The sequence below is a fragment of the Budorcas taxicolor genome, chromosome 15 (genome assembly GCF_023091745.1).
Source record: "Budorcas taxicolor isolate Tak-1 chromosome 15, Takin1.1, whole genome shotgun sequence".
In the NCBI taxonomy this organism is placed as follows: domain Eukaryota; kingdom Metazoa; phylum Chordata; class Mammalia; order Artiodactyla; family Bovidae; genus Budorcas; species Budorcas taxicolor.
The window spans coordinates 56,445,604-56,517,692 of NC_068924.1; the positions used below are offsets into that span (position 1 = coordinate 56,445,604).

General features: G+C 42.0%; 1 protein-coding gene across 2 annotated transcripts; it reads right to left on the reverse strand.

The window, feature by feature from the left end:
- Window positions 1-6,946: 6,946 nt before the first annotated feature.
- On the reverse strand, window positions 6,947-47,490 carry BDNF (brain derived neurotrophic factor). 2 transcript variants are annotated; one of them, XM_052652734.1, is made up of 2 exons: window positions 47,239-47,490; window positions 6,947-7,810 (listed from the first exon to the last, which is right to left on the reverse strand). In XM_052652734.1, exon 2 carries the CDS (start codon window positions 7,787-7,789, stop codon window positions 7,037-7,039), a length of 753 nt encoding a protein of 250 aa, XP_052508694.1. In that variant the 5' UTR covers window positions 7,790-7,810; window positions 47,239-47,490; the 3' UTR covers window positions 6,947-7,036. The 2 variants fall into 2 exon arrangements, with proteins under 2 accessions (XP_052508694.1, XP_052508695.1); XM_052652735.1 differs by lacking the exon at window positions 47,239-47,490 and adding an exon at window positions 46,095-46,166.
- Window positions 47,491-72,089: the final 24,599 nt, after the last annotated feature.

The window sequence follows — 72,089 nt, forward strand, 5'->3', positions numbered from 1 at the left end:
TTCCAGAAATAGTTCCTACGATTAGGAAAAGGTTTGCCACGGAGACTGGAGAAGCCCTTTGCATTTGCAATCTGGTCATTCTGGAGGGGTGAACCTAGGACTCTTCAGCTGGACGTTAATAGCTGATTAATTCAGAAAGCTTATTTAATTTGTGACCAATATAGCTCTGTTTTGCAAAGAGAGGGCTGTGTTGGCAGATGCAGAGACCAGCTCCCCAGATGGAATAATCTTTTTCTTATTAATTTGCTGTATGTTGCTTCTCATTTCTCACAGTCACTCCAAATGTGTTACAAACGACTACATGCTCTGGGTCCTGAATCCACTATTGCTATAGCTTTGGGAAAAAAAGGAAAAAAAAAAAATATTGACTGTCAGCTGCAGTGAGCTTTCCCAGCACTTATTTCCATGCTCGATTTTTAAATCAACATTGCCATCTCCCATCACTGAACACTGCTCCACCTGGGAGCAGCCATTGCTCTGGTGTTTTTTAGGAAACGACAATCTAGATGGTTTGAGTGATGTTTTCAGGGCCCTGGAAAGAGGTCGAGGTGTGGCTGGGATTGAAACTCACAGTTCCAACTTCTTGGGCTGTGGAGTCTTCTTATTGTCTAGCATATGTAGCAGGGTGTTTACTCCCTTCAGGCCAGGGATGCATGAGCATTGCCTGGAGAGCTTGTTAAAAACTTTGATCTGGCCCTGCCCCTAGAGCATCTGATTCAGTAAGTCTAGGGTAGGGCCTGAGAACGTGCATTTCTAACAAGTCTCTGGGGGTGCTGCTGCTGCTGCTGTTTGAACAGCGCACCTTGAGAACCATTGCTTAGTTGAATGACAGGAACATACAGATAGGATTGCAGAGAGTGGGGCGACCGAGTGACTTTACAACAGGTAGAACGATCTTCAGGTAAACACATCTCGGTACTTTTTGAAGAAGGTCTCTGATGTTCGTCGCTGAGTAGTGTCCGACTCTGGGACAGAAGAGCCCGCCAGACTCCTCTGTCCATGGAACTCTCCAAGCAAGAACACTGGAATGTGTTGCCATGCCCTTCTCCAGGGGATGTCCCCAACCCAGGGATCAAATTCGGGTCTCCTGCATTGCAGGCAGACTCTTTACTGTCTGAGGGTTTTTATTTTGTTTTGTGTCTTTCGCTTTTCCCCTGTCGCTAAGCACCAAATTAGAGTTTAGAAATGATTGTGATTATTTTTTAATGTTAAGGCTCAATCGAGACTGTAGACTAAATTAATTTGACTGTGTACCTCAGTACGTGATATGGATTTTTCTAAAATATGAGCACTTCAGCTGGACAAAAATATTTCCCCTGAGTTCAGCCATTCTATGCAGACCAGCTCCTGGTTCCTAAGGAACCATCTGAACAGCATACAGCACCACAATGCAATGCTGCAGAAGCATCCCTGTGATGATTTCTAAACGCAGAACATGTACCCCAAGCTCAGTCTTTCAACCAACATTTTTTTCTTGTCACTTACAGGCTTATGATTATTAATACCCTGTCATTAACTACAGTGTTCTGTTTGCGGTGTTTTAGGACAGAAGGGCTTATTTTTGCAAAGGAGAAGTACTTTTGTTTTGCCAGATACAAAAATTAGCAGCTCACAGTTAAATATACAATGAATGCAAAGGTCCTATTTGTTTATTTTGCATGTGTGAGATGGGTGGGATAAGATTTAATGAACTGGAAGACCAGCTTTTACAAGTCTATGCTACTGACTTACTAAGCACACAGGATTGTCAGAAAAGCACATGTTAGGCTGCACAGCTCCTGATCTAGGATTTTTTGCCTAGCAAATAATTTGAGGGATTGAGGTAAAAGCCTATGGAAATCCTATGGAGCCACATAAATGGCTTTTTTTCTTAATGAGGAACATCATGGGTAAGGCCACATATTTTTGTAATATTTAAACATATTCTTCAGGCAATTTACTGCATCTACTCACAAATCAAAAAGTGGCTAGAACTGAAGGAACAAGGGATAGAGGTGTGGGTCAGGTATTTATTAGCTGAAATGTACATAAAGGCTGGCTGGTTTGGAATGGCTGCATCTACTCTAGCCAGAGTTTGGTTCTTAGGTGGGGAGTTCATAGCCCCACCCACCAGTTAGCTTATTGTAACCAACAGCAGTCAGTTTCCCAATTATTTCTCCCCCAAACCAACCACCTAATCTTTAAAACAAGTTAAAACAACCCACAGCTTAAAAAAGAAAAAGCCCAGATTCCATCACTAATTTTGCTGTTCAACATTTTAAGGTTGGAGCAAATCTGTGGATCACTGTTTCAAAGCTAAATAATTTATCTACCTACATTATGTACGTAAGTTGCTTCTTATCCGAGTTATCAACCTCCTTTATTTAACCATGGCTTACCAAAACATGCAGCCACTTCCACTTTAGCTGACTTACAGGACAGGCTTGATGAACATGGAGAAGACATGTATGTTTTAATTAAGCCTGAGCCCTAACGCTGCTGGGGTACTGGCTGAGCTGAGGCCAGGCATGAAGGCTTCTGTTACAGTTCATAAGGTGTTGACATTTTATCCAGAGTCTAATAACCACTGAACCAGGGAAAACTTAACACTGATCCATGCTAAGAATTCAGATTCTAACTCAGAACTGTGACAGAATTCAGTATTCAGAATTAGTACAGCTAATAAAAAAGACTTCATGGACACTGCTTATGACCAGAGAGGCTTATCAATAAGGCGATAAACAATAACAATGGTCTGGGTTATTTCCAGGCATCTTCATGATGAAAGAAGGTTTACCTTCTTATTCAGTGACTTGAGTACCTACTGACTACTCCTGTTATGTTCAAGTTGGATAATTTTGATCTTTCGTTGTTTGTTTGTTCCTTGGACCTCTTCTTCTGATGAAAACTTCCCATCAGGTTTACCAAACTCCTTTAACTTTAAAGAGTTTGAATGTCACATTGAATTCTCACTTCATTTTACTCAAGATTCAAAGTTTCCCTAAGTTCTAATTCCATGGCTGGGCTCCTGTCTTGATTGGCTGTTGGGACTTCTAGAATTAAGAGTATTTTGCAAACTCGCTGGACCCTTTAGGACTGAGGAATTGTGTCTTTGGATCTGCCTCCTCCAAATCCACAGGTCTGTTTGTTATGACTTCCTTGATCCTTATTTATAAGACAATACAAGAGGAAACCATGTGTGTATATGTTTGAAATAGAAATGATACAGTGCACAGATATAGTTCACCACGTTCTGGGGTGGGTTGTCAGTGTTCAAACGGGGAGTCTAAAGAGTAGGAACAGATGCTTTTTTCCCTTAATGGCCCTTTCTCTCATGTAAAATCCTTCCATTTATTTCCCTAAGATTTAGTGATAACTTTAAACACTTTAACTAAATTACCCAGTGGCTTGGCAGCCATGAATGAGGCAAAATCTTTTTAGAAATCCTAGCAATCTGTTAGACTGTGGGTACTGTGATATAAAATCTGCGTGTTCCACGTAGAAAAATTAAATCAGTGCAATGGATGTGAGCACATAATGCAAATGGCACCATTTCTAAACCAAGGGTACATGACCTGCCTCTAAATATTGAATTTCTATGTTTTTTTTTTCAGTCACTGACTTTCTAAATTTGGGCCAATTTATCCTCATTATCCCTAAGTAAACCTACTTTGATTTTTTTAAACAGTTATTTTATAATCAAATAGAGGCAGCCAGCCCTGATTCATGGATCCTGGTGTTGCTAGGATACATGGCTTGGTATTTGATGAAAGTATATCACTTCAAAGGGGAAAACTTTCAAGTGTCCTAGAAAATGACACTCCCCCGTCTTCCACTGTGGAAGACAGGCCCAATCCTAGAGCTTCTTGAAAGCTTGCACACTGCAGGATTGGCCTCCCATGCTTTGAAATAAGCAACCTTTCTGGAGGGCTGTGCAATTGCTGAAACTAGTCAGGTTGATCTTAAAGCAAGGAACACACGTATTTAACAAAACACGTTTTCATGTTTGTTTTACAGTAAAGAGAAAAAAACCCAGAACCCCCAGATTTTATGTACTTTGAAAATATATTTAAAAACATTAAAAATTCTATATTTAAAACATATATTATATGTTAATTAGTACACTTAAATAGAACTTGTATTTACAATAGGCTTCTGATGCGATTAAGTTTTAATGCCAATTTTTTTCAAGAACATAATTATATAAATATACTAAAATACAATAAATATTTTTTTGTTTGTTTGTTTTACATGGTGAATAATATCTTTACCATAGAGAGAACAAGGCCACAGACATTTACTTACATTGTCAATGGGAATCACCATAAAAAAAGCAACAGGCCTGCTGCCATGCATGAAACACTTCTGCCACAAAGAGACCACAGCAAGACTTTTAAAAAAGAAACAAAACCAAACAAAACGAACACAAATGAACAGCAACAGAGAAAGATTTGAACAAAATCAACCTTAGGTCAATGTAAACCACCAAGCATGTGACTGTGATGTAGGTTGTTGAGTAAGAGACGGCCACTGACCACATGGTTGCTGAAATGTCTCCTACTTGGCCACAGATTCGGCCTTTGCAATACACTTTGAAACTGTGATGGGGACTTCTTTCTGGTTTTAGAATTTTGTCCCTCGAAAGGAGGCTGGGAAAAATTGACAGCAGATATTTTGAGAATTCATTACATGTTAAAGATAATTACAAAGATAATAATTTCAAACAGCACAAAACATACCTATACTACATAAAGTTATCCCTTCTTTTAAAGACAGGTATTTGGATGGTACAATAAAAGATAGGCTTGTTCTAAATGAAAGACTGAACAAGTTACACATTATTTGCTGATGGTATCTTCACTCCCTGGGTTGTGGTAGACAGCCTCTTTTGTTTATCCCTTACCCTAAGATGCAGCAAATTTCTTGAGGCTTTCTGATTCTCCAGAACTGGCCCAGGAGATTTTCAAGTTTACACGATGGGCTAAATGGGCCTTAGCACTAATTGTCATTGAGATCCCTTTTGACCAGGACCACTATTCCAGCTCCCAACTTGATTTCTCCTAACCCAAGATGGCAGAGGGAAGGTAGGGACCCTCTCCATGAACAGACAGGATGGTCAGGAGGTGGGGAGCATCATTTCACCAGGGAGCAACATTTTGTCAGCTTCTCCTGGTCTCTCCCACCGAGCAAGGTGCCTTTAAGCCTTTGGTATCTTGGATGGGTAGACACTGTTCCAAAGTCTTGTCCCTGGACAAGATTTTCTATTGGTAACTGTGGTCATCCAACCTGAGTTTTGGGGGGACCTTTTCCTGTTTTTCCTTCCCCTTTACTGAAGTTCTCAAAAAACAAAACCCTGGTTTCCTCATGTCTAATTTCAAAGCAATCAATGTTCATGTAGCAAACATCTCCCAACTCACTGAATCCATTTCATGATCACAATGCCACCCATGTGGTTCCAAAAATGCTCTGGGCTAATCCAGCTTCATGCAAAATTATTCAGGGGCGGAGGGCGTAATCAGCTTGAGCGGGGTCCTCCAGCGAGAACCTCTTAGCACTGTTAGATAATGTAGGCACTTAAAGCTCGAGGTCCAAGCAACTTGACACGTGTCATGCCAGAGCCACCCCTGATGAGTCCTTTAGAGGTCTCCCTTCTGGAATGTCTCAAGTACCCTTCCCCACCCCCACCTAGACCTCAGCATGACCACTCAGAAATTTTTCCTGCACCACCTGGAAAGGATACATCCGCTCCACACAGCCTCCAGATGGCTGTTTAGTCTCATTTCACTGGCAGTGTGGACTCCTGCTCTATATCTAGGTGTTTCTGGGTCTGTACAGAACTCTACCTTTTGCTTCCAAGGCAGTTTTAAACTTTACCATGATTTTTTTAAATCCTTATAACGATTGACCCAAATGTTTACCCCTCATCTAAAAGAATTTTCATTTTTGAGTTATTTTTTGTTGTTTTTTCTCTCCTCTAAAAAAAAAAAGAAGAAGAAGAAGAAAGAAAGAAAAGAAAGAAATCACTATTCTCTAGGCTTATGAGTGCCACGGTGTGACAAAACGTGTCTACTCATTTGCAGCAGTGGTAAACTACTTCAGAGCTTGCAATTGGTTTTTCTCCCTTAAGAGAAAACAAAACAAGGAGGGGACCAGAGGGGGTGGGGGGGAAAGAATGTGCTCAGAGTAAATGAAGATCTTTCTGACCAAAGAAGATCCCCCCACACCCCCACCCACCGACCAAGGCCCAGAGGGTGAGTGGGCGCCTAAGTGGTGCGCCATGGGAAGTGGAGTGAGCACTTCATTTACTTGTCATAATTTTATTCACTTTCCAATCATCTGATTGATACTGCCACCATCTCTGCAACAGACAAATGAATCTTTTTATCAACCAGAATATAGATGGAAGGAATTCTTTCCCCATCCCTACACCCTATGGGAACTAAAAAACAAAACAAACAAAAAATAAACACAAAACAAACAAAAATATACCCCTCCCATCCCCGATCCCCTAAGCCAGTAAAGCGATGACAACAGCACCTTGACATTGTTTTAATTCCAACGCTATCAGAAGTTAAAAGCAGTAAAACAGATAAGAGTACTAACAAGAACGAAGATACTTACTGTCTAAAATGTAAACGGAATGTTTTGGTTCAAATTTTTGTTAGACTTTTTTTCTTTCTTTGTTTTTTTTTTGTCTGTTTTCTGAAAGAGGACAGTTTGTTATCAATTCACAATTAAAGCAGCATGCAATTTATTAGTAGTATTTTTTAAACTTTTTTTTTTTTTTAACGTTTTTCAATTCTTGGCAACGGCAACAAACCACAACATTGAGGAATGTAAAGCAGACTTTTTAAAGTTGTGCGCAAAAAATGACTGTTTCCCTTCTGGTCATGGAAATGTCCAATAAATAGATTGTAGAACCACCGTACTGTATAAACTTCATTTATACATGCAGTTCATAAAATTATTTTTTTTCTTAACTGAATAATTTACCCTGTTATGTATATATACAAATAGATCATTTTTGTCTCAATATAATCTATACAACATAAAGCCACTATCTTCCCCTCTTAATGGTCAGTGTACATACACAGGAAGTGTCTATCCGAATGAACCGCCAGCCAATACGCTTTTTGCTATCCATGGTGAGGGCCCGCACGTACGACTGGGTAGTTCGGCACTGGGAGTTCCAATGCCTCTTGTCTATGCCCCTGCAGCCCTCCTTCGTGTAACCCATGGGATTGCACTTGGTCTCGTAGAAGTACTGCTTCAGCTGGCCTTTCGAGACGGGGACTTTTTCAAGGACCGTAACCGTCCCGCCCGACATGTCCACTGCGGTCTTTTTGTCCGCTGCGGTCACCCACTCGCTGATGCTGTCGCACACGCTCAGCTCCCCACGGCGGGCGGGGTCCGAGTGGCGCCGGACCCTCATGGACATGTTCGCGGCATCCAGGTAGTTTTTGTATTCCTCGAGCAGGAAGAGGAGAGGGGGCTCCAAAGGCACTTGACTGCTGAGCATCACCCGGGACGTGTACATGTCCGCGTCTTTATTGTTTTCCTCGCTGGGCCGAACTTTCTGGTCCTCGTCCAACAGCTCTTCGATCACGTGTTCAAAAGTGTCAGCCAATGACGACGAGGACGTCAGGCCTCTTGAACCCACCTTGGGCCCATTCATGCTCTCCAGAGTCCCATGGGTCCGCACACCTGGGTAGGCCAAGCTGCCTTGTGCTCGGAGGTTGGCTTCTTTCATGGGGGCAGCCTTCATGCATCCGAAGTATGAAATAACCATAGTAAGGAAAAGGATGGTCATCACTCTTCTCACCTGGTGGAACTGTAGGGAGAGAGCAGAGACAGGACACAAGACGATTTAGGGCTTTCTTTTGCTGGGATGCAAGGCAGCCCTCCGACTGTAATTCCAGGCCCTTCTGCAAGGTCAAGGTTTCTGCTGTATTGGCGATAAACTTGCAGCTGCACCAGGCACGGGTTAATGTCAGTAGTGTGCGCAGTAGGCTTTAATATAAACCAGAGCTGTGCAGCCCTGGTCCCAAGGTTGAGCATGTAAACCCTAAATTAGATGGCTCCTGAGCAAGTGAAGAAAAACTATGGCTTTGAGTGTGTTTTCTTCCTCCCACTTGAGCAGCTTTGTAAGTTTAATTTTTAATGATCTCTGCTCAGGCTGTCACAAGAAACACATCAAAAATGTTACCAAGCAACAACTGCAGGGGTAATAGTAATTTTTTCCCCTCAGCTTGGCAACATGGCTCTAAGGCAGGAATGTGTGATGGGACCAGTAGTGGCCTGTGGGGGGTGGGCCTTTCTAGCATAGACCATCCAGGCATGAATGAGAAACGAGTCAGGGAGCTACAAGGAGTCTTCCCATTGACTCTTTCCTCCCATGGAGATAATACATTAGAAGGAAGGAGGGACTTCCTTGGTGGTCTAGTAGTTAGGATTTGGCACTTTCACTGCTGTGGCCTGAGTTTAGTCCCTGGTCAGGAAACCGACCAAAACTGTGTGGCATGGCCAAAAAAAAAAAAAAAACAGAGAAAGATCATTTCATCACGCCATCCAGTTTTACTGTTAAAAAACCAAAGGCCACGGAGGACTTGCCTCCCATCATGAAGAAAGTTTCTGTTAGAACTCAGGGCTCCCAAGTCAAGCTCTAGTGTCTTTCTACTTATTTTCCTTACTACACTTTGGGTGGCCGTAATGAATATAAGTTTTGCTTATTCCCAAACAGAAATCATTTGCTACATGTTGATTTTAATGATGCGTCTATGCCCGGGGCTGCTATCATGAAAGCAATGTGTCTGCTTAAGAGAGAGCTGAAGAAGGAGGCATCGAAAAGCTTGGGAGGCAGTTCCCAATGCCTGCCATATGTGCATCCATGTGTATCTCCACTAACTCCCCTGGCCCCTGGCCCCTTGCTTTTCTGGCTCATATGCAGACCCATCTAAGAGAGCGTAGCCTCTCTTTTTATTGGAATGTGGCCTGTGTGCACGTGTGGATGCACGCAAGTCCTGAGCTGATCGTACCTTATAAAGGCCAAGGAGCATTGTATACATTTTGGTACAGGCAGCTGGTGATTCTTTCTGGGCTTTTGAAGTTTTCTGGGAAGTCCCTTAAGAGCACACCACAAAATTAATCTTTTCCTGTTTGCCAGAGGGTAGCTATACTCTAAATTTGACTCTCTCTCTACAAGCATGCTCTGGGAAGCCAATTAGAATGAGCGAACAAGTGAAATGAGGACATACCTACAGACACAAGGTTACCGTCGGATGGTGGAGGACATCAGAGTCACTTACCTGAGGCATCGCATCCCTGAGTAGTAACGAGAAGCATCCTCCCCGCCCCCCACACCTGGACACTCTAACTTACTCCTACTCCTCAGTTCTGGAGCAAGGACTTACAAAAAGACACTCACGTGCCATAGCTGTTATACTGTGTCAATCAATAGGAAAGGGGACTGCCTGTCTGCCCATGAAATGTCACTTGCCAGGGAAGGTAACCTACCTCTAGTCAGTAGGTCATACTGCAGAAAGAACTGAAACTCTGGGCATAAGGAGCCAAGGTGTCTGTCCTCCACTTTTATTGAAATCAGAGTTTCTACTACTATGGGGGGGTTAGTCGCTCAGTCGTCTCTGACTCTTTGTGACCCCAAGGACCCACCAAGCTCCTCCGTCCATGGGACTCTCCAGGCAAGATTACTGGAGTGTGTTGCCATTTCCTTCTCCAGGGGATCTTCCCAACCCAGGGATCGAACCCAGGTCTCCTGCATTGCAGGCAGACACTTTAACCTCTGAGCCACCAGGGAAGCCCTCTTTGAGACTTAATTATCATCCCCAGACAGCAACCAATTTCCTTGCAGATTCACTCTTGCTTTGTGCAAATAGCAAGCAAGCTTGGAGCTGCTTGGAGTACACAGTCTCAGATTGGCACAGACACAATGGTTTGGAAAAAACACAGATATCCAGTCTGCTAATACCTGAACTTCTGGAAAGGTTCTGGATTCTACACCATCAAAGAACTGGATCCTCCAAGGAGATTGCTATTCCTAGCAGGCGGTATTTACACACTGAATGAAAACCCTTTCTCCCAGCATTCCCTGTCCAAATTAAAGCAACCCAAGGGGCACCTCAAATGCAGGTCACCGAAAAAAGACAAATTTAGAATATTTTACTCCTGCCCTCTATATCATACTGGCTGAGATTTGCTGTGATGAGCTACCTTTTTAAAAAGAATTTTATTTTGGCTGTGCCAGGTCCTAGTTGCAGCTTAAGGGATCTAGTTCTCTGGCCAGGGATGGAACCTGGGTCGCCTGAAATGAAAGTGTAGAGTCTTAACCACTGAACCACCAGAAAAGTCCCTGAGCTATCTTTTAATACCATATTTCATGAAATCTAAGATACCATCCTTATAAAACACATCATTTTAGGTACCACTAGGATACAAAAAAAATGCAGCAAGATAAACTATTGCTTTCATTACCACTTAGAATGGAAAAGAGCTCTTTCAGACTTATTTGGACATATTTTATCATAGATAACTTTTGCTGCTGCTGCTGCTGCTGCTGCTGCTAAGTCGCTTCAGTCGTGTCTGACTCTGTGCGACCCCATAGATGGCAGCCCACCAGGGTCCCCCGTCCCTGGGATTCTCCAGGCAAGAACACTGGAGTGGGTTGCCATTGCCTTCTCCAATGCATGAAAGTGAAAAGTGAAAGTGAAGTCACTCAGTCGTGTCCGACTCTTAGCAACCCCATGGACTGGAGCCCACCAGGCATGGCCCTCCGTCCATGGCATTTTCCAGGCAAGAATACTGGAGTAGGGTGCCATTGCCTTCTCCAGATAACTTTTGTGCATATGTAAAAAAGAAAATTAAGCAAAATAACCTGGTTAAGGCAATGACAACTATGTTGCAACTGCTGCACAGCCCGTGACAATAAAATGACATTAACTGTAAGACACGAGCCAATTCAGGGATGTTTAAAAAAATGAATAAGAAAATGTGCATCTTAGAATTAACAAAATGGGTAAGTTTAGTAAATGTTTACTAACTGCCCACACTCGCTGCTTAAAATGGCCCAAGGTATTAAGCTATCTTAAACTATACAGTTGGAAAATTATTTTATTATCACTATCATAGTGAGTCTTTAAATGATCCTTTTTTCTATACTTAGCTTAAAGGAGCTGACACTGTAAAGTTACTGCTTTTCACTTGTCTCATTTTGTCTTTTTATTAAAAACTTTTGGCTTATAAAAGTAGTTAGCACTTCATATATCAGTTTCTCATCAGTTCCACAAGCAAGTACTTCAGAGGAACAAATGGCATCTGAGTAAATATAATTTGGCTTTCACCCTGAGCCCAAACACGGGCCTTCCTTAGAGCAGAACATCTGGAGACATTCAGTAATTAACCTACCTGGTGATAAAGCCCCCCCCCCCCACCCCCGCCCCCGCCACATTTCTACAATGCTGCCTGCCTGCTGGCTTATAAGGTCAATACTTCCTGTAGGAACAATGTTCCTTTCTAACTCTTCTATTTCTGACAATGGTTTCTTGATACTTTGGACCACCCAAAATGCAGGTTAGAAATCTTGGAATCAGTTCTGATAATGTATTTCTTTCAGAGCCTTTAAATCCAGTCAATGAAGAAATCCTGCTCTTTTTCTAAAATATGTCTCCTGTCCATCCTATTTTCTCCATCCTACTGCCACTATCTCAGCACAGCCCTCACCATCTTATTTTGACTATAATCCTCTCATCCCCTTCAATGTACAGGACATCCTTTCTGCTCCACTTAACTCTGATGACCACTGTGTGACTAACCTCTCATCTTAGGCCCTTATATGAAGACATGCAATGACTATTTATTTCACCAGATCAAATCCATCCTTTTTTTTTCACTTGGTATTCAACACCTTCCAAAACCTGGCATCATCCCACTTAGCTGACTTTCTTATGTTACTCAGTGTTCCATCACCTCTGCTCTGATCAAGCCAGTGTCCTTGGGGTCCCATATACATCATTACCCGGAAGTGACTTGTTTCTTTCTTCTGGCAAATTCTTTTTTCTCTATCTGACTAAATCTTGCTTATTCTTCATGACCCACTTCAAGCATCAAATCACACGTGCCACCTTCTCTAATTGCGCCAGCACACACTGACCTTCTTTGCCTCTAAAACTCCACATGACGTCTCATTTAGTACTTCATTCCGTACTCACTTGTTAATTGTTAACAGTGTTTGTTAATTATGGTCAGTCTTCAGTTGGATGATAAGCTCGCTGAATCATAGGTGATTCCCCCATAATGCTTAACACGGAATAATACAGTAGTACTCAGGCCAAACTTACTGACCATTTTATTAAATCACGAGAAAACATAGTTCTGACATCATTTTCATAGGAAGTCTTTCCACATGGCACGTACCAGTGAACTCACTGAAATTATTAGGCCAAGTACAGGCTGTGCTAATCCCAAATTATAAGCTCTAAAGTATTTGATAGATGGTAATTATCAGCCATGGAGTTTCTCTAATAGGATAAAATTTTACTTGAGTAATCATTTTTAAAAACAAATAATACTACAACACACTAACTGTGCAGCTGTTTCTAAGAGAAACAAATAATACTACAAATATTTTTTAAAAACAAATAATACTACAACTACTAAAAATACTACAAATAATTTTTAAAAACAAATAATACTACAAATAATACTATAACATACTAACTGTGTAGCTGTTTCTAAGAGAAGACTTGAAAAGGGGGCAGTAATAATAATTATAGCAAAAATTAGAACTTTCAGTCTTTTAATGTCCTTTCTTCTATTTACCTCTTTAATGAGGAATTCTATATACCATATTAGGAAATCATAAAAGGTTAAGTAAGCACTTCCATGACAATTTTCTTCTCTGACAGTTTCTTCAGATGAGCCTTTATTATGCAGGAGATAAAAGAGGCTATGCAAAATTACTAAGTAGATTGTTAGTCTATATATCTATTTATATACAACAAAATTCATTGCTGCTAATTCTGTTCCAAGCCTTACAACAATCAACTCAACCACGTCTATAAAATACTAGGCAAGTTGTTTTTAGCCCCATTCTTGAAAAATTAAACACAGTGCACAGGGCTAAAAAGAAACTTAATGAAATAGAAATGAGGTTTGCTTTTAAGCCTTACTCGCAAGTTTTAAACATTCAACCAGATGAATATCCATGACAGCATGCTGTAGTAATAGCTTTTACTTGTCTAAAAGACTACAGAACATTCACAATCATCATTTGACTGTCACAAGGAGATAGAACAGGTGTTATTATCCACATTATACAGATGAGACAATTACTGTTCAGAGAGGTCAAGTAATCTGTCAGGCATCATACAGCTATTAATAAAAGGTTACCTGTTTCACTGTCTACATTTTTACCATCAGGATATATGTTCTAAATATTTTTTAAATTTAAAATATTTAACTGCAGGGAGGAGAGGCAGTGCTATGAAAAGTGGTCAAAGAAGAAGCTTATAAAGTGTGGACACAGTTTTCTCTGGTTGTGTATATCTCAGAGTCCAACTTTCTAAAGGCAGCACCATTAAGATGATATTTTGACCTTCAAGACCCTTCAGTTTTAAGGCTTGATTAGTTCAGCAGATGGAATTTCAGACAATTCAGTCCTCCTCTAAAAGAAAGCTTTGCAAAAATTTACGCATGCTGGAGCCAAGTTTTCATGCCAGAGCTAAGAAGGGGAACCAAACAATAATATGGATAATTCGGGAATACAGGGAGAAAACTACAAAGCTCTGTTTGTTCCCCAATCCCTTTGAGTTCTGTCTATGAGCATGTAGTCAAAGAAAACACAGTTTAAAGATATACTTGCTCATGTGAGTTCTATAAGCAACAAGAATAATGGTAATGTTGGCAAAATTATCAATTAATATTTAATTTCTAACATACATGATGCAAATCAATTAAGAGCCACGTTAACAAAATCTTTCAAGTCAATATCAATAATCTTTAATTTGTATCCAGTTTCATTCCACGCATATATTAGGCTTACTGTTGTTGTTCATTCATCAGACATGATCTGTTTTCAAGCTTTACAGTCTAGGAGGGAAGTAGAACATAAATGTAAAGTAACAAGATATAAGGGTAGAAATGACCCAGGAAATTACAGGTACAATTCTATAAAGAGAAAGAGGTTACTTCTAGCTACAGAATGAAGAATACTTTGTGAACAAGATATCAAAGGATAGAAAGGATTTAAATGTATCCAGAAAGGATCCCACTGGATGGACAGCAGCTGGGTTAGAGGCATGGAGTACATTTCTTACCTGCCTCCTGAGAAATCTGTATGCAGGACAAGAAGCAACAGTTAGAACTGGACATGGAACAACAGTCTGGTTCAAAATCGGGAAAGGAGTACATCAAGGCTGTATATTGTCACCCTGCTTATTTAACTTATATGCAGAGTACATCATACAAAATGCTGGGCTGGATGACTCACAAGCTGGAATCAAGATTGCAGGTAGAAATATCAACAACCTCAGATATGCAGATGCTACCATCCTTATGGCAGAAAGTGAAGAGGAATGAAAGAGGTTCTTGATGAAGGTGCAAGAGGAGTGAAAAAGCTGGCTTAAAATTCAGCATTCAAAAAACTAAGATCATGGCATCTGGTTCCATCACTTCATGGCACAAAGATGGGAACACAATGGAAACAGTTTTCTTGAGCTCCAAAATGGCTGCAGGTGGTGACTGCAGCCACGAAATTAAAAGATACTTGCTCCTTGGAAGAAAAGCTGTGACAAACTTAGACAATGTATTAAAAAGCAGAGACATCACTTTGCCAACAAAGGTCTGTATGGTCAAAGCTATGGTTTTTCCAGTAGTCATGTATGGATGAGAGAATCGGACCATAAAGAAGTCTGTGTGCCAAAGAATTAATGCTTTCAAACTGTGGTGCTGGAGAAAACTCTTGAGAGTACCTTTGACTGCAAGATCAAAACAGTCAATCCTAAAGGCCATCAACCCTGAATATTCATTGGAAGGATTGGTGCTGAAGCTGAAGCTCCAATACTTTGGCCACCTGATGCGAAGAGCTGACTCATTTGAAAAGACCCTGATGCTGGGAAAAATTGAGGGCCAGAGAAGGGGGCAACAGAGGATGAGATGGTTGGTTGGCATCACTGACTCAATGGATCTCAGGGAAATAGTGAAGGACAGGGAAGCCTGGTGTGCTGCAGTTCATGGGGCTGCAAAGAATTGGACATGACTTAGCAACTGAACAACAACAACATTTCTGGGGAAAAGAGTTCTAGAATAGTGAGGAATAAGAGCGAATGACTGACAGGTTTTGAAAGACTCTTTTCGGGTGATGCTAAAGAGTTTGGAACCTGCCAAACAAGCATGGAAGAATCAACCAGAGTTTCTGAGTGGGAGGAATGCTTTGAGAAGTTCAGTTTATCACCAAGTGTAGCAGAACCTGAAAGAAATGATACACTGGAAGAGAGAAGTTAATTAATTGATTTTATTCTTAGTGGCTATTGAGCTTTGAAAGTAAATATTAAGGAGTACGTATGGAGTAGGGGTTAAGAGCCTGGACATATCTTTTAACTTATTCTATGTATGTATTTTTAGGCTTAAGTTGCCAAAAGCAAAGGGGTTAGAGAGAAGTATGCCGAGCTAGGTGGTAGCCACAAGCCATGTCTGTCTTGGCCAAAAGAACAGAACAGAGGGAGATGGAGAGAAGGCAAGAATATAAACTCTCATTCCAATTATGATTACACTGAACTTGGGTTCTACTGCTCAGCACTTTTAATTCAAAGATCTCTAAATGCTTTGCAAATATTAAGTAATTAAGACTCATAGTACCCTAGAGGTGCAGGTAACTATAATTATCCCCATTTCATCTAAGAGGAAAGAGACCCAGAGTTTTTAATCAACTCATCCACTCACTGTGGGTCCCCTGATAGAACAAGGTCAGAATCTCAGATTCCAAAGGAAAACCTGGCTTTAACCTACAGGGACTAGATTCTTCCATCCCTCTGCATTATTTTTGTATCGTTTGCCCATTAGGTACATGTTGCTTAGCCAAGAAGACTTAAAAACAGAAATGCCTCACATTCCTTAACTAAAATAATGGGTCGCTGGAATCCATAAATAAAATGGAGAGGGAAAAGCTCAGATGTTCACCTACTTACTTGAATGACCATTCAATTGAAACTAATCAATATTTCAGTAAATGATATCTGATAATGTACATGTTCCAAAGCTGTGAAGACAGTTCCTTTAAAAATGTAGTGTTTTTTTAACTGAAACGTAGTTTATGTCCAAGAGCATCTGATTATACTTCCTATAAAACACAGTGCTTCACACTACTCTCTGATCCCTGAGGATGCCCATGGTGATGAGTGACACCTGGGGACATTACTTAGCCTCACCAGGAGTGCCAGAGAAACTGCTGGCTCTTAGTTCAAACCCAGAGGGACACATACCTGCAAGTACCATGGAAAGAAAGTGTACTTCCCTGAAGCATAAATTTAATACACAGATGTACAGACTCCTTTGATAGAAAGCCGTATAACTCTGGTCCTCTATTCACTCTTTCTATTCCCCACCCTATTTCTGAAAAAATGATTTTTTCCCACTGGTTGGAGACCTACCTTATCCAGGAGTCAAACTAGATCATATTCTCCATCAGGCTAAGGATTAGGCATTTTCTGAATTAACACAGTTTGTACAGTACCTTGCACAAACTGCGTCCTCACACATGCTAAATAACGCTGTTCCCTTTGTGCTGGCAATATTTGCGTGGTTTTTAGGGAGGCACAATTAAAGTAGGGAGGTGCAGTTAAAGTAAGGGGCGTCCCTGGTGGCTCAGCAGGTAAAGAATCCGCCTGCAATGCAGAAGATGGAGGAGACTCAGATTCTATCCCTAGGCCAGGAAGATCCCCTGGAGGAGGGCATGGCAACTCACTCCAGTATTCTTGCCTGGAGAATCCCATGAACAGAGGAGCCTGGTGGGCTGCAGTCCACAGGGTCGCAAAGAGCTGGACAGGACTGAAGCGACTGAGCACAATTAAAGTCAGAGCAGTAAGACTTAAAGTGAGTGACAATGATGGACTGAATTTTGGAATAAGAGACAGAAAATGCCTGGCAGATGAACCAAGTCTGGGCAGAGAACACACCACCTGGCAGTCTAACCCTGGGCACAGCTGTCACCGTGTGAAGGTCTCCAAGTGCATCCATCGTTACTGCCCTGGGAAACCTGCTGTTCTGCTAGAACCAAGGGAGCATCCCTGAAAGCCAGAGCCGCCCAGAGCTAGCACTCTTACCCATGCTCTGCACCCTAATACTGCCCCACAGGGCACATCTCTAGCCTCTTATAAAGAAGTCTCAAGCATATGCAAGTCATGTGCGTATCAAGTAAGCAGACTGTTTAAAAAACATTTTTAAAAAAACTACCAATTGTTAGATTGTAAGAACCAAATGGCAGTTAACATTCAATTAAAAAACTAACTTCTTTAATTATTAATAGGATTCTGTTTTCCTTAGAATCTCTGGTGGAATTTATCATAATGATCTAAAATAAAGTTCATATTTAATAATGTTCTGACTATTAAATGATCCAAAGCAAGGAATTATTTATCAAATTTCCACACAGGGTAGACAGTAATATTAATTATGAAGACACTGTCTACCTGGTGCTGTGAAGTTTTAGTAATCCACTGTGTAAGGAAGGGCCTGAAAAAATTATCAAGTGTTGATCTCTACAAATCCTGTGAAATCATAGGGAAAATTATCCTACAAAGGCAAATGACCGTGGAAATAGTAAATAAGGAGATACAAACCTCATTATAACATAGGCATTTAAGTTATATTTAATCACACAGGCTTTGAATTTACAGAAAAAAATTAATTATGAAATTTATTTCATGCAACCTAAAGTCTCAAACTTCAGATAATTTTTTTAGTGCTGTATTTATAAGCTAAGTGTATTAATGCAATTCCAATCTGTTACAACAGAAGGAAAAACCTGTGGAGCCTGAAATAAGTTTTAGGAAATATTGGTATGGGATCAGTTTCCACGGGCTGAAATTAAATGAAGTCTTGCTTCCCAAAGTGGAATCCACAGGCCTATACCATTAGCAAAACCTGGGAGCTAATAAGAAAAGCAGATTCTCGGCTTCCCCTGCTTCATCCCATCCACACATCCACTCAGTCAGAATCTGCATTTCAACAAGGCTCATAAACTTCTAAGTGATTCACATACTTACTAAAAGTTGAGAAGCACTGGACTAAGTGATAAGACACAGAAATAATAGGGTTAACATCAACTTAAGTATCTTCCTTGGTTCAACTTGTTTTATTTGGACATTTATTAGGTGGGAAAGTAGTGTTGCTTCTATAATGTTAAGTAAAATCTGGGTTCCCTTTATGTCAACTGGCTTTTCCACTATTGTGTTTATACCATAAAGTGCAGGATACCTATAAATGTGACAGGCTGAATGAAAATTTATAGAGTACTACTGACCTAAATCCGGACTTCCACTCAGTCACTAATTTTTATCTCAATGCTACAAGGCAAGGGCAAGCATAATTGGCTTCCCTAATCATTGCAACCTTAACACCACTGACTCAAGCAGAATGACACTGGAAATGATATGACTAGTTACAGCAGCTAGTAGATTTCCAGGCAAATGCTTTCAGCCAGATGTCTCTGATCCTTTTGAGTGCTTCTGTCTTGAAATAATGGAACAGAGGCAGAAAGAACAGACTCACCCACTCAATGAAGATTTCTTATTTCTAGGCTTGTCCTAAAACAAACAGATCCAGCTCTCTCCTACCAAGTACTATGAAATTAAAACAAAAACTCACAAAAGAAAACTACAACATGGAATTAACTGGCAATCCAGTGGTTAGGATTCCTCACTTTCACTGCTGAGGCTCAACCTCAGGGTTCAATCCCTGGTCGAGGAATTTAAGATCCTGCAAGCCAAACGGTGAGGCTAAAACAAACAAACAAACAAACAAAAACAACAGCAGCAGCAGCAAATAGTCAAACTCGAAAGTATAAAGCATCAAAATCCCCTCCACAACTCAAGTTGGTCTTTATTTCAATAAGGTACCCAGCAGCAACTCAATTTCTCAATTGAGTTCCAACATCTAGGATCATTTGTTTCAAGATGGAAGCACCAAAAATGCTTTAAAAAAAAAAAAAAGATTTCTAAAGAAAAGTAAAAAATTTGAGTTGAATGACATTATCAGGAAGTTGATGGGGTAGTTTCATAAACAGAACTGGAGACTGGTCCACTATTCAGGCTTTTACAAAGGACTGAAAAGATGGCTAATTTCCAAAACCCAAGAAGTCACCAGGTTCACCGGTACAAATGTGAATGACTCACATGGAGAACCCTGATATCGTGGCTGTTAAATCACTGGTGAATGGGTGGGGCTGAGATGCCACAGAACCCTGTTTTCCCAGCCAGATACACCTTGAGCCCCACAGAGTTGACAGAGATGTCAGCGCTGTTAGGGACTGCCTCCCCAAACAAGGCGCGCCTACTGACAGGGGCTGTTGTGAAAGCACAGCAGAACCCGGATCTTCTTCTAGGTTTCTGGATCCAGGAAGGAGAATGCTCTATCTAAAAAAAAAAATGCAGGGGTAACACAACTGCATTCTCTGTCCCTAAGGGGAGAACATGCAGTAACTCAAACCAGAGGATAAAGAAAAGCCTCCTTTAAGAAGTTTGCCACAATGTGGAGACTGGGAACATGCCAGAACAATTACAATTGGGAAAAAAAAAAAAGCGGAGAAGAAAGTTAAGACCCGTCTGTCCTATTTCAGTCTTTTTCTTCAGAAGCGGCAATGTCACATCGACGGGCTGCTCTCAGGGTGCTGCTGGACTCAACACTCTGGAGTTCCTGCCAGGAGATGCTGTGGGGAGTTTGACAGCTGTGAGCCGACACCCACTTGACACCGTCGCCACACAAACACGCTCTTAATGGACCCCAGAGCTGCGGTAAAGGCATGCCCTTCTCAGCGTTTCCACAGATGGTGCTCCTGAAAATTTCCATAGCCAATGTATGCCTGTGGTTAATTAGTTATCTGAGCAATTTCCATATAGAAAGAATATCTGCACATAATTAGACCCATCTTAGGTCCAAACTGGAAGGCTTCAATGTCATTAAGTCAGAAGGGGTGGAAAGAGAATGGGATGCATGAAGAGACCTCTCTCTAGATCAGACCCCATCTTCGGAAATACACAAAATTTTAATTTTTAACAAAGCAAGAGAGGTGAAAACAGGTAGGGGAAGAATGTGGATGGATAAGTTGCCTCTAGAATCAAAAGAATAACATTCCTTTAGAAGCCACTACCAAGAAATCCTAGGGGAAAGATAAAGTGAGCAAGAGAAGAAAAGCTCACCTTTATGAGACCATTTTCAGGAATCAGTTTGTTAAATTCCACTGCAGCACCAGTACACAGCCACAGCCCTCCTTCTGGGATGCACAGTCATACCACAGAGAAGCGTGTGGGTAGAGGCCAAACATGTGTGGACACGCCACCCTGTCTGCAGCAACACAGTGTTCTGAGCATTCATGAGGATTAACCTTTTCCACACATGGAGAAAGCTGGTGGCTCCACACACAGAGTTGTCCTTTGGGTTATTTTTGCATCCAACTCTATAATTTCTTTTAATTGCTTACTATAAAGCACAGGAAAGTGCTCATTATTTGTAGCTTAATGCAGGAGCAAGAATAATTGCAGTCCCCCGCCCACTGCCCTCACCCTAGCCCCTAACTCTTCTGTGTGTCACCGTTCATTTGAAGAGCCCAGGGAAGCTGGTTTCTGGGCCCTAAACATAATGAACCAGGTGGACCCTATTCTAGAAACTGGCTGTGCTCCAGAGCTACTATAAGATACAAGGAAAATACTAACATCTCAGATGACAGAAGATCCATATGGCTGGTCAGGAAATATCCACATCACAGACTGTACCTGTAGGAAACATTCAATTCTGTGGTTTCATGAGTATGAGGACTGTGAGAACATCTGCTTGCCTCCAATCCTTTTCACTCAACATTGACGCCTACATCATTCTGAAGGAGATCAGCCCTGGGATTTCTTTGGAAGGAATGATGCTAAAGCTGAAACTCCAGTACTTTGGCCACCTCATGCGAAGAGTTGACTCAATGGAAAAGACTCTGATGCTGGGAGGGACTGGGGGCAGGAGGAGAAGGGGACGACCCAGGATGAGATGGCTGGATGGCATCACTGAGTTGATGGACATTGAGTCTGAGTGAACTCTGGGAGTTGGTGATGGACAGGGAGGCCTGGTGTGCTGTGATTCATGGGGTTGCAAAGAGTTGGACACGACTGAGCGACTGAACTGAACTGAAGACATGCAGACTCTTAACACTAATATATTTAATCTAAGCAAGGTAAGGAAGGCCATGTTTCGACACAGTACCATAAAGACATACAGTATTGGTAGTGGTGTATATAGTGGGGATTTGCGGAAGATGCTCTGGGACATTACATTAAATAAGTAATGTCAAACTTCTCTTCGAATTAGAAAGTGATTTAAAATAATGGCTAACATTTATTGGTTCTGGAGGTAAATAATCTAATTATGAATAGTAAGTTTACAGCTGAGAATACTGAGACTCAGAGAGATTTATAAATCATATTGCCTAACACCATATGCCCGGCATGTGGTGGAAATGGAATGTGAACCCGGCTGGCTTGCATGCTTTTATCCATACGGGGTCAGATGTGGATGTGGTGTCTTATATTTTGAGGGAGGTCCATTGCACCAGTTTCTTATTTATTTAAGCAAAGCCCTATGTGATCATTCCTAATAAGTAGTTTGTTTACATGCTAATTCCACAGAGGTTGAATATAATCCTAAGGTTTCCTCTTCACTACCCTCTTCCCAATATTGAATTATCCCTCAAGGTACCAACCATACATGCATACTTAACAGGGCACAGTGTCAAAACTCTGCAGGAATTTATTGGACATGGCCAGACATTTTCCCCTGGAGGTCTCTTTGGGCACTGGAAAAGAACCACATGCTTTTCAGACTAGGAGCCACAACTACCAAGGACACGCCTGTCAGCTCCACATATGCAAGAATGACTTCAATCAAGAAGCACCCGAGTGCCTTTAAAAAAAACTTGTGACATAAAAATCTTTCTTTTTAGTATCTCAACCTGATCCCTTCCAAGTGTAGAGACCTGGCAAACTAGGCTACCCCGCTTCTGATCCGTGCAGTTTGTCCTGTTACTCAAGAATAGGGCTGTGGGCAGACTTCCCTGGTGGTCCAGTGGTTGAGACTGTCTTTTAATGCAGGGGGACACGGGTTTGATCCCTGGTCCGGGAACTAAGATGCCATATGCCGCGGGGAACCAAGCCCACGCTCCACAACTAGAGAGCCTGAGCACAACAGCAAAGATTCAGTGAAGTCAAAAATTTAAAAAAAAAAGAGTAGAGCTGAGGGTCTGAGACGGGAGTGAACGTAAGGCTAGAGAGTGTCAAAGTTATTCTCGGGGAGCAGTTCAGACAAGTTAGGGCCCCAAAGACCGGAGACCAGATGGTCCAGGGTAGACAGAACGGCGGACTCTCAGACTGTGCTAATAGGAAGCATCGTGCCAAAAAGCCAAAGGAAGAAGGGTAATGGAATGCAGGCCTCATGCATCTTCTCTTGCCACCCAACTGGTACCCTGAGGCCCTCCATGTGAATGGCTAGGCAAAACGGATCCCATGGCTCTACAGAGTTGATGCAGAACATACACCTGGGATGATGTCCTGAATGTGTGTGGTGGGTCAGATGATGATGGCATAAAACAACACCTTGCTTCTGGCAACAGTCAGCCCTCAGAAGACAGTAAGCTTCTAGAGAAGCACCTGTAAGGAGCTTGAGAACAAAACTGGAAATGCCTGTTGTGAAGCCTTGACAGGTATTAACAAAAGAAAATGTGTATCCACATTTGTCAGTGGTGTGTCAGCTAGCTTCTGGCAGTCCACCCTTAAGCCCAGGAATCATTCCGTGTTTCTTGTGTAGGCCAGATACAGTCATCAATCAACTCCCCAAGTGCAACTGGTCCTCACAGGGGAAGAGGAGTGGCTTTCTGCTTTAAAGTAGCCCCATCAAAAATTATGAGAAAGAAGAAGTTTCATTTGGACTGAATAACCATCCTGCCAGTCTCACTTGGCACACTTCTCTATGCAGTGGAATGAAAAGGAGTTTCTTCCCCTAAATTCAGGAACTCACAGAGAAAAGTAACGGAGAATCAGTCTTAGCAGTGAAAGTGGCAGAGAGTCCTGCGAAGATGACATGGAATATATGTATGCTCTTCAACAATTGGAGATGTTGTCTAGGGCATAAATCTGCATTTACAGGATGGCCTGTTGGCATCATGCAGGAAACTCCCTACAGCTGGAGAAGTCTAGCAATACTGTAACATTCTATCCTATAGTTTAAATTTATCTTATAAAAGACTTAGTACTAGTAGTGTTAGTTGCTCAGTTGTATCTGACTCTTTGCAACCGCATGAACTGTAGTCCAAGGCTCTCCTGTCCATGGGATTCTTCAGGCAATGATACTGGAGTGGATTGCCATTCTTGGGGGAAGTACAAAATTATTTTTCAAAAGAGCGTCCCCGTGGGAATGAAAGTTTCAAGCTTAGGGAGACTTCCACTCTGATTTGGGATCTCTCTCTTGAACTCAGTCCCTAGAAATAAGGTTAGCAGGTGGGAAACAAGTGTTGAAAGCCTGGTACGCAGTGCACTGCAGTGGGACAATAGCCTTTTCTGCCCCAGTAAACACTGCTGGGCTCTTTCGACCCAGTATTGCTATTAGGTGAATAATGAATGCAGGTATAACCTTCCACTGCAGGAAATTCTGCTAGTGGCAACGCGGGTCCATTCCATGTGTGTCACTAGAGCTGGCACACACCCATGGCCACGCTGAGACATTACTTCCATTGGAACTGATGCCGGCACCAGTTCTTGGAACTGGGCAGCATCCCTGCTGCAAACCAGAGGCCAGGGAAGAGACTGAGGCCTCACTTACAAGGTCAACTCCTGTTTCTCATCTTTCAGACTAATATGCACTCTGTTGGTAAGGTTGGTACTGAAACAAGCACTCTCATTTACTGATGGTGGCTATACAAAAAGTTCAAGACCTTTCCGCAGTACAGTAAGGCAATATTTATCAAACTTTTAAATGAATTTCCCTGAGAATACATGTACAGTAACAGGTAGGTACATATGTACAAAATGACGAATATACAAGGTTATTACTTGCAATAAAGCACAGAGTAGCAACTAAAAAGAAGCTAAAGGAAAACAGATAAACTATAATACATATTCATAATAAATTCACACAATTGAAAGGAACAAGTTAGCTTCCATATACTGAAATGGAAAGCTCTCTGAAATATATTGGTAAGTGATAAAAGCAAGATACAGATCAGCCCGTGTATACATATACATACTATCTTTTGCTTTAAAATCAGGTAATATAAATAATATCCATATTTACCTGTATTTCCATATAAACATACTGTAAAGGATTCACATGAGATGGAAACAAATATCCACCCCACAGGAAGTATGTGTCAGGTGGGGTTACAAGCGAGCATAGCACAGGTGGGACAAGACTTCTCAATGCAGACATTTTAATACTATTTTGATTTTTGAATCATGTCAATAAATTATCAAAAACTTAAAAAAACAACCAATTAAAATGTTTAACCTAGAGGCTTCATTTTTGGCACCAAAGAATCCTTCAAACTGCTCTGATGCAACAGACACTCCAGAGATTCAGAGCAGTTCTGGCACCTGGTGGTAACTAAAATAAAAAGTCTGGGTTGGGGGAAGGGGAGCCTCCCTGGTGGTCCAGTGGCTAAGACTTCACCTTCCAGTGCAGGGGGTTCAATATCTGGTTAGGGAGTTAAGATCCCATGTGCCTCGTGGCCCAAAACCAAAACATAAAAATATAAGCAATATCGTAACAAATTCAAGAAAGATCTTAAAAACTCTGGGTGGCGGTGGCCACCCATCTCAATTTTGGAGACATTTTCCTGGAAAAAACCAGTTTAAAGTAGGATGGTTGGATGTAGAAAATAGTCTCTGGGGCTAGGGGGCTGAAGATCTGAGTTCTGGTCCTATTTTTCCCACTTGCTATTAAGTTGACCCTATGAAATGGCTGATAACTACTCATTTTTTTTTAACCAACAAATTGGGAAAATTTGTGGGTGAACCTTCCCGAGTGAGCCCATTCAAGGACTCTGCTGCCTCAGCTCTGTGACAGGCAGAGGGTCAGAGTTCTCACCCTACCTGCCACAGCATCACGCCAAGGGTCACCAACAAAGGGCAGTCCTATAAAGAACCTTTGCAAGTAAAGCATAACACCAAGCTGAGTGGTGATGGCCAAACACAGGAGGAGAATGAGACCCATCCCCCAAAGTCTCTGAGACACTCAGATGGTGGCGAAGAAAGAAGACTTCTAAACGATGGAACCTAAATTAAACAGAACATAAGAGTAGAATGCCAAAGAAAGACTTTGAAGAGGAAAACACGTGGTTAAATGACTCCATATGTGGTCATCTGCAACGGAATATACTGCAAAATCCAGAAGCCTTAACAGGGAAATCAGGGAAACATATATGGGGCAAACATTCAGACCTGAATACAGATGCATGATCAATGTCAAACAAATGATCCAAAAGGATGGCCCTTATCTTTGCGATCAGTGTAGCCGTTGAAGCCGTGTGCCTGTCACATGCAGGTAGGCCTCCAACTTTCCTCCAAAATCAGATGCAAACTTCAGATACTTTTACAAATGCTCCCTGGAGGACCTTACACACCAAATTTAGAAACAGAATGAAAAAAAAAAAAAAAAGACTCTTTAAAAAGGCAAGAAAGGAAAAAACCCACTCATCTCCATATGTACATCTGTACATCATCTGGAAAGCAGATCTCCTATGAAATGGATGGCCAAAGCTGCACCACAATGTTAAACTCATCATGAAAACCCCAAGGTTGCTTTCCTCAGCTTCCTGAAGTGAAACATTCCAAGAAGTAGGAAATAACCACAGGAGGAAGTTCACTGGTGGTACCCTAACTTGGTACTGCTATCTAGATGCCTGGAAACCAGAAGCCTCTTTGGAACTCAGAAGAAAGTGAAGAACTCCTTTCTGCTTTGATTAAGGAAGGTCTTTGAGCAAGGTTCCTGATTCCAGTTGGGTCTAGGTAGTCGAAACAGTACCATGCATTATGAAACCACCACTTAATGACTTTGATGAACCCTGCTGAGACGTTCTCAGGCTCCTTGGGGTCAAATGCCATGTCCTCTGACTTTCAGCTTCATTTTCACAATCAACCATGCTTCCTTACAGAAATTTCTCTAGGAGGCTTACTATCCTGTATTATTTCAAGTCAGAGTCCCCTCTTGCACAAAAGGTTTAAACCACCTCTGATTAAGAATTAGAATGTGTTCTATTTTAGTTCAGGATTCATTTATTCATTCAGCACAGGTTATTAAGAACTTACCAAGTTTAAATGCACTTTGCTTTAGGAAAATAATTTTCGAGTAAGTTTCTTGTAAAGCAGGAATAATTAACTTGGTAACTCTTAATAGATTCTTCAAGTGACTGAATCCTGAGTTTAAATTCTCACTGATTTTCAAATATAACAAAAAAATTAGTTATGGAGGTTGGGTGCACGCCCAGCTAACTCAATAGCTTTCAAGGGAGGTGTTTCAATGTTACCCCAAAATGGTCAATATTATATGGTTAAATACTGAGTTAGAGATTCACTAGATCAAAAACAATTCTTTAAAAAAAATGTTCACAGAAACACAGGGACAATGCGTTAACACTTCCAAGGTCTATGTCAGGGTCAAGGATACAAGCTCATATTTCATCAGCAGAGCTCTGGTCATTTTAGTGAAGTTGAAGGTCATAACAGGCTATGTTTCTGTCATTTCCTCATGAGAAGGAAACTAAGTTGTACTCCATGTTTATTCCATGAGGGCAAAAACCTACAAATATTTTTAAAGCTACATTTTGGCCTCTTCTCCCTTCATAGCTACAAAGGTCATCATCCTCTTTCTATGGCTGGGTTATCTTCTATTTGGATATGTCAACTTGTCAAATTTATAGCTTAGGGTGACTATAACTTTGGATGACTATGGCTTAGCATTCTCCTGAAATCGACATTTTAACTTTTGTTCATTTAATAGACATTCTCTGAGCACAGGTACTGGGAATACCAAAAAGAATGAGACAGAATCCTTGCCTTTGAGGACTTCACTATTAAAGGGTAGGGCGGGAGGGTGAGGGGTGGGGAACAGGTTAGACATATTACAGACAATTATGGTTCAATGTAGAATGTGCTGTAATTGACATGCACGTGGGGATTCCTTAGAGAGTAAAGGAAGGGAAGGTGAGAGAGGAGAGGAAATTGTCAGTACAAGTTTTTGTTTAAAATAGATCATGTTTTAGAGACTAAAAGATTGTATTACCTGCTTGGCATCTACCACCCATGAAGGACCCACAAAAAGTCCAGAGTTGATGAGCTTTATAAACTGGAAACCAAAAGGCTCATTTATGAATATTTACATAGAACCAATTTCCCATTTAGAGTGCTTTTTTAGCTGAATATCACAATGCTGGAATCTTTATCTTTTCCAGGGAAAAAGACATGCTAAATTATTTAGCAAATAGCTGTGGAACCCCCTACTTTGTATGTGCACATCAGTCAGCTATGTGCTATGGAGACTAAAGACAATATAGGAGATAAAGCTTTTGCTTAAAATACACAAAAGAAAAAACCTAACTTAAAAGACAACTTCCTTGGGACATATAGCTCACTCAACTTTGAAAAAATTACCACTTCTTTTTAACTCTTCCCACTAGTACATGTTTGGGTTAACCACCCCTCCTCTCCTTGGGATTTTCTGCTGAGAACAGAATAGAAATAAGATGTCAAATGGGAATAATACAGGGTCAGAGTCATGTTAGGAAAGCTGTGTTAGAAAATGCAGTGGGGCCTATTTCCTACTACGTCAGATCAAGTCCCCTCATGGAAACACAGGAGGGGGAAGAGGATTTCCCTCATTATTTTAGACACAAGGAATTTAAGTAACTTGCCCAAGATCATAGATCTATTGAGCAATGGAATGAAACTTGATCATCAGCTCCAGAGATGCAGGGTCCCAGGCTGAGACTGTTTCACGAACTTTCTATTTAAGAAATGTTTCTTTAGGGACTTCCCTAGTGGCCTTGTTTGAGAAACCACCTTCCAAAAGCTGGGGACAGGGGTTCAGTCCCTGGTGGGGGAACTAAGATCCCATAAGCCATGAAGCAACTAAGACTGTGTGCAATGAAAGATCCCACGTGCTACAGGAAGACCCAGCATATCACAACTAAGACTCTATGCAGTCAAAAATCCATAAATAAATAAATATTAAAAAAATTAAAAATAAAAACACAATGTACCTTAAGGTATACCAAAAAAAAAAGAGAGAGAGAGAGAAAGAGAAAGAGAGAAAGAAATGTTCCTTTAAAGTCACAGACTATCCTAAGCAGGATATTCTAGAATGTTTTTCTAGACTAAACTTCACATCCACAGCTCCTAGCAGAGAACCTATACAGAGAAGGTACCCAGTGTTTAATAGTTGCACAATTATTGCTTATATAATTAACTATTGTAAGATAGAGACTGTGAATGATTCAGGAATCCAAATAGGGTAGGTTTCTCTTGGGCAAAAGTCTTTCCAGAGGAAGTGGAATTCGAGGTGAGTCTAAACAATGAGTCGGATTTAGTTGGATGAAAGGAAGAGAAAGTCAATGAGTAAACAAATTAGCCTCCAAAGATGACAACAACAGGGCTCTTTTCTTGTTACCGCTAGAGCAAAGTGAAGCAGATTTAGACAGGGAGCATGCTAATAAAGTCTTCTTTTCATTTTACTGGTCTTCGTTGCTCTGTGTAGGCTTTCTCTACTTGCAGAGAGCGGGAGCTACTGCTCGTCGTGCTGTGAAGGCTTCTCATTGCAGTGGCTTCTCTTGCTGCAGAGCACAGGCTCTAGGCGCTTGGGCTTCAGTAGTTGCGGCTCATGGGATCTGTCGCTCAAGGTACATGGGATCTTCCCAGACTAGGGACTAAGCCCACGCTCCCCTGCATTGCAAGGTGGATTCTTACTACTGGACCACCATGAAAGCCCACTGATAAACTTCTTAATAGTCTCAACAATAAGTCTTTGGCTCCAGAATCACTGCGGATGGTGACTGCAGCCATGAAATTAAAAGACATTTGTTCCTTAAAAGTTATGACAAACATAAAAAGATGATTAAAAAGCAGAGACATCACTTTGCCAACAAAGGTCCGTATAGTCAGAGCTATGGTTTTTCCAGTAGTCGTGCATGGTTGTGAGAGTTGGACCACAAAGAAGGCTGAGCGCTGAAGAACTGATGCTTTCAAACTGTGGTGCTGGAGAAGACTCTTGAGAGTCCCTTGGACAGAAAGATTAAATCATTCAATCCTAAAGGACATGGGTCAAATGTCCCTGAATACTTATTGGAAGGACTGATGCTGAAGCTGAAACTGCAATACTTTGGCCACCTGATGGGACTGACTCACTGGAAAAGCCCCTGCTGCTGGGAAGGATTGAGGGCAGGAGGAGAAGGGGGCGACAGAGGACGAGATGGTTGGATGGCATCATGGACTCAATGAACATGAGTTTGAGCAACTCTGGAAGATGGTGAAGGATTGGGAAGCCTGGCATGCTGCAGTCCATGGGGTCGCACAGAGTCAACAACTTAGTGACTAAACAACAACAATCCCTACAGCAACCCTGTTAGGAGGCTGAGGCACAGAGATTAGACATAGTCTGTACAAGGTCCCAGACCTTGTAAGTAAGTGGTAGCCATGGAATCCTACTCCATCCTTGGGCCAGGCCTATTCTATTGCTGCCACATGGAAGTCTGTGATTAGGAAACATCTTTCAAGTCAGGAGATTATCTTCAACAGGCCTCCTACTTCAAAGCTTTGGAGTTTCTGATTATTTATAAGGCTGCAAATCCCTTCTAACCATGCTCAAATCCAAGTATCTGGACGGCGAAGTCAATGATGAGTCTTTTAAAATGTATTCGGGTTCTAGCTCAGCAATTCTTCAACCTTCCTGCAAGTCTGAACCACCTGTGGAAGTTTCTAAACATAACACATGCCCAAGCTGCAGCCCAAACCTCCAAAACTCAGGGACTAGAACCTGATATCTGTTTGTTTTTTTAATGTTTATTTTTTGGCCACACTGGGTGGCATGTGGGATCTTAGTTCCCCAAACAGAAACTGAACTCACACCCCGTACATTGCAAGTACTGAGTCAACCACTGGACTACCAGAAAAGTCTCTGTGAATTTTCTAAGTTTCAAAGGTAATTCTGATGATCATCACCTTTTTAAAAAATAAATAAATAATTTTATTTAGTTAGTTTGGGCTGTGCTCGCTCTTCATTGCTGCTCGTGGACTTTCTCTAGTTGCTGTAAGGAGGGGCTACTATTTTTTGTGATGCAAGGGCATCTCATTATAGTGGCTTCTCTGGTTGGAGAGCACAGGCTCTAGAGCCTACAGGATCAGCAGTTGTGGCACACAGGCTTAGTTCCTGGACCAGGGATTGAACCAGCGTCCCCTACACTCCAAGGCGGACTCCCAACCACTTGACAACCAAGGAAAGACCCTGATGATCACCCTCTTTAAGAACCACTGCTCCATGCTATGCTCTCCAATAGTTCACTTATAGGATCCTCAGCTTTAAGCAAAATTATTACTAAGAAGCTCAAAGAACAAGACATGCCCTTTTTCTCTCTTCAAGTAATTTATTTCCTTAAAACAAGGAACTTTAAAAAGTCCATAAAATAAACATTTTTTTTAATCTTCCCACCATCACTTTTTGCCAATCTCTTTTCTAGAGAGAGGAGACTAGATCACGGTGATGACACTCGTCTCCATCTGTGCCAAGCATTCAAGTTACAAGGGTGGAATATGATGTCTTGAATTCTGCAGGTCATGGTTTAGATAGCCTGTGTGATGCTAAGAGGGCTGGATTAGGATCACAAAGCTTGTAATCCTTGCTCTGGTTCTATAGCTGTGCCACTTAGATCAATTTATTTACTCCAAGCTTCAGTTTCCTCAACTGTTATATGGGAATAAGGTGTGCCCAGTTTTTTCCAAAGGGTTATTTATAGGATCAAGTGGAACATGTGGATGCATTTTCTTCAATGTTCAGTTCAGTTCAGTCGCTCAGTCGTGTCCGACTCTTTGCGACCCCATGAATCGCAGCACGCCAGGCCTCCCTGTCCATCACCAACTCCCAGAGTTCACTCAGACTCACGTCCATCGAGTCCGTGATGCCATCCAGCCATCTCATCCTCTGTCGTCCCCTTCTCCTCCTGCCCAAAATCCCTCCCAGCATCAGAGTCTTTTCCAATGAGTCAACTCTTCGCATGAGGTGGCCAAAGTACTGGAGCTTCAGCTTTAGCATCATTCCTTCCAAAGAAATCCCAGGGCTGATCTCCTTCAGAATGGACTGGTTGGATCCCCTTGCAGTCCAAGGGACTCTCAAGAGTCTTCTCCAGCACCACAGTTAAAACGCATCAATTCTTCGGCGCTCAGCCTTCTTCACAGTCCAACTCTCACATCCATACATGATCACAGGAAAAACCATAGCCTTGACTAGACGGACCTTAGTCGGCAAAGTAATGTCTCTGCTTTTCAATATACTATCTAGGTTGGTCATAACTTTTCTTCCAAGGAGTAAGCCTCTTTTAATTTCATGACTGCAGTCACCATCTGCAGTGATTTTGGAGCCCCCCAAAATAAAGTCTGACACTGTTTCTACTGTTTTCCCATCTATTTCCCATGAAGTGATGGGACCAGATGCCATGATCTTTGTTTTCTGAATGTTGAGCTTTAAGCCAACTTTTGCACTCTCCTCTTTCACTTTCATCAAGAGGCTTTTTAGTTCCTCTTCACTTTCTGCCATAAGGGTGGTGTCATCTGCATATCTGAGGTTATTGATATTTTCTTGATTCCAGCTTGTGTTTCTTCCAGTCCAGCATTTCTCATGATGTACTCTGCATATAAGTTAAATAAGCAGGGTGACAATATACAGCCTTGACGTACTCCTTTTCCTATTTGGAACCAGTCTGTTGTTCCATGTCCAGTTCTAACTGTTGCTTCCTGATCTGCATATAGGTTTCTCAAGAGGCAGGTCAGGTGGTCTGGTATTCCCATCTCTTTCAGAATTTTCCACAGTTTATTGTGATCCACACAGTCAAAGGCTTTGGCATAGTCAATAAAGCAGAAATAGATGTTTTTCTGGAACTCTCTTGCTTTTTCTATGATCCAGCAGATGTTGGCAATTTGATCTCTGGTTCCTCTGCCTTTTCTCAAACCAGCTTGGACGTCAGGGAGTTCATGGTTTATGTATTGCTGAAGTCTGGCTTGGAGAATTTTGAGCATTACTTTACTAGCATGTGAGATGAGTGCAATTGTGTGGTAGTCCGAGCATTCTCTGGCACTGCCTTTCTTTGGAATTGGAATGAAAACTGACCTTTTCCAGTCCTGTGGCCACTGCTGAGTTTTCCAAATTTGCTGGCATATTGAGTGCAGCACTTTCACAGCATCATCTTTCAGGATTTGAAATAGCTCAACTGGAATTCCATCGCCTCGACTAGCTTTGTTCGTAGTGATGCTTTCTAAGGCCCACTTGGCTTCACATTCCAAGATGTCTGGCTCTAGATTAGTGATCACATCATCATGATTATCTGGGTTGTGAAGATCTTTTTTGTACAGTTCTTCTGTGTATTCTTGCCACCTCTTCTTAACATCTTCTGCTTCTGTTAGGTCCAGACCATTTCTGTCCTTTATCGAGCCCATCTTTGCATGAAATGTTCCCTTGGTATCTCTAATTTTCTTGAAGAGATCTCTAGTCTTTCCCATTCTGTTGTTTTCCTCTATTTCTTTGCATTGATCGCTGAAGAAGGCTTTCTTATCTCTTCTTGCTCTAGGAGTGGTAGCTGTGCAGGCACAGGAGGGCCTAGAGGAGCTATCCCACATTGAAGGTCAGGAACGGTGGCAGTAAGGAGATACCCCTCATCCAAGGTAAGGAGCAGCGGCTGTGCTTTGCTGGAGCAGCCGTGAAGAGATACCCCACGCTCAAGGTAATAGCAACCCAAGTAAGATGGTAAGTGTTGCAAGAGGGCATCAGAGGGCAGACACACTGCAACCATACTCACAGAAAACTAGTCAATCTAATCACACTGGGACCACAGACTTGTCTAACTCAATGAAACCAAGCCAGGCCTGTGGGGCAACCCAAGACGGGCGGGTCATGGTGGAGAGGCCTGACAGAATGTGGTCCACTGGAGAAGGGAATGGCAAGCCACTTCAGTATTCTTGCCTTGAGAACCCCATGAACAGTATGAAAAGGCAAAATGATAGGATATCAAAAGAGGAACTCCCCAGGTCATTAGATGCCCAATATGCTACGGGAGATCAGTGGAGAAATAACTCCAGAAAGAATGAAGGGATGAAGCCAAAGCAAAAACAATACCCATTTGTGGATGTGACTGGTGATAGAAGCAAGATCTGATGCTGTAAAGAGCAATATTGCATAGGAACCTGGAATGTCAGGTCCATGAATCAAGGGAAATTGGATGTAGTCAAACAAAAGATGGCAAGGGTGAACATCGACATTCTAGGAATCAGCAAACTAAAATGGACTGGAATGGGTGAATTTAACTCAGATGACCATTACATCTACTACTGCGGGCAGGAATCCCTCAGAAGAAATGGAGTAGCCATCATGGTCAACAAAAGAGTCCGAAATGCAGTACTTGGATGCAATCTCAAAAACGACAGAATGATATCTGTTTGTCTCCAAGGCAAACCATTCAATATCACAGTTATCGAAGTCTATGCCCCAACCAGTAACGCTGAAGAAGCTGAAGTTGAACGGTTTTATGAAGACCTACAAGATCTTTTAGAACTAACACCCAAAAAAGATGTCCTTTTCACTATAGGGGACTGGAATGCAAAAGTAGGAAGTCAAGAAACACCTGGAGTAACAGAATTTGGCTTTGGAATGCGGAATGAAGCAGGGCAAAGACTAATAGAGTTTTGCCAAGAAAATGCACTGGTCATAGCAAACACCCTCTTCCAACAACACAAGAGAAGACTCTACACATGGACATCACCAGATGGTCAACACCGAAATCAGATTGATTATATTCTTTGCAGCCAAAGATGGAGAAGCTCTATACAGTCAACAAAAACAAGACCAGCAGCTGACTGTGTCTCAGATCATGAACTCCTTATTGCCAAATTCAGACTTAAATTGAAGAAAGTAGGGAAAACCACTAGACCATTTAGGTATGACCTAAATCAAATCCCTTTTGATTATACAGTGGAAATGAGAAATAGATTTAAGGGCCTAGATCTGATAGATAGAGTGCCTGATGAACAATGGAATGAGGTTCGTGACATTGTACAGGAGACAGGGATCAAGACCATCCCCATGGAAAAGAAATGCGAAAAAGCTTTCTTAATGTATGGAACACTATACCTTTGGACAAGACTTTTACTGAAATGTACAACCTTGGTGCTAGTGGTAAAGAACCCACCTGCCAATGCAGGAGATATAAGAGACGTGGGTTATGATCCCTGCGTCGGGAAGATCCCCTGGAGGAGGACATGGCAATCCACTCCAGTATCCTTGCCTGGAGAATCCCATGGACAGACGAGCCTGGCAGGCTACCTTCTATGGGGTCAGAGTCAGACACAACTGAAGCAACTTAGCATGTACATAAAATCTTACCTACATATGACATACATTCACGTAGGAACGTTAATGATGACAAGTCAACTAAATTTTGGTCCCAGTACCAATGTCTATCGGGGCACGGCACTAGGACAAGCTATCAAAACCTCTGATACTGCTTGGAGCAGTGATGGCAAGGGTTCCCCTAAATTTCAACATGAGATTAGTTTTGAAGAACAATCAAATACTCTGGAATAATAGACAGTTTCAAGTTTTAAGAAAATCATTGCCAGGGATGTGAAAACCAGAAAAATATACTTGTATTTTAGGAAGAACATTTTAAAACAAATTCTATTTATTTTTTTGGCCATGTCACGTAGCTTTGGGGATCTTAGTTCTCAGACCAGGGACTGAACTTGGCCCCAGCAGTGAAAGCCTAGAGTCCTAACCACTGGCCCTCCAGGAAATTCCTGATAAAATTTTATTAATGATGATAAACTTAAATGATTATTAAAATCATTAAGATAAGGTCACCCTGCATTGCTTCTAAGCCATCACATGTCTACGATTATTACAAAAAATTATCCAGTAGGGAAAATTTCACATATCCATATCTACGTTACTGAGTTTCCATTTCTGCATAATTTAAACAAAAGGATGAACACAATCCTGAATGTGAGAGAATGGCTGCAAGAATAGGCAGGACGGTCATTTCCATAAGGAAGAAAGAAAGATTTAGGACTTGGGGGTTTCTACTTATTGACTTTTCTCAAGAACAACAGTTTTCCAACATGGTTTTGCAGAGAAGAGTATCAAGAGGCTTCTTGCAAGGGTCAAAGTCAAGGTCAAGGAAGCAGGACTCTGCTGTTCCCAGTTACAGTTCAACTAGCCCAACACTGTTTATTTTGTTTTATACATTGGGGTTCTACTGGAGATTTTGTCAGAGCGAGAATAATCCAGTCCTACAATTTCCTTATTTACATCTATACTACTAATTTGGAGGTTAGAAGATCTGTGTCTACTCCTCTGGTTTTGCCTCAAAGAAGCAAAGGTCTCGGTCACTATTTACGGCTTATTCTCTTGTATTTATGGGTTTACAATTTAATCTGATTGCCCTGCTCAGCAGGGAAAGAGAAGGTTAGAAACATGGCTGTAGGTTTGGTATTAGCAGGAAAATGGGATTTCTCACCACTTCCTAATCCTGTGGGTTTTTTGTTTTTAATTTTGGGTTGGGTTGGTGGTTTGTTTGTTTTTTTTTGAGATTCACAAGAGAACTATGTGAGAGTTTGCTTCCTTGTTGTATATCAAGAGGTTAAATATTTCTGAGCTGATGGTGCCAAACTGTGCTCTAGTTCCATTGACATATTTACACGATCCATGAATACCACATGGTATTCTTATTTATTTCATATATTTGAGTCAAAACACCTCCTGACTTCAGGGTGAAAGGAGACCACCCAACAGACTGAAAAGTGGTTTTCAGTAAACTCTTTAAAAAATACCATTACTAAACTTAAACATATTATTGACTAATGATAATATTCACAACACTGATCTTTCCTTCTTTTTCTTACTCAGCAGAATCATGAAACCAGATTCTAGTAAATGGAAGCATTCTCACATTTTAGCTCCTTTAGGGGGGAAACACATGGGATTTATAAACACTGTCAAATAAAAGACACATTCCTGGATACTAAGAGGCCCAAACATGTCCTTGTAAGTAAGGAAAAAACTCCATCATAACACCAGTGGAAATGAATGGCATTTTTAGTCCAGAAATTCTTCTACTGTGGCTTCTACCAGCACCGTTAACATGAGTTCCTCCAGAAATAAATAAGAATACCAATAGCGAAATGTTTAAGGCAATGTCTAAGCATTTTCACTGCCTTAATTTGAACATGAAATGATACTCAATTGTTATATATATAAAAGAGATTATTCTCTTAAGAGTGACATAAGTTTTTCCAAAATATTACAATCCACAACTGAAAATACAAGACAGGCAGGAAGTTCTGAAATGACTCAGAGAATTTGTTCAGCAGCTTTTAAAAATACTCTTTTGAAGTGAGTATATAAGGAAGTAACGGAAGCCTTACCTGGGAGAATCAATGGAGTGGCTTACTAGGGAGCACCTGATGATGGATGGATCCATCTAGCCCAGTGCCTGGCACCCACTGGGCACTAAATTAATGCTAGATGAATTAATAAATAAAAGAATCATTCCCCATGTATAACACCTTTACTTTCTTTAAAGAAAAGCTTTGAAACAGGAGAAAACATACATGCAGCAACATGAACTATAAAATATGTGAAGCTCTAAAGAGTATGTAAACAGTAAACTGCTTGCTTTGCTGACTGAAAATATGAATATTTTCATATTGTAATGAGAGACCACCATGCAGAATAAAACGGTCATGACTCCTAGGAGTGGGCTGTGAAACCTCTGGTCTAAACTTGCATATTAAATGTGGGTTAATTAATTTCTGACTGTTCAACAGAAGAGCAAAATAAGTTGTTAAAAAAAAAAAAGAAAGTTAATCTATCCATGTTGAAACGTGAAAAGGTTGAGGGAGGGGCCAATTCTTGGACAGTTTACATTTAGAAAAGGAAACTCTTTGGAAAACTGTTAATAGCCAAGGGTGCCGTACTTTGAGAGGGGGAAGAAGGTGAGTGCTGTGGGCTTCTTTTAGTTCAGTTACTGAACTCTAAAAAAATCTAACGTCAAAAGCTAATTTCTTAAGCAATTGGGGTGTCTGAACCTGATCAGGACTCTTTTTAAAAACATTCCATTCTGTATGATCCAAAGGAAAAATACTTTTGAGAACCCACGTGAAAGTATGAAAAAAGCAAAAGTCCAGCACTTTTCAAAGAAATGGGAAGGATTTCTGATGCTCAGTTCATGATGCTGCACCTATCTCAGGCAGAAGACCCAAAGAAATACATGATTGTCATCAGGATTGTATGCGAACTAAAACAAGGAGCATACTGATGATATGACCGATATATTTGAAAAAACTTAGGAGTACCAAGGTACTTCAGAATATACCTAACTCCAAGCTTCCATGTTAATATCTCTCCTTTCTAAAAGGGTTTCAGTCTGTGCTTATAACAGGAAGCTGATCATATTCCATATTCTTTCTTTGTTAAATCATAAATTCACTCAATTCAATGCTTTGTATGTGGTGAGCCTGTGGTATTTACTTAATTAAATCGAACTGAAAGTTCTTTTAGATACTACGTACCGTGCTTAAATTCATATCACTGGTTCTAGATCTGCTCTCTGGGGCAACATAAAGTAAACTCTCTCTTTCCTCCATATGCCAGTTCTTCACAATTGTGAAGACGGTCCTCTAGACTGGACATCAAGAACAAGTCAGACACGCTGCCCCCTAGTCCCCCAGACATGGTGGGCAGCGACAGGATATTCTTTCTCATTAGGCTGGGTTTGAGTTCAGAACTCTTCTTAACCCAGACTTCTGGGAGCTACCATCATGTGAATTTAGACTAAAGAAGACAAAAATACATTTGCCATTCCAGCCTAAGTCTTCCTGTCCCCAAGCCACCCATTCCAAGTTTCCTCAGTCATTGCTTACTTGCAATGGTTTCCAACTTCCTATGCATCCTGGTCACACTGATCTCAATATATACCGTTTCGTCAGTGTTGTACCGAAAGCAACCTATTTCATTTCTTGAACTGAAACTTGTTCTTTTTTATTGGAGCATAGCCAGTTAACGTAGTGACAGTTTCAGGTGGACAGCAAAGGGACTCAGCCATACTTATACATGTATCCATTCTCTTCTAAATTTCCCTCCTGTCCAGGCTGCCACTTAACATTGAGTGGACTTCCCTGTACTATTCTAGGTATAGTTTACTTGAGAAATGGGGGGAAATTATTAGTTTCCCCAAACTAAAACTGCAGACCAAAACTGCAGTGTGTGTGTGTTTGTGTGTGTGCTAAGTTGTATCTGACTCTTTGCGACCCCCATGGACTGTAGCCCATCAGCCTCATTTGTAAACAAAATTTTCCAGGTAAGAATACTGGAGTGGGTTGCCATTTCCTCCTCCAGGGGATCTTCCCAACCCAGGGATTAAAGCTGTGTCTCCTGGGTCTGCTGCATTAGCAGGCTGGTTCTTTACCACTGAGCTGCCTGGAAGGCCCTAAACTGCAGCAGTTATATCCAAGTCCCTCCACCCCCACCGCCATAGAGACACACCACTGTCTCACACTCATAGCCTGCAACCGTTTAAAACCTCTAAGTCTCCTTTGTGCAGTCTAAGTCAGCCCCCCAAATCTGGTCCCAACTCCATATTCTCTCTATTTATACAGTTGACTTTGAACCTAACTAATCATAGTATTTTACATTTAGCTGATCCAGATTCTATCATTCAACAGAATGCCTGCTGGCTTTATGTTTCAAAATGATAAGCATGTCGTCTGTGCCTTCAGATACATTATCAGCCGGTGCGAGAAGGCTGAATGTGCCTTCCCCATGTTGCATAAGAGAGAACACCTTCAACAGTTTGGTCTAGGAATGTGGCCTGGGACTCCGCCAAGCATCTCTGCCAGCAGCGTGAAGCAAATTTCTCGACCTTCAGATTCTGTGTGATGTAAGAGAAATTTATCTGTGTTTAAAAACACTCCCCATAATTCAAGAAATAAATGAACATGTGAAAAGACAGGGAAACTTGTTTCAGTTTGGGCATAGGTTCAGTTTTCAAAAGCAGAAAGCAAGTATCAGAACAGGCAGCAAATGCTGATGGTAACAGCTCCAAATCAAGAGTGATTAGATTAAATCCCATGTGGCAAAAATTTTACTCTATGAGTTTCCTTCTTTTTCTCTCTCCCTCTCGCACCCCACCCTCCATCTCGCTCTCTCTGTATGTGTGAGATATATAGATTTTTCTCCAGAAAAGTTAAGTTTTCTGCACCTGATTGCTCCTATGCATGACACAATGCACAGAAAATATAATAACTTCCTTTGGTTATCTGCTTACCAGAAATTGACACTCACTTAACATATACTGTTTTCTGTTCCCTGAAGCACAATGATCAGCATCGCCACCAGTACCTCAAATTGAAAACATTAAGTGAAAATTCACCAACAGGTTTATAGTTGCGACTATCTAAATCGGCTTTAACATTTCATGTTCCAAACATGACAACTTTATGAGTGAACCAAACTGGGCACAAGCAACCTTAGAATTCACCCAACTGAAGGACATTTATAATACCTACCACGAAAACAAAAATATTACACTTATTTCCTCCAATTTCTGCCTCTCTGCCAGCAAAAAAATATTTTTTTTTGTAATTACAAAGTTTCTTCATTGTCCACACTGTCAGAATCTGAGGCAGCTATTAATCAATCTATTTGTTCATTCAACAATATTTGTTGAAGTGTTTCTTCTCCGACCAGAATCATTTTGGATACTATTGCGGAAGCATGCAAAAATGAAGAAAATGCAGATTCTGGCATCAAATAATTTTAAGCTAATTTGTAATGATTGGTTCCTGGTTCCATAAATTTTTGGAGCTGGCTCATAAGGTTGAGGCAGCTCTTACATACAATGCCTTCTCCTTGTCTTCCTCCTACCCCCTTGTTTTTTTGGTGTTTAAAGTCTTGCTACATATATGACCCTTTTTTAATTCTCAAATCATTAAAGTTAAAATTAGATCACAGATCAAAGACATTCTTAAGGTAGTTCTATTCAATTTATTTGGTGTTATTATATCTCAGAAAGAGCAATAAACTCTCTGTAGCAAGTAAACAAAATCAGAACCTTTGTACTCAGTGCTTCAGCATATATTGTTGAAAATAAAAAATGTTTAAAAGGAGGCCAGCTCTTCTTCCTGGCAGGTTATTCTACATTTGGCTACTATTAAAACACTAAAAAGGACTTGGTGTAGATATTGAGGTATGTATGTGCCTGTTTTAAAATCTCATCTACAAACCCAAGTGCATCCTAAACCACCCACACACAAACACCACACCCCTACCAATACATACACTCACCAAATCTGAATAGGGTGGCAAGGCAATCCTAGTAACCGTAGCCTTGGAAAAGAGGCTCATATGGCACACAATCCGTTTGGCTGGTAACGCTGGTTATTTTGTTCTCTAGGTGGCGCTATTCCACTTTTGATGAGTTGATTAAATTCCTTGCAACTGTCTATGTTCTATTTCCATCATATAAATCTTAATTTTATATGTACTAGTTGTAATTAAATGACAGATTGCCTTCCAGTTTGATTTTAATAAGCTATTTTGAAGTAAAGTGACTTTTTCACCACTTGATGTTACACATTTCCTAGTTATGTTGTCTTAGAGTTAAGGAATCTTCCTCTGCCTGACCTCCTCCCTTTAAAATGCAGACGCATGTCAGAAACACAGAGGAGCATCATGAAGCTTCAGCCAGACCAAAGGAACCAAGATGAAAGCACATTTAAGAGCTACTAGGTTCTGCGAGCTCTCAAAATCAGGACATTACTACCATGACAACCAATGAAAAGTTTTTTGAAGTGAACCTTTGGGAAAACTGCATAACACACGTTATTCTCTGGGCTCTTTGGAAATAAACTTTTATTTTATGATAGCTGTCATGGAACCTTGTGAAATGACTTTGCTTCCCCACCCCCAGTCACTCTGCTGTCCGACACCCACCCCCCAATTCATCTAATGAAACCCATGCTTAAACTTTAGACAATGTATAGATGAGACATCACTGCAATTAGCCACTTCTTAGCATCCAGTGTTATCGGGTCAGATTTGTTTCACCAAAAGCGTAGTGTCGCAGAGTTTGTACTTGAATTTGAGTACTTTCATTTAAAGAAAGCTCCCACACTACTACTTTGACAGATACTCATGTTTTTCTTACAGAAACAAGAATACCTTCCAGTTCACTTAGAAAACATGCCCATTTACCACTCCGTCACCCCCATAAGTTTTCCAAAGTCCATATATTAGTGAGCTCCACTGTTCCATATCTAGCATCAATAATGATTCCATATATTTAATAACTAGGTCCATGACTTTTCTAAGCCTTTGGTGTGAGTATTCTGGAAAGCCAGGGATGCATTCAAAGTATACATATTTAGGATTAAGCAATTCTAGGATTTCCCTGGTGGCTCAGTGGTAAAGAATCTGCCTGCAATGCAGGAGACCAGGGTTCGCTCCCTGGGTTGGGAAGATCCCCTGGAATAGGGCATAGTAACCCACTCCAGCATTCTTGCCTGGAGAATTCCACGGACAGATGAGCCTGGTGGGCTACAGTCCATAGGGTGACACAGTCAGACACCTAAAGTGACTAAGCAGCGGCAGCAAATAATTTTATGACTTAACAGGAAGTTTAAGGAGACTTTAAGGACACATATGTCTAAGCTTAAAAACACCAGAGCCTTCCTCCGTTTCCTAGGGTTAAACCCCGTGTACAAATGACATACCGATTTCATTTGCCATCATTTACTGTTTAACGTGACTCCATCCTAAACAGAGTAAATGGATGCAGAGTGTAACCAAGAAGTTCACTCACTCACTTTTGAAGCCCATCTGGGCATGTTATTCATCCTAATGGAGAAAATTTATCACAATGCAGTTAAACATTCAAAGATTTCTTCCTCCATGAAGCAACAGCTAGCCGTTTGAAACCTAGAATTCCCCGGAATTTTCTCCTCCATTCCTCTTTTAAAATGCAATTCACAGCTTGAGATTACAGAGTCTGCCGGTGGCTGAATGACTGCACTAGATGGCTGAGAGTCCTTCAATTAAGCAGCAATTTTGCAATTAGTGGAAACTGAGGGAACCATAACAATCATTTGACAACAAGTTGAGACAAGTTAGCAATTACCCTATTAGAGGGATACATTCACATGCATTGGGCAGAGTTAGGCTAGGAGAGCCCCCTCACAGAAGGGGAAATCTTCTACACAGGGAGACACAAGCTGAAAATGTTTCCCCCATTAAAATAAATTCAGTTTTACGGACATCAGAAATGGCAATGGTTTTCATTTTAAAAGATACTTAGAGTTGAGCTCTCATATACTTTTCCATTCTGTTTTCATTCAAGCAGCCTAAAATCAGTCTGTTTGCTGTGGGACTAACTTCCTAAAACTAAAATGTTAATGAAGTACTTGTAGATTACCTTTCCATTGTGTACGTCTTCGATATTCTAAAACTTTGTAGAAGATTAAGTCTATGGTTGAGATCCAAAGCTGCTGGCTCTTACATTCCACAAATTCACACCTGCATACAGGGCTGTGGATGTGTGTATATGACCAGGGTGGGAGGGAGGTAATGGATACTTAACAGTAGGTTCTAAAGACAAAAGTACCCAAAAAATCAACAAGCTCTTTGCTGTCCTATGAGGCGGGCATGCTCAACTTGCTGTGTGTTAAGCTGAAAACCAGAGCTATTTATATTTAAAAGAAATGAGATTATCAATCATCTGCTTTTTGAGTATTGAAAAGCTGGAACTCTTCAAAGATTCCAGGAAGAAGAGGACAACTTACATTCTAATGGTGCCCCTATTAAGCAGAAAATTCAAGGGTTTTGAGCCAGGATTTTAGAAATTTGCATTATTTACAGAACTTCCCTCTCTCCAGGTGAATCAAATGAACCAGCAACATTCCAGCATCTCCCCACCCCTGTCTGGCTATTTTGAGATTTAGGCAATTAACTCACATAGTACAAATGAATCATTTGAGGTGAGGTCATTGTATTTCTGGCAAATGATCATTTTCTTGGTTCCTTCTGTTTGCAAGTAAAAGTTACACTTATTGAAAAGACATCCTAAAACAGAGTTCCTAAATGTTTTATTTTCTGGACACCCAAATGTTGACCTGCTGTAAGTGTTAAATAATCTTAAAATAAATGAGATTTCCAGTTACTAATTCAGCTCTGAATAGGCAATGAAAGCCTCCAAAGGTATGTGAAAAATTACTCTGTTATTTTCCTTTTTTAAAAAAATGTGATGTCTAAGTGTGTCTGCAATGTTCTAATGCTTCAAAACATGTACGTAAGTCTTGTTTATCTGGAAATCATTTCTTTCTGCTTATATCATTTATAAATAGAAAACGTTTTGTAATGACTTAAAATAGCTCTACATACATAATGCTTCTCCTGTCATAATACTTAGTACAGGTCTATATTTACCAACATTTATCACATTTTGCAAAATAAAGTGGAAGAAAAAAAAAAGACGACTTTATGGCCTGGGAATTCCAGTAATGGTGACCAACGTGTTTTAAATTCCAGTAAAGGTTATGGTTACATTTCAACAAGTGTCTCTTTCCTTTCCCTTACCTCCAGGAGTAAACTTGCAAAAGAAGAATCTTAAGCAAGGTATTTGCAAAATCAAGGAACAGGAGTTAATGACCTTAAGCAAGGTATTTGCAAAATCGAGGAACAGGATTAATGACGCTTTTAAAGGGGTATGGTGCCTTGGGTAAAAACTTTATGATCTATTGCTTATAATAATTTGGAGTACTACATTCCATAATCTCATAAATTTTCAACCTAAAAATCATAATGTTGCATGAGGTAAACAAACACCTGTAGATGAATTAAATCAGTAATTATACCTCAATAAATTAAAATGCAAAAAATATAAGTATATACAAATATAATTTTAAGACCAAAATGGCCCCTGACTTTATAACAGACTCACATAAAAATACTTTTTGGGGGTAAAATTAAAGGTAAGGGGATATTTTCCCAGAAGTCAAACCAATTTGAAGGTCTCATTTAATAACATTACTTCCTATTTAAAATCAATATGCAGTTTTATATGCAGTAAAAAGAAATCAACGTTCCCAATTACACATGACTTTGCTAGAAAAAGATAACTGTACTAGGAGAATTAATACACACTCAGAAATATGCTTCTCTTTGCTTCTGGCCAAGAACATTCCTGCACTCTTGTCAGAAAATATTCGCTGTTTACTGCTGACATTGAGGAGTAAGTGTTAAGATCCCTGAAGGACCCTAAAATGAGATCCAGGAATCCCTAACACACCACCAACCATAGCCTGTCAAAGCTCCCCCAGCTCAAGGAAAACTTGCACTGGAGCCAGGGAGGCGCGAGGAGTCGAAATTCATCCGAGTCGGGAGTCAGAAGCGTCATTCAACAAGTCCCTCCTACCAGCTACCGAAGAGATCCCGCAAAGCCATCTCTTACCACTTCCCCACCCCCCAGCCTCCCGCCCCTGCAGCCGCTCTGGGCAGCTTAGCCGGCAGAGGGCACCCTCTACCTTCCCTAGCGCCGCTCTCCCCACCCCTCCTCCTCGCGGCCCCTCCAACAGTGTCCCTCCACCCCGCTCCACCCCCAACACACAAACAGCATCCTTCGACGGTGACTCTAGTTCACCCCAGCAGTCCCAAGGCTTTTCTTCCCTAGGGGGTGCCACCAGTCTGGAAGTCCCCTTCCCTGCCCGTCGAGCAAAGAGCCTCCAACCCTCAGCTGTTTCTTTCCAGGCACGTCTCATTCACCCATTTCCTCTTCCCGGCTGCGCATGGCACCCCCGGGGATCTACCCGAGTCAGAACATCACCCTCCGCCAAACACATACACATACATATACACACATCCCTCCCAGCCCCTGAAAGCCAAAACTTTTCACTTTTCTGCAAGGTGCCTCAAGGGAGGTGGCCGGGGTGGGGAGACGCGTGAGCACAACTGGCCCCGGAGTCCCGCAGCCCCTTTCAGGTCCGAGCTGCAGGAGTGTGTCAAGTTTCCCAAGATAAACTCGTACTGGACCCGTATACGTCCGCTTTTTAACTCAACTCCTGGGGAACAGCTGATGGTGTGCAGCCCTGCTGAAGCCCCGGCGACGCGGTAAGCGGGCTGAAGGAGCAAGCGGCCCCCCAAAACCTGCGCAGGGGCCTTCCAGCCCTTGGGAAAGATTCATATCTCAGCCCCAACCCCGTCACCTTAGTCGGGGCCCCCCACAGCTGGCGCCCTAAATCGCTCTCACGACCCCTCCTCTTCTGGGGGGTCCCCGGGGCGCCGTCTTCTATCGCGCAGCTCTGCGTCTCTTCTTGGCTTTCTCTCCGCCACTTCTGGGCTTCCCGGGGTCCCCTCTCTCTCGGGCGTCCTGGCTACCCCTTTGGATCGTGCAGTGGGAGAAGAAAGCTCAACAGGAACAACTCAAAATGCCCCCTTCTTTCGGAGGGGAAGAAAGGAGTTCTGGCCTGTTCCCCATAACTTCGCACCCCCACCCCTCGCGCCCCAGCCAACTTTCCCCGGCGAACCGGCGGCTCCCGAGCCAAGCCCCACGTCCGATGCTCGCCTACCTCCGGGTCCACACAAAGCTCACGGGTCCCCGGCGGCGGAGTCACATCGTCGTCCCGCTCCTGGCCCCTGCGCCCAGCCCAGGTCCCCGTCGCGGAGCCGCTCGCCGCCGGCCCCACAGCAGCGGTGGCAGCTGCAGTTCAAGCGTCTCATCAACGCTTCCCGAGGAGAAGGTGGGGGGCGCGCCGGGCCGGTTCCTCGGCCGCGCCCGGAAGCCCGCGGCGCGACGGGGTGCGCGGGACAGCGAGCGGGCGGGTGCGCCCGGGCGCGGCGGCAACCGGGACCCGGAGCTCCAGCCTGCGCCTGGAGCTCGGGTCAGACATTATTTAGCTCTTCGGTTGAGCTTCGATTGGTCAAACGGCGCCGCCCCCCGCCCCCCCTCCCCCAGCTCTCCCGCGCCACCGAGACCCGTGCGGGGCGGCCGCTTAAAGGGAACGCCGCGCCTTTTCCTCGCCCCCGCTCGGCCCGGGGGAGTCCCCGGGCTGCCCAGGCGCCCCGGACCCGCGCGCCCCCGTTCGGCCAGTCCCCCGGGCCCCGCGATGTGGCCCCGTAAGCCCCGCGCCAGTCCCTGGGGCGCCTCAACGGGACGCGCGCGCCACGCCCGCGGCTCCGATGGGTGACCTAGCCCCGGCCCGGGGGAACCCCGCGTCCCGGGCCCTCCGCGGAAACCCGGGCGGTCCACGCCGGGACGGAAGGGAGCGAGCGCGCATCGGGCGCCCCCGGGGTCTCGCTCCCCTCTGTGGCAACTCCCCCCCGCTTCATCCCGGCACCTAAGTTCTGTGGGAGAGGGCGTGCGTTTCCCGGGCCACGGACACACCTTCCCGCACCTTCCCGCACGACGGAGCTTGCCAACGCGAGCACACAATGAAATCGCACAGAGCAGGGGGGCTATTGGTTTACTCCGCTGCCTTAAACACGCCGCGGCTTAAACAGAGTTCGTGCACTGACCTCTCCGGAGTTTGCCTAATAGGAATCCAATCAAGATAATAACGGCATTTTTTATTCATGAACACCCCCAGATAACGTTACACCAAGTTACTTGCTCCAGTCGGGAAGCCGAGGCAATGACAGACCTCACTCAAGCCACACGCTTTCTAGTCGACCAAACAAGAGGAAAAAACGGAGAGAGAAAGAAAAGAAACCCACCTTTTCAGTCACTACTTGTCAAAGTAAACATCAAGGCAGCTGCTCTGGGGAAGACTTCGGCCCCGAAACTCCCAGACTCTATTCTTTTTTCACGTTCCCTTTGGTTAAAAAGAAGGGGTGGGGTTGAGGGGAGTCTTTGGTGCCCGGTATGTACTCCTTCTGGTCTGCAGCAAAGAAGTTAAATTATTGATAGTGGAAATTGCATGGCGGAGGTAATACTCGCACCCCCTGAGCGAAGAGCTCCATTTGATCTCGGCAGAGGCTGGGAGATTTCATGCTAGCTTGTGGGGGGAGCGGCTGCGCGAGCAGCCTTCTCCGGGTGAATGGGAAAGTGGGTGGGAGTCCACGAGAGGGCTCCACGGTGCCTTGACGTGCGCTGTCATATGATACCTCCGCTGCCTCGAAATAGACACTCTAGTGCACGAATTACCAGAATCAAAATTCAGCGCATTTAAAATGATACATCTTTTATTAGAAGAGTTCCGTTCCAGGGCATTGCATGGTTCTGCAGATGTTTTCACTTCCCTCCCTAGCAAACTTACACACATAAACCAACCCTTTTAATAAAGAACCTGGGTAGCAAAGATAAATAAAAAGCCTTCTGTTTTAATGTGTGTGTGTGTCTCGGGGTGGGCAGTTGGCTCAATTAATCCTCACTTTGCCCCTCTTCCCCCGCAGCAGTCTTTCGGATTCTTAGTTGCAGTTAGCCAAGATCCTTGCAGAGAACTTCATATTCACTTTCAATATACTATCGGACAAACGCTTTCAACCGTCTATCTAGGTTCCTGCTTGAAGGCGGAATTTTCTTCCCACTAGTTCGACCAGTTCCTGCGCGAGAGTACAGACCTTAAAATTTAGAATAAGGAACGGAAAAAGACCCTGACATTTAACTTGTAATCCTGGGACCTCTTCCGAGCATAGAAACCACCTGTGTTTTAGTCGCTCAGTCGTGTTCAACTCTTTGCGACCCCATGGGCGGTAGCATTCCAAGCTCCTCTGTCCATGGAATTCTCCAGGCAAGAATACTGGAGTGGGTTGCCATTTCCTTCTCCAGGGGATCTCCCTGACTCAGGGATCGAACCCAGGTCTCTGAGCCACCAGGGAAGCCTAAAAAACCTCCTGGGTTGCCTATTAAAATGTAGATTTATCCTCCTGAAATTGTGATTTAGTAGGGGTGGGGCAGCGTCCAGAAATTAGCATTTTAACAATCACCTGTAGCGATTGCGAAGCAGAAAATCTGGGGTCAGATTTGAGACGCACTCTTTCTTAAGCAATGCATATTTGGGTGTCATAGGAATCTCTCATTTCCCCCAAATTTGGTAGGCAGTTTTATGAGTATGTGCATTTCTTCTGTAATCTCAAAGGAGTTTGACCTAATCATTGCTAAGACTCATTGCTTTAAGAATTTCTCTAAACACTCCAACATTAATTTGGGGAAAGGGAAAGATTATAAACAGTTTCCTCCCCTGAACCCTTCTGTGGTTATCAAGAATGTGCTGTTGAACTGAATATGTAATATCATTATATACTCAGTTCAGCTTGCCTAAGGGTTTACAGTTTAAAAAAAAAATGAGTGCACTTATATTAGCTGTTTTAGAGCTTCTAAAGACCAGTCACAGAAATTACTATTCTTATTTTATAAATGAAAACCGGAGGCTCAGTGCCACGAAATCATTTGCCCGAGTTCACACAACTAAAATGCCAGAGACAAGACTTTAATAAATCAGGAACTCCAGCTAGAAATATCCCTGCCTCTCCCCACCCCCAATAAGGGAAGCTATGTTTCTTGGAAGTGTTACCAAGACGTGCGATCTTTCAGCGCCTCTTTGCAAATTGTTGGACTGAATAGTCAAATTATTCAAATATATGCATATTCTTAGAGTGTCACACATTTAGCTTTGCACCTCTATCAACTTGACAGTATACATGACCAGCACAAACTACCCTACAGCACAGATGGTGAAGTATATTGTGGAATATTTAATGTATGTGAAATATACAGGCTAGTTGGAAGCAATGAAGGACAGAGGTCAAGAAGCCCAGCTTGGCCCCCTCAAAAAACCTCTGTATGATTCCCTAGGACATCCCCGATGGCTCAGTGGTAATGAATCTGCCTGCAGTGCAGGAGACTTGGGTTCAATCCCTGGGTTGGGAAGATCCCCTGGAGAAGGAAATGACAACCCACTTCAGTATTCTTGCCTGGGAAATCCCATGGACAGAGAAGCCTGACAGGCTCCATGGGATCACAAAAGAGCTGGGCACAACTTAGTGACTAAACAACAAATTGATTCCTAGGGGTGTAGGCTGAGTGCAAACACAATTTCTTTTAATATGGCAAAACAATTTGAGAGGCTAGTTTATAAATTAAAAAAAAACAACTGTACTGCTTTATAAAATACTGGAGGAGCCCTACCCTAAGCTCTCTCTCTCTCTCTCTCTCTCTCTATATATATATATATATATATATTTATGACTTTATGATGACTTCAAACCAGTGCTTACTTTCCAACTTTAAATTTACTTGAAAATGAGTTATTTCCCCAGGTTTTTAAGCTCCTTTGTAATTGCGTTCCTTCTGGAGAAATACCTAACCAGTGAATATCAAGAATCTGAGCATTCTCAATACTGCTAAATGAGAAGTTATGGCAAATCTACCTGCTAAATTCACATTGCCACGTCAGCATTTCTGCTGAAGGAAGGAGTGTTCTTATTTCTGAGACTCTGGTTGTATATATAGCCAATCTTCTTATTTCTACTCTCCCTCGATGTTATACAGATGGATATATCCTTACTTTCCAGTGTGTGGTGCAGTTTTACTGAGGAAAAGACAGACGAGCCAGAAATGGCAAGAATATTTAAAAATAAAAGAAGATCAAATGCCAATTCAGATAAACCTTCTGATGAATCAGACCTCTGGACACTTATGAGCATTTCCCAACTTTCTGCTTTGTGATAATGGTGTTACCAAAACAATAAAAACACAGACTTAAATGCTTGTCTATTTGCCTTAAAAATACATCTTACGTTAAAAACAATGATGCCAAGATAAAGTTGTACCAGTGTCTTGATTGGAATTCTGAATAATTTTTTTATTTGGTTAATTCAGGTGGCATATACAGATAGTGTTAGAGGTCTAAGATCAAATGCTTTACAAAAATCATTTTTCTATTGTGATCAAGGGTGATGCTGAAAATATAAGCACGTATTTCTGACTATTTTTAAAGATTGGTCTCTGACATGATTGCTGTGGGAGCAAAGATTCCAAGTTTGTAATCTGAATATTTTCTCAGTCACCAAAATGGGGAAAATTTTCACTGCTTGAAAAGAAAATGCTCTCGATTCTACTTTTGTGGGACCTAAAAAATTAATTTTGAATTAATCAAAATCTCTATTTTTGGTTGGATCTAATCAATCCTTCTAACACGATATTCTAGAAGGACAAAGGTCAGGGAGAAATTCCCATCTATTCTTGTCAGGAAATATGCACTAATCCTCATTACCCAAGTGGGAGCAGAGGCAGTAAGCTTAGATGTGACATTGACATATTTTTTCTATTAATAATTTTAATTGGCTGAGGTCAATTCTACTATCACTATAAGCATTTTATGTTTAATTATGTTTACTTAAGTTTCCTAGTTACCCCTGTCTTCAGTCTTCCTTGCAAAAAAAAAAAAATGTCTAGGATCAAATCAACTGACCTCAAAAACTGTTGAAAATTGGCATAATGGAAATAATAAGTAAACAGAAAACTCTCCTGCTGAGCAGAATGGCAAAGATGTTTTCAAATTCATGATGTATGGTTTCAAAGGGCCAATCCAGTGAGAAACTGTCACTCAATCCTACAAATTATTGAGCAAGGCCGTCCTGAGAATAATCTTACAGGAGAAATAATATCCCTATTCATTAGATGGTACCTTAATATGAGGTGTACTTCTTACTGGTAAGCTTTTCATGAACCATAACTGTGTGCCATACTGAAATACATCCAAATGGGTCAACACCTGTTACAGAAATTATGTAACCAGGCATGGCCATTAGTGATGAACAAAAGAAAAACACAGTAAGAAAATGTTAGAAGCGCCAAGATTACGAGAGTAGCGCAAAAAGGTCAAAAACTGATCCCATCTGGGAATAATATTTAGCTGGATCAAAAAAAAAAAAAAAAGCATAAAAACCATTATGAAACAACTAACTCCCAAGCATATGAGAGTCATCAACTTGTAGCCCTCCAAGTTACCAGATTTTCCCCCAGAACATTTAAAAACCAATAGTGAGCAATAAATTGGTTTACTTGTTACAATGTTTCTACAAGGATAGTAAGAAAGGACCTGACTGTAGGCTTTAGGACCAAAGTTAGGACTGACAATGGTAGCTGATGGTTTGCTGGTTTTGCAGGGAGAAGAGCCAGGAAGAACCTTAGTAAGTTTAAACCAAAGCGTTTTAGGACATTGAATCAGGTTGTAAGGAGCAGGTTACCTTATTTTTGAAACCCAACTATTTAGGTTGTATGATGATGGGAGTGAGAGATTTCCTACTGCTAAATTTTATATTCTTCATGGAGAAAGTTAGCAACGTATGCAAAAAGATAATTTAGCAAAAATAATTACTGAACTTCCTAAAGTCATATTTTAAAAATCACACCAAGAATTTGGCCTATTTTTCCATGATTTTGAATCTACACAGTGTCTATGGTGAATATTTTTTGGGAGGAAGGACTCAAGTACTCTTGTCAAAATCTTCTGGGTAACACAGATGTGGTAGGAATAAAGTCCCCAGTGGTACCCATGCAAGGATTAGGTTTTAGATTTGTGCCACATACAGAATCATTTAGAAACCTCTGAGACTTGTGATTGTCTTAACTTCAGTTTACTACCTTCACTTCATAGTTCCATTCATTCAATTGATGAAAACTTGCTGAGCACCTCCTGCCAGACAATGCTCTATGGACTAGCATCCATGCAAATGAGTAAAACACATCTTAGCCCTTCAGCTGCTCAAATCCTACACCTAAGGTTTGTATTTTAATCCATTGGGCCACATATGAGTTAGTTAAAAGTAGGAAATTATGCTTTATTTAGTTTTGTTTCCCCTTGCCTTGAGTTTACTGTGTAGAAAGATGACCATCAGCATGATCCTAGTGGTCAAGGAGTAGTAGTGATGGACAAGAAACCTGCTCCCAAAGCTGAAAGGGAAGCTAGCAGCTGGGGAGGGCCCCTCAGGGTTGATCAGTGCCCAAGCCATCTTTGGTTAGCAGTGTTTTATAGAAGGCAGACAAAGGATAAGAAGTTAGGGTAGAGTTAGTGATAGGGAGAAAATGAGACATAGATCGGGAAAATAATTTTTCTAAATATGATTAGGTAGACTTATAAAATGGGCTCCCCAGGTGGCACTAATGGTAAAGAACCCCACCTGCCAATGCAGGAGACACAAGGGTTTGAACCCTAGGTTGGAAAAATCCCCTGGAGGAGGGCATGGTGACTGGCTCCAGTATTCTTTCCTGGAGAATCCCATGGACAGAGGAGTCTGGCAGGCTGCAGTCCACAGAGTCACACAAAATGAGACACCACTGAAGCAATTCAGCATGTATACATGCAGACTTATAAAAAGATAGATCCAGAAGGGATCTTTCAAGATTATCTCCTCTTCCTCACTACTCATAGGCCTATCACAACAGACCAGGAAAATAGACTACACATACTTCCTCCGACGACTTTTCTAAGAATCCAGTCATCATAGTGCTTGGAAGTTCCCACTTGTAACATATTTTTGTTCTTGTTGCAATTTATATTTTATTTCATTTTATCCAACCTTAGTGAAGATAGAGACCAGCTGCTTCCTAACCATCTTGTGTTATTAAGTCACCCCTCAGCTTTTCTCATAGCGAGAAATCAGATCTCACAATCTTTCTTCATAAACTCCAACTTCCAATCCATTAATCATGTTCCTTGGTCTACCCTGGACCTCCTCCAAGATTTCCATACTCTTCTGAAAATGTAGGGGCCTGTATTAGACATGTCTGTGAAATTATCCAGGGCTCAGGAAACATGGGAGTCATGAATTATATGAACACAGCTGTTGGGAAAAACTAAAGGGAAGATTCAATCAGATTGATGAATCCTTCCCTTGCAACTTGGAGACAGAAGCGGTTGTTTCAGAAAAAGATGAGCCTTTATGTCAAAGCTATATATTCTATCCTTAGTTTTCAGATGAAACATTTTTCAAAAGAAACAGATCTTTAATAGGACATTTTGTTTTTATTTATTCTCAGCAAAATTGTTTAAGAACAACTAATTTTTCTGTTCACTTAATGTCCCACGTTATAGACCTTATCTGGTAAATTAGGATAGTACTTTCATAGTCTCAAGTAATTTCTCTCAGAACGTAAGGTTTACAAAACACTACATGACTTTTGAACTTTGAACTTTCTCCTAAATTGAACCATGTCTTTTCATTTCATCTGCATTACAAACCTAATTAGAATACAGTAACACTAAGTTGAAGTCCATAAAAGAGAATCAAGCTAACCTACCTGATTGCTAGAATCAGGTTTAACTGATCATTTCACTTGTCAAGAATACCTCTGTTATGATCTCACAGTCCAATGTGACCAACTATTTTGGGGCTTCTAATTCTTGATAGCCCAGTTGAAGAGCATGAGATTAGCATAAATATCATCCCCACTACTCCTGGTTGTCTGTTTAGGCCATGTTGAAGGAATTCAACGGTAACTTCAAAATCAATCCAGCAATCCCCAAAAGAAATTAAGCCAGACATGGAATGAAATCAATACTCTAAAAAGAAACTGAGTAGAAATGGGGAACGTTTACTTCCCCTTCCTAACCTCATTTGGAGAAACTGTCAAGGCACTCTGTGACCAAAAGATTTAAACTGAGAGCATTTGCTTCTAAAACTTTAGTGTACCAAGAAGGGTACCAAGAAGTGCAAAGTCTAGCTGAACCTAAGAAAAAGTGATGGTGATACAGATGGATAAGACAAATATAATAGCTCATAAAACATGAGGACAAAGAGCTGGGGTAGAGTGGGAAATGAATGGGGAAAAGCAGAGCCACACATTTAAATTCCAAGATCTCTTCATTATTATTATTATTGTCATTTTAGTTATGGTTACATATATCCTCAGGGAAATTTATTTTTCTCTGCTTGGACTGAAGTCATGACCTGGGAGAGGGGGTGATATATAAGAGGTGGGGGAAAATAGATGCCCAGTTCTGGAAGTCAGATTTTGAGTCTATGATACAAATTAAATATATTTCTAGGATGCAAATTCAGCCCACAGTTAATTTTCCTCAAAACAGACTCCATACTGAATTAGAAAAATGAAGACCCAACTCTTTATTATCAAATTTTATGCTTCTCCCAAATGCAGTAAAATTTTTAGCATTGAGAAGCTTTTATTTCAAAGACATGTTTTCCAGGAGGCTTTGGGAAGAATGAGCCAATGCTATCATGCATTCTGGCCTTTATAGCAAAAAAAAAAGTTCCCAGGATAAATAACTGAAGTTAACTTGCATTGCTCATTGCTTTATGTCTATGATGAATGCTAACTTGAATTACCATTCTCACATAATAAACATATTTTTATGGTATTACAACCAGATTGTGGATGTAGATCATCTTAGAACTACTTTGCAAGCCAAATTTCCATTGCCTTTCATTTTATCTGCACACAAAAACTAATTAAAGGGAGTAAAAATAAGTTGAATTCTATAAAAAAGAATCATGCTAACATACATGATGCCAATTTATCTCAGAAAATATGTCAAAGTTTGACATATTTTTGACTATTTGCTTGACTAATTAACATTTTTTTCTAATTTTACTTTTTGTTACTGTGTTTTTGATAAGTCAAATTGTTATTTATTGATATGATTTTGCCCTCCATTCCTAGGAAAAATTTATAAAGTGTCTAATTTACCCTTCAATGAATTGATAAGAGCACAACTTCAGGACAGTATTTAATAATAAAATTAATCTTAAAAACAAAATTACATGTACAAATGTCATATGAAGTACAAAGAAACAGTCTCAAAGAATACTTCTTTGGAAAATGATATGAGTTAAAAAATTTAAAGTTTAAATTAGTAAACATTTCCTAGTGTTTTTAAGAAAAAGGATTTTAAGGAATTTTAGAATTTTTTCCTTATTTTTTTGTTGTTTAAAGAAAAATAAATCAATTTTTTTTGCTTTGTTTTCCTAGCGTAAGAGGGGAGTATGCTACAAGAATAAATAAATAAAGCTGTTGCCAAACCTCAGATAAAAATCTAGAACCAACTGAAAACACTGGGAATAATATAAGAATCAATGAAAACTTGAGGTTTCAATTCATCTTGTCTTAGTGTTTCAATAATCATAAAAGTAACTATGGAGTATTGAAGAAATTTAAAATACTATAATTAGTTTTGTCCTGAAAGTGAAAGTTACTCATTCAGTCATGTCCGACTTTTTGCAAACCATGGATTGAAGCCTGCCAGGCTCTTCTGTCCATGGAATTCTCCATGCAAGTACACTGAAGTGGGTTGCCATTCCCTTCTCTAGGGGATCCTCCTGACCCGGACATTGAACATGGGTATCTTGCATTGCAGACTGATTCTTTATCATCTGAGCCACCAGCAGGATCAAGGGAGTAGTGAAGAAACTTAAAATATTATAATTAGTTTTGTCCCAACAATTTGAAATTAGCAATGTTTTATTGGAATGTTATTAACATTTTGTTAATTATGTTTATATTTAAGAAATTAAGGTATAGACACAAAAATCAAGATATTTTGAAAAATCAAGATAATTAAAACCTTTCTCAGGCTATTTACTGTTTTATGTTTTGATTATTAGAAAATAGAAGAAGTATCATTATCATATGATATGATTGTAAGTCCTTCAGTAGTCAAGAGAATTTGGGTTCTTGTTTAAACTCTATCACTCTCTGGTCATGTGACCTGGAAAGTCACTTCACCAGCCCAAGCTTGTTCACATCAATACTATCAGTTTCATAGAAATATTTATTGAATAAGTGGAACAGTTTTAACTATTGCGCATCTCAGTCACCTGATCAATGAGGCCGGGACAGCGGGCTATAAGCCGTGGTTGCCAAGTCTAGAGGCACATTCAGACTTTAGCTCAAAGGAATACATAATTCAGGTGATTTTAGTGTACTAAGGAAATTTGTGAACTAGATCATCTTTAAGGTACTTTTTTTCCATATAAATTTGAGCTGCTTATAGGAACTGTATATATTTGGTAAACTTGGAACTCATGTAATTATTTCCCCTAAATTTAGAGCCTTGAGCCAAGGTAAGGAGTCATACTCTTCTAAATTTTATACTACATAGTTATCTCTGATGAGGTTTTAGGTAGACTTTTTCATACACCAAAATGTCCTTTAATATCATCTTTTCCCCCTGGGCTGGTTTCTTAGCTCTGGGACATATCAAATGCATTCTGAGTTCAGGCCATCCTTCCTTGCATAGATCACAATGGCAGTGGGATGAGGTTTTTCCATAGCCTCCAGGTCCTTGATTCTGTATCTAACTTTGGCAACTCTGCAAAGACCACTGACTTGTACTATCTTGGACTTACCAGTTTGCATCCACTTCCTCATTAAAGACCACATCTTTCTAAGAGTTGTTTTCCAGAAGGAAGATGGATGAAATTTATTAGGAAGATGCCCAAGTGGATATTTAACTCCTTTACCCAGACTACTCCCAGCTTAGTTTCTAGAGCTGCTATTCTGAGTTGGTGCAAAGATGCAAAGGACCCAGACACCAATACTTGGCATTCTCCCAAACGAGATGCTAATTCCAGAGAAGTTCCAAGTTTGGAGTAGGGCTTTGGGAGGAAGAACGTTAAATTGCACAAGAAAAGCCAATAAACATTTTAGTCCCCAGCAGGGACTATAAGCCTTGTAATTACGTTTAGGATTGTGCTTGTCAATCCCCTTCTTCTCCATCTCTGTAAACAACATGTTAGCTTTGGAAGTTTGTCATCCACTGGGTATTTGGAGAAGGCATTCCTCATCACAGCATCTGCAGTGCTATAGCCAGTAACAGTTTGAAAAGGCAAATTTATGAAAAGGCTTCTAAACATACTAAATCCTAATCTAAACAATTTATAACGTTTCTTACTCAATAACTCTCAGAAGTCAACTATCTTGGAACTGCCCTAAACAAGTTAAGAAAAGCGTCAGACATCATCCATGGGGTTCATAAACTAAAGTAAGTGGAAGGAAGAGAGTGCAGGTGAAATATTCCATGGAGTAGTCTTTCTCTTCAATGACTATATACTTATTTCTGGGCAATATATACTTATTTCTCTCTTGTTAGTGTTTTAAACATGACAACAATTATAATAGGAACAACTAAGATTGTGTAGAGACTTACAGAGTAGTTTACTGAGTAAAAGAAAGGGCTTGGAATTAGACAGACGTGGGTTTAGTCAAGCTTAACTACTTTTTGACTCTGCTAATTTAGGATATTGGCCCAGACAGTAAAGCGTCTGCCTGCAGTGCGGGAGACCTGGGTTCAATCCCTGGGTTGGGAAGATCCCGTGGAGAAGGAAATGGCAACCCATTCTAGTACTCTTGCTTGGAAAATTCCGTGGACTGAGGAGCCTGGTGGGCTACAGTCCATGGGGTCGCAAAGAGTTAGACACAACTGAGCAACTTCACTCAAGGAATTAACGGCTGCCTCAGTTTCCTTATCTTTAAAATAGGAATACTAACAAGCTTTGCCTAGAAAGATTGTTGCAAGAACTCAGCTATGGGAATGTAGAACGCTCATCATGGTGAACTCAACAAAGTTAAATTAAATGATTAATTTATTTGATCCTCCCCCACTTTAAGCGGTAGCACTTTCGCCATATTATGATTGTGAAAACGGGGTTTTAAAAAGGATAGGGGACAATCAGTGGTTTGAAAATCTTTCATTAGTTAGCAAAGATTCAATATAATTCTAAAGCAGCATCTGTGGCCACTGATGTTGAGATTCTCAGCCATACCAAAGGGTTGTGTTAAAGATCTCTTGACAAAAACATGTGTGCCAACCTGACAATGGGGAATCCAAGTCTAATCTGTGTGGTAGCTATTCCATAGGGAAGTGTAATATTATAATGGACTTTGGAACTAGAGAACATTAGGTTTGAATTTTAGCTTTTCCATTTAAGATTTGCTGTATAATTTGGGGTAAATAAACTTTCTGAGCTCCAGTTTCCTTCCTTATACAATAATAGAACCTGTCTCAGAGAATTGCTTTGAGGGTTAAATAATAAATGTCAAATGCAAAGGAAACAACTTAGCACTGGGTAAATGCAAAATGAATGCTATCCCATCCCATCATAATTTGCATGTGCTTTCCCATAGTGTAGTAATGACAGAAATGAAGTCTTTATAAACTCGTGAGGTTAGTGAAGCCACACCAGGAATCTGAGGCAATGCTCCCTAAGTTAATGACCAGAATCTGAACTTTTTGTCTTTATCAGTGGAGTGATGGATTTCTAGAGCAGTGAGGGTAGTGCTAGTGGTAATAAAGATAAACCTCAGAGTAATAGGGGCATCCCTGGTGGCTCAGTGGTAAAGAATCCACCTGCAATGCAGGAGACGTGAGTTAGATCCCTGGGTTGGGAAGATCCCCTGGAGGAGGAAATGGCAACCCACTCCATTATTCTTGCCTGGGAAATTTCATGGACGAGGGGCCCTGGCAGGCTACAGTCCATGGGGTCACAAAAGAGTCGGACATACTAAACAGCAACAATAGCAAGCTCAGCTAATAGAAACATGTCCACTACACCTTAGCCATCTCATCGGCTAGTTCTTTATCCACTTGGCAACTTGTTAAGTGGCAGACATGAACTTTAAAAGTTTTCTCCAAATGCCAGTTTCCTTTTGCCAGGATGGAACATTCAATGGCTCATACTGAAAGGCAGGGAGAGACTAAACTAACATTTCTGAATCTATGCCATGTTAATAAGTACCCCCTTCCCCAAGTGTTCTATTGTCAAATATGTTTGGGAAATGCTTCAGTAATATTTGCCAGACTTTGCCACCAATAGAAATCAGTCCCCTTTACACCACATGTCAGTTGTTATAGATATCCCAAAATACACAGTTGCTTATCACTCCTGGAAAACTACAGAATTCACTTTGCTGCTTGATCTTATTTAGTCTTTAAGAAAGCACATATATTGGGCATCTGACTCATAGCTCAATTGGTAAAGAATCTGCCTGCAGTGCAGGAGACCCAGGTTCAATTCTCGGGTTGGGAAGCTCCCCTGGAAAAGGAATGGCAACTCACTCCAATATTCTTACCTGGAGACTCCCATGGACAGAGACTGGCAGGCTACAGTCTACGGGGTCGCAAGAGTCAGACACGACTAAGCACAGCACAGCATATCTATTACTATATCATACAAATCGACTTTTTAAATATTTTTACAGCTATATTTCAATGTAATCGACTTCCTTTGTAATCGTATACTTTTAAGTTTTATTCATTTAGAAACATTCTGAGAAGGGTTTCTAGGCTTGACCAGACTGCCAAAAGAGTGGAGTCCACAGCACAGAAGTGGTTACCAAGCCCATGTTAATCCAACACACCCCAAGGAGAAGTAATAGTGAGGCCATTCTCAAACACTGGCTATGGAAGTTGTTAGGGGAGAAAGAAGCCCTTACTGGAGGACAAAGGTAAGAGTAGAAGAAATCATTGTTGCCTACCAACATAACCAGAACAGTAATGAGCAAGGGTGGTAGAGATCTAGTTCAGTGGACAAACGGATGTGAAGATTACCCTCAGGGAGGACATGTCTATTTAAGAACACGTCCAGTATTCTAATACTAACCCTGTTTTGGCTCAATTTTTCCCATTCACTTGCCCTGTAATGTCCTATCCCACAGGCTTTAGATATTTATGGAGCCTTTCTGTCCTGCTGGTGCTGATGGGTATGAGGTTTAGCATACTCTGAAGGAATCCTGAATTCCATAACATCATAGCATGCACTCTGGGCACAAAGATCTCAAAGCATCTTCTTCTGCTGTTACAGGCAATTGATTGGGTTTCCCTTTTCCAGTGTGAGAAGGTTTTTAAGTGCATTTAACATTCACTCAGAGGTTAAAAACAGTGGCAAAGTACTTTCTACCTCCTGGGGTGATCCAGAAAATGTTCATAAATGGTCGAAAATGCCTCACACAGGCCACAGGTTTCTCCTAGCTCAGACTGAAGGTAAATTTGGAGGTCACACACTGCTAAACTGTTGATTTTTAGCAACTCGACTTTTAACTTTTTTATTTTTAAATTAATACTTTGGAATATATTTTCCCATTTGTCTAAAATAGAATTCGAGAATGATGCGTGTCATCCTGAGTGCATCAGAACTTATTTTAAATATGGCATCTTTATAAAAGTCAATAGCTGCCTCATCAAAGGGCAATCATGTCCAGTGTGGGTGGCTGTGCCAATTGTTTTTGAACTACTGCAGCGATCTAGCCAATCCCAAGGAATGGCTTGCAGCCTTTCTACACCCACATTTTTCTTAATTATCTCCACCAGGCTGAGTTAGCTAAGGACAGACCTATAGCATTTCCTGGATGTCAAAATGCCCACACACCTTCTGCAATCCTTGGGCTACCAGCTCCCTTTCATGTTTCTCCTGGTCGGTCCATCTAATTACCTATTATCATGTGTATATAATGCATTATTCATGAGGCCCAGACAATTTCAGGGTGTAACATCTTTGATTTTAAAAGGAAATGACCTGAAAAATGAGAACTTCTGCTGGCACAAAGAAAATAAGCATTTAATTTGTTAGTGAGTCTCTCATCAGCCCATCCCTTCAAAAAATAACCTCCAGAAGTTTGAGATCATCATGAAAACTTTCCAAGGCTGTTTCTCAAAAATGATTGGTTCAATATCCCGATTCTTTCTATGCTAGATTCAAATACGTTGCTTTGATTTTTCATACTGTACTTCCTAACAAACAAGTTAAAAATTGGTGACGCCCAAAACTGTACATCATCAAAGATTAGGGTAACTTAGGCCCAAGAAATAAGTTAGCCATCATATCACTCAAACTTGGAGCTAAAATGGAACTTAGAGTTTATCCTAAGAACATCCTCCTTGTTTTCTGTGTGAGGAAATATGGATCAAGGGGGACTAATTGATTTTTCTAGCTACTGGCAATTAGTTGGGAGCAGAGCTTGAACTCAGGTTTTTAATCTACTTCACTGTGTTCTCTTGGAAAAGATAAGAATCCAGAAGTCTGTCTTCTTCTAGGGAAATTAAAGGACAAATCAGGTCTCTAAGCTGTAAGTCCACCAAGCTAAGTACCTTTCAGTCTTACACACTGCTGAATTTCCAGACTTTAGCATAGTTCCTGGCACATAGTAGATTGTCAGTTAATGCTTACAAAATAAAATTATGAACATTAGAGTCTCTATAGAAAGCATTCCTCTTGGGCAAATGGAAAATGGCCTGTTAAGCTCATGATCCCCATAAATATCAGAGTATCTATCAAGAGAAGCAAAATCCCAGGCATTCAACACTAAGATAAAATTCCAGAGGGTTAAAAGAAAACAGGGCTTCCCAGGAGGCTCAGTGGTAAAGAACCTGCTTGCCAATGTAGGAGACATGGGTTCGATCCCTGGGTCAGGAAGAGCCCCCTGGAGAAGGAAATGGCAACCCACTCCAGCATTCTTGCCTAGGAAATCCCATGGACAGAGAAGCCTGACTGGCTGCAGTTCATGGGGTTGCAAAAGACTTGGACCCAACTGGACAACTAAACAAGAAGAAGAAAATAAGCATAAATAAGCATAAATTCACGCATCAGAAATGACCCCTGAGAGCCTTGCCAGGCCCCAGATTCTACAACTCACAAGAGTCCTTTTTTGTCTTCACCTCCTCTTATTCTCTGTGTTGTTTTGGGGGGAATTAGTGACTCTTCCTTAGACAGTGTGTCAACCCTAGAAATATCCCTGCCTTCTTTGAGCCTCCAATTATGGGAGAGTGAAAGAATGGCTTAGGAAGGAAAGGTCAGAGACTGGCAAAAACTTTTCATTAGGCCTATAGAATTGTGGGAATGATTTATAGATAACCTTTTCCCCCTTTTAAATTAAAGAAATCAAAACAGGAGCAAATAATGCCTACAAGCCCCTCAGATGCCAGAGTGGGGTTTGAGGCAGCATGGGCTGGAGAGCTGAAAGTGTGGTCCTTGAAATCTGAAGAAAGATTCTGAGTCAGTCTTCCCCTCTTACTGGCCATGTGCTCTTGGGAAACCCTGAACCTGAGGTTCCTCATTTGTGAAAGGTCATTGATAATTCCTACTCTTCCCTCCTGGCTGAGATCAGATTAGGAAACCTGTGAAGAACTTTCAAACCACTATGTGCGTATAAAGTACTATTACTAGCAAATACAAATAAAGTCTGCATTATATAGAATTCTTTATAGGACTCCTTTAGAATGTTAGAAAAAGGGGGAAACGTCAATCTGAACTTTAGAAAACTCAGAATGAACACTCCAAAAATTGCCAAATGACAATGGAGGCAGGGATAAAGATTTGACATTTTGATTTTTGCACCCTGGTGTTTGGGAGTATTAGTCTTTAGGGACTACCTGTTTCTCTCAAGACACACTTGTTCAAGCAGTAGCTTTAACATCCACAGTAAAAGGAGATTTAATATTTTTGAAATTATGGCCACTCTGGCCAAAGAGGAGAGAAAATTTCTTTTTATTGTTTAAGAATTTAATCTTTCTCCCCTTAAAAGCAACAGCCCCTCTCCCCATTTCCATAGGATTCAATATCAGTAAGCTCTCACTAAATGTTAATGTTTATTGTTATTTATGAAATGCCATGAAGTATCCTTTACATGGATCATGGCATGTAAATTTAAGAGACTCACCGCTTGTTAAATTCTCTAGAAACACACAAACACATCCATACACACAAGTGCACACACACACATACACACAGCAGTAGCAGATCAGCAGAGAAAGACACCAGCCAAAGAAAGATAATTTGAGATACTTCTGAGGTAGCAGTTGTAAAATTAAAATAGGCAACTCATTAAATTATCCATAGAGTGAAAAGAGAGCTACAAAAATAGATATTTTTCTGGCAAGTCAGTGCTTTTTAGAACAAATTTAGTTTTAAGCAGAATCTTAAAATCAGATTATATCAGTTCATATTCACTAGAATCAGTTAAATGGTTAGATTAGCTTTTCCTAATTAAAGAAAAGGGTTAGCTTTCCTGGCTTTTGATAGAAGTATATTTAATAAAAACTATGTTCAGTTAGACATCATTTTAACTGACATATTGTAAGCAGTTTGATTAAATGAATGTTATTTGAGCAAGTTGGAGCCTCGTCCCTAAATCACAGAATTAGAAATAAAAATCCTTTGTAAGTCATGCCACAGTGATGATTTTTTCCTCGTTTCTATTTGTTGTTTTTTGTGGCTTATTATCTATTTTGTGGTCATCCAGGCCTTTGCCTCTCACATTGCCTGATACTGGAATGTTGTTTCTTACTAAGCTTCCCCTAGAGGACAGGCCAGGAAAAGGAAAGAAACTAAATTTCACTAGCTTCTCCTCTTATTAAGAATACAGATTACAGATTCGAGAGGGAAAGAGTCTGGCAAATGAACGAAGCAGCATGTGAATTTTGATTTTAGATCTTTTAAAGGTATTCTTTCCAATTTACAGATAGGCAATTTTACAAACAATATTTTGTAAGCCAACAAGAACTTGCTTTTAAAATCCCATTTACTGTCTTACCATATACATTAGATGATATTTAAAAATAACTAGCACTCTGGTTGAAATGGAAATGCTGTAGGCAGAGAATTACATAGTGATACCTCCCCCTTATGGAGTGTCTTCTTCCCAGTTTGCAAAGCTCTTTCAGACATTCTCTTCTATCCTCCAAAAATTGCTGTGTTGTAGGTCTTACTATCAATGACACTGAAAAAGCTACAGGCAAAATGAATATATTTTCATCTGAATCAATACTGATATATTCCATTGGGGGAGCTAGACCAAGCTAAAGTCTCACACACAGAAATATTAACATGCAAGACCAGGGGGCACAAAAGTAGGCTAGTTTACTGTTCATTTTTTTTAAGGTCAAAAATACCCCCTTCCTCTTTCTTCCCCTCTCCTCTTTAACGCCTTCTAATGTTCTCTCTAGTTTCAAACAGGACAGTTGAAATTTCTTGCGTTCCTAATGAAGAGCTCCATGTAAATATACATAAACAGTGAGGATCAGGTGCACTATTCTTAAAGTGATACTCATTTTCACAACACCAGGCGAAACCATTTCACCTTACAAGTCAAGGATATGTATGTGAGCGCGTGTGAAAGAGGATGACGTGACACTTTTGAGGTTTAAGTTATGAAAGATCTCGAGGTTACAAGAATTAGGTAAGCATTTTCCCTCCTTGTCTCTCGAAGACTCGAAATCTACAATTTTCTCCATTTGACTGTCAGATAAATTGGCAAGTCGACTAAAAGGATAATATTCCCTTAACGGTGCATTCATTTGAAGCCCTAGCAACTGTATTAGGCAGCAGCGAGTATTCGCTAGCAAAGCATTTCGAGGAGACAGGAACTCTGCAATTTAGAGTGACAGATGATTTTTTTCTCATCCATCAAACCGCCTCAAAATGTCACAATATTTACACCTCTTTCTTGGTGAATTAGAATCCAGAGACAGGCAGACGAGGAAAAAAAAATGCCGACCGGTTGCCGCTTGATTTGGGGAAAAGCAAGTGTTGCACCTTTAAATTCTGCCCCTCCATTCCCCGTTTCCCCCCCTTCTCGGGATTTTGCAATAAATCTCCCAGTTCTGCGTTCAGCCCTGCAGATCCGTATTTAAAACAGCACCATCTGGGAAGGGTGGGCGGCGACGGTGATGCGGACTCCTTGGAGTTCCTTTGCAGCACGCTTGGAATTGCATCAGACTGATCAGAAATCCCCCCGCCCCCAAGCCCAGCCCCTCCCGCCCCGTTCCCCTCCCAGCCCCTCCCCTCCCCTCCCTGCGCGTAGATCTGACTGAGAAAATGACTGGATCTCGGAACAATCTGTGCCCCATTCGCTGCAGGCTTGCTCCGTAAACCCTGCCCAACGCTCCCTTTGTGTGCGTAGCAGCCTATCACCGTCATCTGATCCTAGTGCCTGTTTTTTTTTTTTTTTCTCCTTCTAAATCGCCACAATATCCTCCCGTTGCCTATGAATCCATTCTTTTCACCTGAGCAGAGTTGGAATTCTTTCTTTTTCGTTCGCTAAAACAGTCCAGTGAGTTTCGGAAATAGGTTTTCCCCTACGCTCCCCCACCCCCACCTCAAGCCTTGTCTCTTAATTAAAGAGGGCTGATCCAGGAAGGAGGAGTCCAGAACGCACAAGCCCTGGGGTGAAAATTACCACCCGGCTTGGCTCGGAGGCCGGAACAAAGGGGCCGGGAAGTGGGTAGGTTGAGGGTTGTAGGAGTGTGGAGAGGATGGTGGCCCCTGCGCAGGGGCGCGCAAGTCCCTGGACTCCCAGAGGGGAGGCAAGACAACGCTGTCGCGCTCTCCGGCCGCTCTCTGTCCCCCCGGGACCGAGGAGGGGAGGTGGAACGGAGGACTGGGAGGCTCTGAGCAGCTTTGACCACCCCCGCCCCCTGGCCCACCCGGGCGGCGGCGAGCGGGCCGCCCTCCACACGCGCCTCCGGGTGCAACCTCGCGGTGGCTGGGCGGTCTGTGCACCCAGCTGATTGGTGGCTGGGTCCAGCCGCCGTGCGGAGCTACTCGTGTTCTCCTCCTCCTCCAGCCGCCCAGACCCCATTTCCCGGCCCGCTCCCTGGCTCTTCGGCCCGTAAAGGACATCTCCTCCCAAGTAGAGGCCCCCTTTTCCTTAGTTACCCCTACTGACTCGGACCTGGGCTCAGAAAGGCATCCAGTCCGGCGGGGGAGCGGAGCGCGGTCTCGGAGGCTCCCCTTCCCTTGAGAAAGCGGGAGCCCTCTAAGCCAGCACCCGAAACTCGTCGGGAGGGAGGAAAGAAGGCAAGAGGGGGGTGAAGAAAAAAAAACAAAAACAGAAACATCCAGCCAGGCGCGAGGGCGACGGTGGGAAAGAGAGAAAAAGGAAGGGACGGAGGCAGGAGGAGGGGGCGGGGTGGAAGAGGGGGGGCGGGAAGGAGGGAGGGGGAGAGAGAGGGAGGGAGGGATACAGAGAGAATGAATCCTTCTGCCTAGAAGAGCTGAAATTACCTTGATGTATTTTGTGTTGGAGATTTAGCGTTACCTCCTACCCTCTCCCAACCTCCACCGCCCCTTTCCTCACCGCACATCACCTCCACCGCCTAATTCTAAATGGTACAAAGTCAAAATTTAGGAAATCGAATGTTGGGTAAAAGCTTCATAATTAGTAATGAACCTACTGTACACACACACACACTCTCTCTCTCTCTCTCTCACACACACACACACACACACACACCAGCAGAGAACGGAAAAGAAGGAGATGAAGGGGAGAAAAAGAGAAATCTTACATTTGAATCAGACATTTGCAGGTCCAAGTTAACTAAACTCATTATATCCGCAGGAAAACTGAGCTTCCCCACCCCCCTTCTCGCTTTACCCCAAGGCTCTCACCTAGGGCAATTCAAACTGGGCAAATACCAAGAAACAACCCCCCTCTCACACTCTTCTTCTACTTCCTCCCCTCCACCGCGCGTCCTCTCGGGAAGATCGAGTATCAAAATAGCTCAAAAATTGGGGTTGCAGGGGTCCCCGCCCCGGTGCTTACCTTCTTTGCGGCTTACACCACCCCGGTGGCTAGATCCTGGAGATAAACACTTGCATTTCCCAAAGTTAACCCAGTATACCAACCCGGAGCTTGCCAAGAGTCTATTCCAGCCTACACCGCTAGGAAGCCAACTTCAGCGAGCTCAATGAGGGGACCAAACTGGGGCTCGCTTTCCAAACGCTCCGCTCCAAAATCTGACTCTCTCTCCAGCCCCGATCTCAGTGTGAGCCGAACCTCCGAAAAGACGCTTCTTAAGGGCGACACAGGGCTGGCTTACTGCGGGGCCGAGACAGCTACCTGGGGTACCACCACCTAAGACAAATCCGTCGGCTCTGTCCAAGGTGCTGAATGGGCTCGTATCTCCAGGATTACACACCCGGCGCGGCGGGAGGAAAAGACTAAAAAATCTGTAATTAAGTGATATTTGATATTGCTCTAGACGGTTTCTTCCACTTCCTTACGTTTTGTCACGTGCGGATGGCTTTGCCAAAGCCATCCTGTTAATAGTTGATCACATGTTGATGAGACCCTTTTCTCCTATGAGAGGCTTACCCATTTCATTACCGGCAATATGCCCTTCTGACTTATTTCTCTCCCACCAACCCCACCCCCATCTGCACCCAAACTCCCAGTCTTTATTCTATCCTTACCCCCACTCCACCCCCTGACCCCAAACTCTAAGAGCATTATTGTTTTAAGATGGAAATTAATCTCCTTGCGAATGTCAATTACATGCCCACATATAAATCATAGAATATGCTCATATATCACACACATAGAAGCAAAGAATGGAATGCAAGAAGGCTGGGAGAGAAGCATCAGCCTTGAACAGCCAATATAACACACACACCCTCCCTCCAACTCCAAGTTTGTTCCACGCAGTTCCACATTGCTGTGTTAAATCTCAAATGATTCCAATTAAAGTTGCACTATGTAAAAACCCGATTCTCCTGGCCTGAGTAGCTGCTGTTCTTTGGCGTGTGAAGTGCTAGGAAGAGCTGTGATATGCCCGTTGTTAAGCAACATGTCAAGATTTTTCAATTATAATGCAGGGTTTATTGCTACTCACCATTGTGCCTTTGCTGTCCTGGAGACTCAAGTGTCTTAAAATCCCGTCTCCCCAACAGATGCTGGAAGGTAATGTGTCTTGTTTGAAGTCATCATGTGAGAAGTTCGGCTTTGCTCAGTGGATCGCCCACCACTTGGTGTGACTTATGAATCTAATAACCCTTTGCAATATCCGCAAGCTTAAACTCTCAACCACCTTGGCGACTACAGAAGACAAAGCAACTCGCATCGATGTTGGAAAACCTATAGATTTACGCAAACGCCCTCACTCCGAGAGACACGTTTCCTTTTGAATTCTTACGTGATTCTAATGAATGAGCGAGGTTACCAATGACTGCCCAAGTGCCCTGCTATATAGCGGTGGTTCCCAGGGCTGCCTTCCAACCGCCGGTCACTGGGTCCTGGCACAGAAAGTTCCCGGGGAAAGTGGGGAGTTTCAGGGTACCCTCATGTAAATAACCCAGCCTGCACACCGCTCCCTTGCCTACTGCTCAGGTCACATCTGGGGCTCTGGCAAAGCTGAGCTCGACTCGGGAGATTTTCCTGTCGCCAGGTAAGAAAACCTTCGCCTAGACAGGCTAGGGCGGGAAGACCGCTGGGGAACTTGTTGCTTATCAGCGCCAGAAGGCTACCGCTTTAATAATTCCAGAAAAACGCAGCGGGAGGGGGGCGAAAGCGGGGGGCGGCATCGACGACGACTATCCGTGCTGTTTACGTGACCAACTTACTGTGACTCCTTTGGTAAAAAGGAAACTTCTTAGAAAAGTTCGTACCCCTCCCCCTTCCCCCAATGACTAAGGGTCTCCAGCTGATGAGGTCGTGAGTGACGATCAAGTCGGGGGGGGGGGGCGATGGGGGCTAAGCGGGGAGGGGGTGTGGGTGAGTGACTTGTCCTTGGGAACAACCACATGCGTGGAAGCGCGCATGAGCCCGGCAACTTTCCCTTTCCCTCTTAGGGACTGATGACTAGGCGAGAGGCACCCGAGCGAGCCACTAGTTGCCCACAGGAACCTGTGTAAATCGAGCTCTCGAGCGGCCGAGTTGAATGAAGTTCTGACTGCGTTTGCTGTAATGGTTATGGCTTCTCCAATGTGAGTTAACAGCGCGGGTGCGCAGCTAGGTCGGCATGGCGCACCGCGAAGTGTGGAGCCGCGGGCAAAGGCAGGGAGGGGTGCATCCGCAGCGGTTTGACGCTCCGCGTCCGCTCGGTGCTTCTTCCCCGGAGTCGCTTCCGCATCATCCGGGGGCTCCCGGGCCATCAGGGTGCCCGGGTGAGAGCGACGGGGAAGCGGAGCGGCGCTTGAGAAGCCGGAGATGGGATTGAGCTCCGCGAGAGGGGGCTCTCCCAGGAAGCCCCGCGGTTAGCACCCGCGCTTCCCGCTGGAGAGGTCACGTGTTGGCGGAAAGTAACTTAGAAGGGATAGAATGAACTTCAAGGAGAAGAGAAAAAAGCAAAAGAAAACAAACCACCTCCCCACCCTCTCACCCGCACCTCCCTCGACTCCCCCCCCCCCCCCAACCCCACGTGTAAAATAAAGGCAAAGGAGGAAGAGCTGGGAGGGGGCGCGGCTCTCTGCTGGAGACCTGCGGAGAGCTTGCGAAATCTCAGGCAACGAGCTGTATAACCCGGTCATCCGCAGCGTCCCCCCGGCCTAGGGAGGCGCTAACCCAACGTAGCTTTCCACTGAAGCTGCCCTTTGCCTACCCCCAGTCGGCGCCTCCACAGCCGAGCAGAGGAACGGAAGACGACTGTAAACCAGTTGTTATGGAGATGCCGGTCGCTCTGAGGAGCGCAAGTGCTCTGGAAAGTCCCCAGACGCATTTCAGGTTTCGTCGTTTTGGCACCAACACCAAGATGTTGCTCTCCACCCAGAGTTCCCACGAAGGGGAAGCCCACCAACGGCGTCACAGGCCCTGACCGCGGCGCTATCGACTGCAGGGATGAGGCAGAGAGATGCTGCAGAAGATGGTGGATAGCTCTTAAGTTTCAGACCATCCAACCGTTTCCAATTTCTAGTTTCTTTATGCCGATCAAAAGTGCTGTGTCTGAATGACATTCGTGCTTCCTTAGGTGAATAAACCTCAGTTACACGATAGGATGATTAGAAGCAACAGAAGATTAGCATTCAGTGGCTGTTTCAAGGTCCTCTCCCCTCCCCCCTCCCATCCCAGAAATGCCTTCCTTATGGAAAACGGGCTTTACTTCCCAATTCTGTATACGGACTTCTGTTCGTTGGAGTCTCCATTGGTACTGGGTTGTTATTACTACAAGTAAGCCCAGTGTTGAGTTGATGATGGCTCAAGAGATGTTTCCAGAGCCAACCTAGCTTATACTTGGATCCAGCCAAAGTTCGTATTCTACAAATGCTTGTCGGACCTCATTAGGGACAGTTCTAGACTTGCCAGGTTCCTGGAGACCTGAGACAGGTCATCATAAAAGGATGCCACACATCTTCACAATCGCCAGTGTAACAGTTGCCTCCAACTGAAAGGACTGTTCAGATTGTCCACAAATTGCCACTTTTTGTCGATCCATGAATTAGCCAGCAGATGCTGCCCCAAGACTAGAACAGCTGGCACATGCCATCCTCAGAGGTCTTGGGGTACAGGTTTTGTGGACAAAACCAGTTTCCTGGGAATGCAATTCATAATACTGTAATTAAGTATTCAGTGTCTCATGTATAGATCTGAAATCTTGAAATAACCCAAGGCGATGATTACTATATGAACATGATTATTCCCCATCATCTATGATATATTTATATGACTTTTTCCTCAACAGTTTGTGGTCTGTATAGAGACTATTAAGTTACTTCTCTGATGGATCCTTGTTCTGAACATTAATGTCATATTTTGTATGATACCAAGTGGGATATCTTGAATTGTGAGCTTGGGTTCCTGGGGACTCAAAGCATGAACTGAATGACTGATTAGTTTGAAATGATTCAGACAACACATGATGGTGCTGAAAATATTTCCCAAGGAATATTTTTGACTTTTGTTGTTCTTTCTTGGAATCATTACTAAAACCTATAACTCATAGACCAAGATGAGGGACGAAAAAGTAGTGAAAGTCACTCAGTCATGTCCAATCTTCTCTTGATATCTTATCAGCCTTCCACCTTTTATTCTCCATCCACTCACTTACATATTTTCTTTTTTAACATCTGCAAAAAAAAATCCAGTTTCTAAAATAAGCAAAAGTTGCATTCATTTAGTTTGTTGAGATAGATGCCAAGCACTGGATCTTCCACAGTGTTCATCTCAGGAGCACTTATTCCTGAGATCATCTCATTTTCTCTGCAAAGCCTTGGTCCACTATGATATGAATATCACACCTCTCTAGGTTCATCTGACCCCATTCATTTTTAGTACTGGTAAGAACATTTCAAACTGAACAGTAAACAAAGCTTGCTTTCTTAAAGGTTACTAATGCAACAGTGTAGCCAAATTTAAAGGCAAGTGTATTAATACAACCTAGAAGGAAGGATTTTTGTTTTCAAACCAGGAGTACTGTGTTCTTTATCAGTGCATGGTCTGATGTTCACATGCAGTTTTCTACCAAAGCCATAAAGTTTATCCTTTGCCTGTACCTTTATGAAGAATGGTACAAAAATTAATAAGAAGGAGCTTATCAAGACTAGGAGGCACAAAAATATCATTAAGTTGATGTGTCAGGAGTCTTGGAATTAATGGCAGAGAGGTAACAAAACAGGAGTCTACCAAATCAGAAATGAAAAAGGATTTCTTTTGTTTAGGCAATTAGCAGATGCTTAGAATATCTCTTGAGACAAAGTCCCCTCTATCCCAATTTCTAAAAGGAAATTCAGCAAGCCACATTCAAAAGAATATTTTCGGTACTCCCTCCCCTGTGTCAAGGCAGAATCGACGAGAGTACTTTATTCTTTTCTCTCAGCTTTCCCTCCTAAATCTGTTAGTAGTTAATTACTGAGCTTTCCATCTCACCTTGTGTTGGATAGATTATTTCCTTTCCTCTTCCTTA

What these genes read in the sequence shown, in the direction of transcription:
- BDNF (XM_052652734.1), bottom strand. Translation starts at nt 7,789, where the DNA reads ATGACCATCCTTTTCCTTACTATGGTTATTTCATACTTCGGATGCATG.